Here is a 72,089-nt window from a genome sequence, read left to right as displayed (position 1 = left end):
CGCGCAGCCCTGCAATGTGCCTGATATCGGTGGTGAGTATTTGAATCTGCACAGTTTACCGTTGGCTTGGTGTAATGTGCTGAGGGAAAATGTCGCATACCGCGCTACTGTCCGTTTTGTTTCTAGTGTGACAGAGCGTAATTGGTAGTATTCACTGGGACACTGGAATGCAATGCATGGCCCAAGTTGACAGTTAACAGTATTGTAAGGATGTTCCAGAGTCATCCTACAGACACATAACCTGTTTAACTCAAGCCCACCAATTTATGTCCATTTTTAATTTAAGTATTCATAACCTGATTAGTCATGCATTTGTTTGAGGATTGTATGAGCAGAACAACTGTGTTATATCACAGGTATTAGAAAACTCTGTGGGTATGTCTTTACTAGCAAATCTATCTTGATATCAGGATTGAAATAATCAGTCCAGATGAACCAGCCCAAATTAAATACCTAAGTATCAATCAGATCAGCTTGGAAATGGCTAAGAAGAGCTACGTATGTATTTAATGGATAACATGCACAGATTGGTAAAATGTTGTGTCTCTCGTAGCCCCCAGAATGGACATGAGCCAGTCAGAGACGGACGTCTTCAGTTCTCCTGGCCGCCATTCCGTGGGATTTTTTTCTGGTTACCCGGGAGATACAGACATCTCCAGTTCCCGTAAGATGGCGAGAAGCTATTCCGGTTTCCCCCTGGCCGCTGATGAGATGTCCTGCGCCGCCCTGCTGGAAAACCAGGTGGGGGACCCTGAGGTTTCCGCCGGCGACAGAAGAGAGGACGACCCGGACGACGAGCGCTCGGGTCAGGCCGCCACGCCCGCGTCCCGGAACCTGGGCCGCCAGCACGCCGACGACGGCGCTCCCGCCATGGCCGCCATCGTCAACAGGCAGCGGCTGTGCGTGTCCCTGCAGGCGGAGGCCGTCAAGGTGCTGAGGCGGCTGGTGGGGGACGTGCACCGCTACGTCGAGCACGTGACCGAGCCCGGCGCGAATCCGAGCGCGCCCGCCTCTGCGTCGCCTGGCAACGACGCTCCCCCCCGCCCCCCGGACTCCCCCGCCTCGGGCGCGGCCTCCGTCCCGGTCCAGCTGGCCCTGCTGCACGACGACGTCCTGCGCGAGCGCTTCCGTTTCGACCGCAGCACCATCGCCTACCTGTGCGCGGTCCTCAAGCCGCACATATCCAACAAGTGGATGCGGGCGGAGGCGACGGTCTGCACCGCCCTGGCGTTCTACGCCACCGGCGCCTTCCGGTCCCCGACGGGGGACTCCTTCGCCGTGGACCAGGCGGTGGCGAGGAGCATCGTGGAGCTCGTGTCGGACGCGCTGGTGGCCGTCTCCGACCGCTTCATTAGGTTCCCCGCCTCCGCCGCGCAGAAGCGGGTGCAGCAGGACTTCCTGGCCTTCGCCGGGTTTCCGGGCGTGGTCGGGGCGCTCGGCTGCACCCACGTGGCCATCAGGCGCCCGGAGGTGAACCCCAACCTCTACGCCAACCGCAGGCAGTTCTACTCCATGAACCTGCAGATCACCGCCACGGCCGACTGCAGGATCAGCAGTGCCGTGGCCCGCTTCCCCGGGTCCTTCAGCTGCTCCCACGTCCTGCAGCACAGCCCGCTGGAGGCCTTCTGCAGCAGGGGCCACCTCGGCCAGGGACACCTCATCGGTAAGGACACACCGGCAAGAGGTCATAAACTATGCTTTCTGACCTATCTGTGTAATGTATCTGACTTGTCGGACATAATGACTCATGCAGTGTACATATGATAAATGCACATTAAATGGTCTTACTGGTTTATTGACATTTTTACCACATTGTTACCCTTTTACAGGAAGTTGCAAGAATGCAACTAAATGACCAGATCGCAGACCTCCAGAATCAGACCTGGGTCTAATACGTATTTGTTTTGGATTCAAATACTTTTCTGTGCTCTCTTGATCTTGCCTGGTGTAATTGAGCCTGCCAGTATGACCAGAAAGCGGGGTTTGCACTTTTTGAGTGTATTTAATTGGTTCCAATACACCAGACAAGATCAGTAAAGCGTAGAAAAGTATTTGAATCCAAAACAAACACGTATTTGACCCAGGTCTGTCCAGAGTACACGTCTTTAAATAATCTCTCTGCTTTTTGTTTCCGTAGCTCACTCCGGCTACCCCCTGAACCAGTGGCTGCTGCCCCCCCTCCCGAACGCGCACACCAAGGCGGACGTGCGCTACAACGAGGCGCTGCGGCGGACCCACGCGGTGGCGGGCAGGACCGTCCGGCTCCTGAAGGCGCGCTTCCCCTGCCTGGACCGCTCCGTGCTGCCCCTGCAGCACTCGCCCAGAAGCAGCGCCCGCATCATCCTGGCGTGCTGCGTGCTGCACAACGTGGCCGTCACGCGCGACGTGAAGCTGCCGGGGCGGGGCTCCGGGGCGCTGGCCGACCTCCCCGCCGCGCTGGAGGACTACAACTGCGAGAGCGACGAGGAGGAGGAGGAGGAGGAGGCGCTGTCCGACAGCGAGGAGATCGTGCAGCTCAGAGTCACGGCGGGCCAGGAGAAACAGGCCCTCACCATCCAGCAGTTTTTCACATGAGCTCGAAAAACATACGCCGATCAGCCACGACGTTAAAACCACCTGCCTAATATTGTGTAGGGCCCCCTCGTGCCGCCAAAAACAGCTCTGACCCGTCGAGGCATGGACTCCACCTCTGAAGGTGTCCTCTTGGATATTTGGATTTCTGTATATATTGGTATCTACTGTATATTTGTATCTGATATTTTGTATCTACTGTAAATTTGTATCTGATTGTGTTACTTTGTTGTCTTTGATGCTGCAACAGTGCAAATTCCCCCCGAGGATCAATAAAGTACACTACAACTACTACTACTACTACATACATTTTTAATGGTTTTTATTACATAAAAAATTTGAAATGGCTTACATTATTGGGAGTTATTACACTATTGGTAGTTATTACATTATTAGGTGCTACAGGGCTATAAAAAGCTAAGATATTGTTTGAGGGTGAATTATTTCCACATGATTTAAAAAACTCGATGGGTCAGAGCTATTTTGGTGGCACGAGGGGGACCTAGACAATATTGGGCAGGTGGCTTTAATGTTGTGGCTGATCGGTGTATTCCATATTTGTACATTTTCATGTGTACAGCTGACCTGTAGGCAACTGAGAGCAGATTGATCTAAAGCACTTAATAAATGTGTTTTTAATGGGACACAGACCTCACAAGACTTTTCCCATTCACTGGGAATAGCTAAAGGAGTGCAAGTCATTGAAATGATAATGCATTTTAAGGAAAGTAAGTCTAACTTAATTGTTAATTACAGGCTACCTTGTAGATAGCCGTGTCATTTTTAGAATATTGCATGTAATGAGCATACTTACAAACATACTCTTATAACAGTATTAAAAGTATTATAATTGAGTAAGACTATGAAAAGCCTATATAATTAGGAACTTGGAGGGGAACTCTCCAAGCCTGTGTCTTCCCCCAACCCCCCATTTCCATGGGTTCTGCCATTAATATTTTATGATTATATGCTTTGCTATGTACATATTTTTACATGTAATATATTTCCATTCACAGTTTTTACCTTTTACAGATTTTTATGTTAGGTTTTTTTTTCTAGATTGTCTAACCTGATACTGCAGAAGTAAATGATAATTTAAACAGTGGTTCCACAAGCTTTAATATATTATCTTAGGTGCCCACCTACGAAAATAGGATTTTTTTGTTTGCAGTTTTCTTCAGAAAACAGAAACTACCTGAAATAGTTTACTGAAACTTTGTATCAAATCCTTGTACAGCTGTCTTATATATGTCTATGTATTACACATCATAACCCCATTGCTCCTACCAAAAATGCCAAGTATATAAAATCTAGTACAGTGGTGCTTTTATCAAAATATCTTTATAGAGTCACATGTATTCTACTGTAAACTGTAAAACAAACTTCTATGGAAATTTGTTTGCATTTTGTGTTTCATAAAAAGAAAAAAGTCATTTTTAGTCAGAGTGCAAATATTTCTTAATGAAAGTAGTATATACTGGTATGATTAAGCAAAACTAGATTTTCAATAAAAACGAATTCCTGCTAATAAATTAAGCACAGCTCATAATTAAGTTACATGTACAAGGAAACCATTAATGTTGCAGGTTTTAAGGTTGATGTAACAAATCAGATACTATATAGGTAGTTTGCTGGGAAGTTCATTTCAGTGACATTTCTAAGTATTAGGCTACATCTGTCTGCCTTATTCTTGAGGTGTTAAATGTATAAATAATCCCGAGCACAGTGACTGGATGTGTTCAGGTCAATGTTATGAGGTAAACCCTCTGTGAAATCATTAGTGCAGCTGCTTAATGGATCATGCACCTGCCTGTAGACAACCTAGTGATATTGTTCAGATTTCCTTCTGTTTACCACTTATGAGAAGTATGATTTGTATGGTTATCAAAAGTTTACTGGCAGGGTTGTAGCGGGGCTATGCGATATACATTTAAATGCAAGGTTTTGGGAAAGTGACACGATGTCTGTTATTTTGGCTCTGTACTCCGGCGCATTGGATTTTAAATAAAACAAGGAACATGAGGTCCAAGTGCTGACTGTCCGCCACTTCAAGGGAGCAAAAGTAATTTGTCAAATGAACATAATCTGAAATAAAGTCATCATATTTAGTACTTGGCTGCACCTGCTGTTTATTTCTGTGGGAGGCACACATTTGGGTGAGAGTGAGGAGTGTTTTTAAGTGCTGTTCCACTGGTCACAGCCAAATGCAACACTGCCTGACCTGCTTCATAAAGTACAGTGCAGTAAATTGAATGCCCCTGTAAGTGTGTATAATTGGCGACATTTCAGTGATTAAGCAGTGACTGTAGGGTTGCAGTTTGTGACCAGTGAAAGCGCAGGATTTGTTAATTCTTAATGCGAGGAGCATCGCTGTGAAATCGGTTTAGCTGCTTCATATGACCGCACATGCTCACTTTGTGCCCGCACTTATTTCTTTCGCTGGCAGCACAGGTGAGAACATCTCATCCCCAATGCTTCTGTTGTTCTAATGAGCTACAATCACATTAGTGGGTTCTGTGTAGGATTTCAGAAATGGCTCCAGCTGTCCATGTGAGCTGAAATTATATATTTGGCAAAGACTTTATACCCTATTTCATATGCAAATCTGCAGTTCTATTTCCCTCATGTGAGGGGGGCGGGGAAGGAAAAAAGTTGCTCCCGATCCCTTTAGACTGATTAACAAAGTGCTTGTAGCTATGAAGCATGCTTCTGCTTCATCTCTTCTGTTTCTGTGGGTGCTTGGCCTGCAATCATTCACAGTAAGCTCTTACTGCACCACTTTCCAAGCGAGCACAGAAAATGATTATCAGACCATAGCAGGCAAATTGTGCCTATAAATCTTACGAAGCACCTATTAGTGCTTAGTGAGATAATGGGCATGAAGGTACAAGGAAATTACTGAATATATTGCAGTTGAGCCTCCTCTGTTCTGAGAGCTACACTGTACACTCCCCTCTGATCAAAGAGGACACTCATATTCATTTGTAACTAAGCCATAGTCCTCTGTCCAAGGAAGTCCATGCTCGGATCTATGGCACTATAAACTACATTTTGATTAGTCTTGATTCCAACATGTTTTTGTACATTCATCTTTAAACAGCAGTGAATGCAAAGATTGAAATGGGCACTGTAAAATAGAACATTTCCACACATTATATTGTCTTGTTGACAGACATTGTTGCCCTCATGTGGCTGTGTTTAGAATTACTCAAGTTCTTTATTCTATGTTAAGAGCAACTGAGCATATACAATGCTGTACATCATATGTTCCATCCACCCAAAGATGTATTTTAGTTATTTGGATTTTTATGACTCTAGTCATTTGTCCCTTTTTATTTGGCCCAAAAATATCAATTTCACTACCATCTAGGTTAGGTTTCTGTGTTTTAAATGCAATTAAAAGTATTGGGACAGTGACAATTTGTTTTGACTAATTGGATTTGAAATAAATCAATGAATATAAAAGAGTATTTGACAGGTACTCAAGTGCCATGGTCAAAGTTCTGAATGACCTTGCTATCTAATCATCTAATCAAATCACAAGCAGAATCCCAAAGCAGATAGTGACCACTCTATCCAATCAAATCACTGAGTTATCTACATGACAGGTGCTTGAGGCTGATTTTTAACAGTCAAAACAAAAACAAAGATATTTTACGCAAGTTTTTCTATTTTCCCTTTTTTTTAAAGCTAGACTACCAACAACTAAATTCATATGAACATAGATATATTCACACACAGTGCCGTCTTGTAAGGTTCTGAAGACAAGACTCGGGGGTGGGAAATTCCCAAGAAACAAATGGAAATTGAAGATGGCTGCAGTACAGGCCTGGCAATGCATCACCATAGAAGGTACCCAGCATCTGGTGATGTCTGTGGGTTGTAGACTTCAGGCAGTGGAGTGCTACCAAGTACTAAATATGATTACTTTATTGTGGATTATGTTAATTTGTCCAATTACTTTTTCTGTTCAGTACAGAGCCAAAACAGAAAAAAAATAAAATTGTGCAACAGTCCAAATAGTTATGGACTACACTGTACATACATAGGAATGACAGGTAAGCCATCCACCAAGTCACAGCTTTGACTGTGAGCAAGAGTTCCATGTCTTGACGCATAGATTTAACCTCAGCCCCTGTTTTGGCATACGTGGACTTCTAAGCCATTTATAGATGCTAGGCCATCAAGGCTTAGGGGCAGTTCTGTCACAGGAAATGGGGGGCCAGAAGTGACCAGTGGCCTTTGCCAATCGCAGTCTTTGGGCCTCAGAGAGAAACATGGACAATTATAGTGCTATGCAGCGTAAGCCTTGAAGTGGGCCATGACCGATAAGTTCAGGGAGTATCTGATAACCGATGCAGAGTATCCAGATCCTCTTAAAAGCTTCTAAATTGTTCATCACATTTAAAAATACATATTCAAGAGAATGAGAGTGAGATGCTCTTGGTTGCAGGGTCTTTCGTGCTGACACAGGGCATAAGCAGTCTCTCCTGCTCATTAATGGAAAAGTCTACCCGGTAAGTGCACTCAGCAGAAATAATCCCGAGCTTTAAAGTAGCACAGTCATTGGAACACTGCCACTGAAGAAACTGGTGAACTCTTCATACCCTTGGTGAAATTTTCTATTAATGTAATGTTGTCATGGCAACAAGCACTAGAGATATACCTCAATAAAGAGTCTTGCAGGGCAGGGCTGAGCAGACTATAAATCAGTGTACACAGTGATATGCTCACTTTCTATGGAGCGACATGCAAGTACACCCTTTTATTCAGCAGATTATTTTTGTTTTATTATTTCTTAATTCTTTGAGAACACATTCTCCTACATGATGACAACCTTGTCAAGATTCATATCATCCACAGTATCTTATCTTTTTTTTTTTTTTTTTTTTTTAAATGTATCATGTAAGTTGTTTGAGCCTGATTGGTCAAGAAGCCTGCTCTGCTTTTCAACCAGGCAATTTTCAAAGGACAATTGAGGACAATACTTTGATAATACTTCAAATCAAATCAATAAAACGAATGGAGCAAACCTCAAAGAATCATAAAGATGAGGAGTTAAAGCTTTTGAAAACACCAAAGAGCCCAAAACCTTGTTGCCCTGTAGAAACACATTTTTACTTTTTCATTTTCTGTGATGACACTGTCCACCTGGATATAAAGGATGAGCAAATGATATTAACTTCAGCTACCCAGGGACCAACTCCAATTATGAGGCCAGTTAGTATACCTAACCTCACATGCATGTCTTTTGGTGTGGAGACCAGTGTACTTGGAGGAAACCCTTGCAAACACATGGAGAACATGCAAGCTGCACGCAGGAAGGATCCGGCTGGCTGGGACTCAAACCCAGAACCCCACCTCCTTGAGAAAGCACTGTACTAACCACTGTACCACCGTGCTGTTCATTTGCTATTAGAATTACCTTCATTACATTAGATTATATTAGAAAAGCAAGCTTTAATATCCATTTCACATGAAGATGTGGCTTGCATTATGAGTTTTCAGCAACCCACGTGCAAACATGGTTGGAAGTTATTTAGACTTGTCTACATCAAGGAAAAATTAGTGCATGCTGATCCTGGCCACTGATGCCTGAGAATGGTCTAAAATGTCTGCTGTAGAACAGTTGAAGTAACCAACCCATGAAATGCTTATTTTGGCCTGGAAATGATCCACTTTGTTCTTACTGTACATTGATTTAATGAATAGGTGTAATGTGTCAGTGCTGAAGTGTCACTGTTTTCCTCCACTAACTAACGGTTTGCTTGGTTCATTTCAATGATTGTTGAACTCACCAAACAGGGCTTCAGAAAAAGGAAAAATGAATGCTTAGAGCACATTCCTTGTAATTCAGTTAAGTAAAAATGCATATTGAACCCAGGCCTATGATTTCAGAATTCACTTAACCTCAAAAGTAAACCATACAGAAACTGAAAGTCCTTAGATAAAGGATAGCGTACACCATGAAAAAGACTTCAGTGCTGTTTTATTACGTGTTTTGAGGCCAGGCCGAGTCAGTTTCCCCCTGTAATCACAGGCCCGTTTCCCATCTGTCACGTGGACCTGAAAGAATAAGAAATGGTCCTCACCTACTGCCGCGAGGAGCAAGAAACCACAATGGGGTGTGCTTTGCCAACACACACAGCTCCGCCAAACACACAAGCCTGTAGTCACAGTAAAACAATCTGCACATATCAGTATGAAAACTTGATTGTGACTCTGAACAAATAGGAGGGCGGTGGAAGCCACTGCATACACTGCAGGCATGCCTGCTGACAATAATACATTCAGATTAATGGATCCGGTGTAGATATGGCTTGAAGCGATGCATGCAGATGAGATTTAATCACTGCAACAACAGGAAAAAAAAAAGGCTGAGTGCGTAGGTAGAACATAAATAACAGAGAGTGCGGTATCTTGGCATACGCTGGCACCATCTTTGTTCTGATCCAGGACCCTGCTGGCCAGGGACCCATCTGAAAGAATCAGGCAGCCAAGCAAAGCCAGGTGTATGTGTTGCACATTTATATTATGATCAGTATGGACCAAAAGCTTTTGGCTACTTGCAGAAGCAAAATGCCCGTGTTCTTTTAAATATCATCCCCATCGTTTGGACAACGGAAATATAAATGTCCCATTTTAAGGACCCGTGATTTAAGAATGGACGTGTAATGTTAGAACCCTTGAAATGAAATGGGGACTGTTTTAATGGGAGTGTGTATAAATCTATCCTTGAGACCTGGCAGAAAAAAGTTTACGCATTTAAAATAAAAAATAAAAAATAATACAAGTGACTTGAATGACACATGTTGCTGTGAATATTTTAAAAATATTTTATTTTTCTATTATACCTTTTGAACTGATTAAACATTATTTTCCAGTTCCACAATAGTGTCTCTACATGATGCCTAAATGTTTTTTGCATCTAGCATGGTAGGTATGCATTCATGGCATACTGAACATGAATTGTTGTGGGTCCATTCCAAAGTGTCCATAAAGAAATGTTCGTTCTTAACAGATCCCAATGATTGCCAACTCTTCGTTTTTAAACTCATGGGCTCACTCTTCAGAAGTTTTCCCTTTTAAGATAAGAAATGTATGTATGACACCAATACCTTTTTTTATAAACAAATAATTTCTTGATGTAGGAAGCAAAAATGGTTCAGAATCAATCATTTCTTCTCATTATTGATTCTGATCATTTATCATTTTCAGTCATTTCAAATATTATCCATTAGACTATCATCATTTCCAGATCTTATGCAAATAAAGTACCCAACTCCTGCAATTTAAAACTCCTGGAGGCAGGAAACAATGTGTGTGTGTGCGTGTATAATCAGTCAATCATTAATTATTATGATTAGGAATTTAAATATTAAAATAACCAATGACGTAACAACATGCATAAGTTCTTTGAGGTGGCAGGCTCAAGTATTTATCCAAATAATCAGACTGACGACGTTTAATGACAGAATTTATTAAAACAAACATCTAAACTAAAATTATTAAAGGGTAAACAAAGGAGGATATGAAAGGTGACTAGTGTTCCGTGTGTGTGTTCAGTCATGTGCGTTCACCAGCACACGTGGTGCAGGAGGACAAAAGCTCCTCTGCTCTGCAGCGAAATATAAACCAGCCTTTTGCATGCTAAATCAGGGGAATGGCCTGTACAAAAGGCTACTGAAGTTAGCTACATCTAGCTAATCTCAGTGTACCTATACATTCTAAATATATGAGAACATGTATGGACTGAGTATATACAGTATTTGTGTAGGAGAAAAAGGCTGCACATATCTGGGTTAAAAGAAAGGTGGATTGTAATATAATGCTAGTAACGTTAGCTATGCGGGCTAGGCAGCTGTAGCTAACTGACAAATGATAATATTTATGGCATTTATTGAATAGAAAGTAAAATACATTCAACACCAGGAAACAGACCATCAGTCATGGACTAACTAGTGTCAACTATCAAGTACAAAGGATACCATCTAATGAAAACCAGTAGACATTAATGTGATGGAACCATCAAATTTTAATGGAGAAATTATCCCTAATGGTAACCTGTAGGACTATTAATACTACTAACTATCAGGAAACATTACACAGTTTGGAACCACACATGCCCATTAGGAACCATTAAGATCTCAGATCAGTTAGGAACCATTAAGACCATTTGAACCAATAACCATTGGGACCACATTTTAGGAACATAGCACACACTATATTTTCAGCCAGATGGTATGTCCCAGAAATTTCATTGTGTGTAATCATAGACAAGGGATATAGGTTGTTTGTATTTAAAAATGATTAATCTATCTCTAATAATATTTTCAGAATTGAGCCAAATATCATTTTTTAACGCCAGACTTATGACTGCAATCACAAATTCTGGAACAAAATGCTCTTGTGCGATGGGTACCATGTGCAGCACACACTCTCAACATAGGTGGGGCTAGCCTACTTGTCAACCGTTGCCCAGAGACAAACCTGTTTTTTTCCATTTTTAACACTGCCTGTCACCAAAGCTGGAGGAGAACAAGATGGTAAATGGTAAATGGACTGCATTTATATAGCGCTTTTATCCAAAGCGCTTTACAATTGATGCCTCTCATTCGCCAGAGCAGTTAGGGATTAGGGGTTAGGTGTCTTGCTCAAGGACACTTCGACACGCCCAGGGCGGGGTTTGAACCGGCAACCTCCGACTGCCAGACAATCGGTCTTACCTCCTGAGCTATGTAGCCCCGTAAGATAGCCATATTCAAGAACAAACTGAGGTCAAGTATGGACCAGACAAGACTTAATTCGACTAATGCCAATAGAGGCCCAATACAAAGTCAGCTGCCTTAGAAGGCAGCATTTTCACTATTTTCACAATTTTTCACATTTGTCCTTTGTAGGCATGTCCCAAAACTAAGTCATCAAAAATGTATCCTTCGAATGTGCCTTATTTTGATTAAATTTGAAGGCAACGTCTGCATTTTTCAGCTGGAAGGCTATCCCACAGGTCTTAGCGATTTCCTCAGACTTCTCACTTCCGTTAAAATTAATGGCGGCTCAAACCAGCGAAGCGGTGGAAATGTGTATATACAGTGTACTCGATAATCCGTTGTCACATCTAAAAGTACATTTTAATGATTTAATACACTGGAATAAGGTATTTAATGTTTTTAAACCTCAGTTTCCCCTGAACTAGCCAATAACTTGTTAGTAATCACATTACTTCCCTCGCGTTAACTTGGCTTACATACAGCGAGCAACTGAAATCATGTCAATCTGGTTAAATCCAGAAAAAGTAGCTGAACAGTAGTTTGCATAGTTAGCTATACATAAAACTCATTTTAGTTTTGCCTTAAATAGAGTATCAGAACAATTGTGGCTACAACCACAGAATCCGTATTTATTTGCGTTGAGTCTGTCTGTTGCGAAGTTAAAGCCGTAGCTGTAACGGTAAATACTGATCTCGTATTGGTTTTGTGAACTCTCTATGATGTCGTTCTGCCTTCAAAGTGCGAATTTATTTTGTTTCCCCCCAGATTTGTTGTCTTGAGATTCCTTTACCATTAAGACGCTACCTTCAGAGGGAGCTGCCTTCTAAGGATGCAGGCAGTGAGGCAGCTGCCTTCGTATTGGGACACAGCCAGAGTGACTTGCTGTGTCGGTTAGATTTCAGTGTCATTATCAGTGAATTCTCAACTCTGGATACTATAAGACCAACCTAGCTTCCTTTCCTTGCGTCCTCCGATGGGTGGAGCTTGGAGCAAGGAAAGGAAGCAAGCGTGTAAAAAATATGCGATTGGAATGAGCCCACATTGACAACGTGTTGTTTCTGATGTCAATGTCATGTATTTTTGACCTGTTTGCCCTTCCATACTAGGAAAGGACGCAAGGAAAGGAAGCAAGCGGGTAAAAAAAAATATGTGGTTGGAATGCACCTCCTGTTGTTTTCCCAGGGTATTTGGGCAAAATATTTCCCCCAGGGGCCCAGGCACCTGTTTAAAGTTCCGGGAGTAGTCTATTGTAACAGAGGAGGGAATGTTGAGTGTTGCTGCTCTTTAGTGGAGTATGTACTGCTGTGTATTATTCAATTAACTACAAATAATCCTATATTTATGTAAACATTTATAACTTTGTATTATATTTATTTTTGGTGTTTAGGTAAATATCTATTTTATTAACTATTTGTTGTATGTCTGTATTTATGCTGCTAACAGCTTAAATGGAAATGTGATGTAAAAGGAGGCTAAATTGTGGCTTTATTTGTGATTTACGATAGCTGGGATAGTGATATTCCATTAGTTTCCTTTCGCGTGAATCATCTATGTAGCATAATGAACACTGTTAAAAAACACTTGTTTATGAATGCTTATAAAGTAGTAATGACGTGATGATTAGTCTTACGTATGTATTATGTATTATAGTGTAAATACAGTGCAGTAAAGTGTCATAGTGTCTGTTTAGAAAAACACATATTTTCAGGCTGTTTCAATACCCATTATTTAGTATTATTAATGAATGGAAAGCTTGCATAAGCAGTTGTGTGTGCCATACATGTTTCATGGTTCAGCAGGGTGATTGTAGCCAGTATTGTACTGTACTACTGCCTTGTGTTCCATGGCTCCCCTAGTGGGTCATATATTGTACTGCACTTCCACAGTAAATTGCCAAGTGTAGCATAAACTTCTATTGTACTTCCACAGGGCACTGACCAGTATGCAGATATCAGTGTCCTAGGCCAAGTAGAATGAGCCAAGACGGTTTATGGCAGTCTTATGCCAAGATTCATCTAAGTAATGCAATAATAAAACTGGTTTCTCTTTCCCTGAAAAGTTGCCTTCTAATGTACACAATATGTTATATGACTAAGAAGAAACAATGTGTAATCAAATACATCTGCATCCAGCAGGGGAAAAACAGAAGGAAAATGATAAACCTTTGTCAATATTTATTTTTTAGAAAGGCAGAAAGAGCAGAAGGTGAGAGGACCCAGGCCCTGCTCTGAGAAGTATGAAACTGCTGAACTGGCGTCTGCATTCTACTCACTATTACATTTTCAAAAAGAAAAAAAAAAAAATAGTTGATTATGAAAACGTAGCATTCCCCCTGCTCTCCTTTTTGACTGATCAGCTGATGAAGAGACTAGCTGCACGCTGCTCTGCCGGGTTGTTAATTTTATCCCCTCTAACAGTGATTGCTGATAGCCGGCCTACTGATTTCAGACAGGTAAATATCCTTCTTTATTGTCTTCTACAGGATTCGGCAGGGCTACAGCATGGGCACGGAGTGTGTAGGTGTGCAACAGATCAAACGCTTCTTCCTCAGCCGCAGCAGTCTCGTACTTGTGAAGACGGTGATGAAATGAAAGAGTGCAAAAAAAAAATGCATGCAGCAAGCTTTTATATTACACATCACGCTTTTACGCTCTGGAATTAATCTGAAATAGCTGCAGCTCTCTGAGGAGATGCCCGCTGCATTGTAAACCGCTGGCATTCGATTAGTAACAGATTTTTTTTGTTGTTGCTGTTCTCATCATTGCTGTACTCACGCATCTCCTGTATTTCTGGCTGGTCTGTGATTTTTCTGCATTCCCATGGATTGTGGTGCAGATTTTTGCTGTTGATTATTAGGCCTGGTTTCATAGGATCCCCGAGAGGATGTGCGTTTTTCGTTCGCTCGCTTGCTCGATCCGAACATTTGACTGCTCAGTCTCTGCTTCTAAGACCTTATCCCTGAGTCTTTTTTTTTTTTTTTTTCTTTGCTCTGTAGCTGTTTTGACGGAACTGGACGCATTTCCCTCAGAAGGGATGTATTTGTATGTCAGTATCTTTAATCCTAATTGCCTCTGTGTGTATCTGCATTGGAAATGCACTCGGAGCATTAGCTGGGGTACAGGGAAAGATGAAAAAATGAGCGAGTGAGGTAATTGCATCTGCTGATGGGGGATGGGAAAGACAAGCCGTGCCTCATACATGTGTGAACAAAAACAATGAGGTGGAGAACCAGGGTGCTATTATTGTAGCAGGCTGCATTTAATACAGATTACACATATCAGATATAATATACCGGATATATCAGAAACTGTCATAGAACGTGTGTCAGATTTGCTCCCGAAATGTATGTCTCATCTATTGATTCTTAATTAAGGGGAATGAAAACTGTGTGTGCATGCGTGTTTGTGTGCGTGTGTGTGTGTGTACATGTGCACGTTTTTCTGTACATACGTGTGATTGAGTTTAGCAGTGGTATGTCTTTGAGAAAAGGCAACATTTCTTTTTTGCTGAGGTTTACGGTGTGATGTTGGACTTTTCTGTTTTCGATGTGCATGATATTTTCTATTAAAGAAAAAGGAATGTGAAAATATGCATTTTTGATTTTGTGCGAATAGTGCCTTTTATGATATGCACAAACCTGCAACTGTGAAAATTGTTGTATGAGCAAGTATGCACATCGTCTCTGCGGATACATTTTGTACAATTTGCAATATGTTTGAGAGGTATATTTAAACTGCATTTCACATGGATGTCATAATTTGTGCCCCATCAACTCATGAGCCTGCCTGTCAGACACAAGTGACAAGTATCATGGCAAAATGTCAAAAGTATCTGTGGCTTTATTTGTTTATAATGTAGCTACAATTTTATTTCCAGTCTTCGCTCGAATATGGTGCCATACGTCCATATTACATCAGGGAAAAGCCATATAACGTGAAAAATAAAATAATAATCAAATAATTTTATAATATTAGCTAGGCAGCAGTATGGATCAATCTTCATTTATCTTGGCCCAGAGTGGTATAAATCACTTGGCTATATTTTGATGAATATGTCAATATATAATTTATGCAGATAATTATAATTATTCAGGATTTTACAGAAAGCTGTAGTTAGAAATTCATCGATCAAATGTTATCTAGCCATTGGTTAGTTGTAGTAATAACTACGGAGACACTGGTAGTGTAAATACACATACGCAAAACATATACTCCCTATATGTTTCGCATATGAATTTGTCAAAATACAATTCGTAATTATCTATATGTAAACCAAAGTATTGATATTAAAAGTTACCCATGTTACAACTAAATATTCACTAAACTAACAAAGCATTTTTCAAAAACAATTCTACTCAAGTATTCTTACATTTTCCCAAGAAACCTGGCCCTATGTTTCTTCCTCAAGCACAATAGGAATAATTAATAATAGGTCAGAGAGTAGAGAAGTTAATGTTTGTTGGCACTGAGAGACCATGGCGATTGAAATGGTTTCTGGTAGGAAACTCTCTAAAGTTCTATATACATATGGGATATACCCCATTATGGGTTATGTGATGTCACTTAAAAAATAGGAAGAAACAACAGAATTTATATAGGAGTGCGTTCCAGAAATAAAATACATCATTAAAGTTTGGAAAATATGATGGTGACCACAGGCCATTCAATTCATCTAGACTTTTTACCTACAGACTGAAGAGTAGCCACCTCTCAACCCCGGATTTAATACTCTGAGTGTATCTGCATGACCTTGCAAACTGTTCCATGCATTGTCAATTCCGCTTAAAAAAATACATCCTGCTACCTGTGAGAATATTCCTTAAATTAATTTGCACTTATGGCCGCCCTATCTGTAAATCATAAGTTTGTCTCCACCATATGACCTGCAGGGAATTAAATTTGTATTTCAATGGTAATCCTTCAGGGGTTCCCATAGGCACTCCAACAGCACAATCAAGTGACTAATTGTAAAATTGAGTTTCTAATTGAGACATTTTTAAAACAAATTAGTTGATTTTAATACAGGCGGATTCAGGAAAGAAAGTGAGCATGGATGCCAGTTAAAATGCTATGAAAAGCATGTCTTTGACCCAGTGGTCTTCACCCCTGGTCACGGAGAGCCACAGCGTCAGCTTGAGTAGCAGTCATTGATCAGTTAAGGGATTTGATTTTCAGTTACCTCGGGTCACCTGGTTTTTTGGGCCTGAATCAGTCGCTGATCTTAAGGAAAAAACCGAAAACCAGCAGATTCTGTGGCTCTTCAGGACCAGGATTGAGTATCACATCAGTAAAAATAATATATAAAGCAGGGGGTCTGATCTTATTCAAAAAGGGCTGGTGAGAGTGCAGGTTTGTTTTAGTTTACAAGCATTTGGCAGACGCTCTTATCCAGAGCGACTTACATTGTATCCAATTATACAGCTGGATATACTGGAGCAATGCAGGTTAAGTACCTTGCTCAAGGGGACAACAGCAATGTCCTACCCGGGAATCGAACCTGTGACCTTTAGGTTACAAGACCACCTCCTTAACCATTATACTACACTGCCGCCCGTTTTAACCCCAACACTAAGACTCCTGAGTCTACTTAAAGTCTTGATTGGAAACAACTGATTAGTTAATCAGTTGAATCATGCATTAATTGTTATTTAACTTCTTTGTGCAAGTTAAATGCTATAACCACTCTCATTTTAGACTGGCAACAGGGTTTAAAAATGTAGCTTTTGAAAATATATCTTGAAATTTTGTTCACATCAGTAAGTCCTACACTGTAAAGTAAAAAAAAACACTTTAATTGCTTAAAGCTCTTCAAGGCTCCAGAAATGATTTGTCTAGTATATGTCCTCTATTCAGGAATTTCAGTTTTGCTTACCATTCTAAAACCCATTACCAACCCATTACCATTGCTTACCATTCTAAAACCCTTTTCACAAGGTTCCAAATGACCTATTAACAGGGTACAAGGGAAAATAACCTGGAGGAGATGGAAGAGGAAATCCATGCAAAGAAACGCAGAGGGAGGCGACGTGTCCTCAAGGATCCTGGCAAGGAAGACGGAGAGAAAGTAAAAAAGAGGCGTGGTCGACCCCCAGCAGAAAAGCTTTCCCCAAACCCACCAAAGCTCACCAAGCAGATGAATGCCATCGTGGACACCGTCATCAGCTACAAGGATGGGTACGAGGGACTGCAAACCCCCAAGTCTTTAATAAATAGAATTTTTATACGGATATAAAGAATGTTGAAAACATGGTTCCCTTCTCCCCACACACTGTATACAGAAAAAGACAGAAAGGTGAATTGAATTAATTTGTATCAGTAATGGATTCCAGTAGGTGCCCAGAACAAAGGACAGAAGCCAAAGTAAAGGAGAAAAATGAATCTGACAATAAAGACGTCACTGGGTACTGATGTAATTGGATAGTTTAAAGCATATGTCATAGTGTTTTGGAGTCCACTTAATTTCAATACATAACATCAGCTCATTGTTCTTGTTCAATGTCATTAACCTGTATAAATAGCTTCAGTGTTCTCAGGGCATGCCATAAATTTTGGAATTGTATACTTTTCTATATTCCCATTCATTACGTATATTTAAAAAATGGTATAATTGGCTGTAAATTCATATGCTGTATCTCTCAGTCATTCACTTCTGTTTTATAGTATGGTTCTAGACTGGGAATTGGATTATTGTACTGGGTTATTTTTGATAGATTAGGGATGAGGTTAGAGAGAGCACGTGTTCAGGATGAATTGTATCAAAGCACTGGATTACTCATCGATTGATGTACTGATGAAGTGGAAAACACTTTTCCTTAGGATGAGTTGCATCATGGCACTGGATTATTTATTAATTGATACATTGCTTAGGTAGAGAGCTCTTTCCATTAGGTTGAGTTGCTTGTTTGGAAAAAAGCCAGGGTTTTGGGGGAAAAACAATAAGTGTCTGGTTTCTCTGATTCACATTCACAATTTGAATGAATTGTTATTATGCACTGTTTCTGTATAACAGCAGTGAGTCTGCATTCGACAGCTGCATTTCCAATTTACGCCGTATCACTGGTGTCGTCAGGGAAGGAAGGTTTCCATATTGTGCAGAGTGCCAAAGATTTTAAAAGTCCGCCGTTCAATTTTATTGAAGGGTTTTCTTCCAGAAGGATTATTGTTCAAGACATCTAATTCATAAAGGATTACCTTTAATTTTCTTTCAAGAGCAGAGTCATCATAATTAAGAATAAATTGATGAATTTTAAACGGGTGCCCTAGTGCAACCCATTCAGTAGATGAGTATGAAAATGTTTAGGCTGTTTGGCAATACCATGTCAGACAGCGTCTATGCCTATTTTTTATAAGGTATACTTAACTTTGCCTTGTTGCCATGGCAACACTTCAAGTCACAGCATGCTTCAGAGAACCCAAGCTGTAAAAAGGAAGTATTAATTTTCCATGTCATCTTTCCACTATGGTAGGACAATATGGATGCATTTCTTTTCTATTTAGTTGCTGTCTATTTAGGAAACCGTATGGGTTTTATTTTCAAATAGAAAGATAATAAAATAATTGATAATAATAATAAATGAATAAAAGATGAGACAATTTTACAGATTTTTAAAAGAAACAAAGCTTTTGAAATTTCCATTTAACAAAACATGATACAAGAAAAAAAATATATACACAAACAATTTTCACTTGCTGCATTGCCACACTGAAAGATATTATTATCATTAGCTCATATTGCCAACCACAGAAGATTAACCTTACCTTGGAAGATATGCAGAAAATAACATCACAGTACATCTTTTAATACATCTTTGAAAAAAGCTATTTATTCTAACAGTGTTCTGTTAAAATCAAATGAGGTTCAAGATGTCAGTTTTGGTGTTAGTCAGTAATGTGTTGCATAGAATTGTAGAGATGCTCCTTGTTTGATTGCATTCTCACATTCTGCTATTCTGTTGGGCCCTATAGACAGCAGAGTGCACACAAGCCACATCTCGTTTCTCAGGCTTGCAGTGTGTTTGATTTCAGGTCTGGCCGACAGCTTAGCAAAGCTTTCATCCAACTGCAGTCCAGGAAGGAACTTCCAGAGTACTATGAGTTGATCAGGAAGCCTGTGGACTTCAAGAAGATTAAGGTGGGCTCAATTAAATATATTTGTTGTGCATTTGAGTATTATTGGTAGTTACAGTACTAGTGGTCGTGATGTGGTAGTGGTAGTGGTGGTAGATGCTGTGGGAAAGGTGATCTTTATTTGGACTGATTACCATTGAATATGGAAGACATTTTTATGCAAAAAAAGTTGTCTGTTACTGTCCAAAGCTCCATTTATATTATTCAGTCAGTTCTCAGGTTTGTGTTTTACATGTTGGAAATATCATTGTACTCATAGTAAATGATTGTATTTAAACCAAACCTAATCTCTTTCTGAGCCTAGCTGTATTTTTGCCATCAGGAACGTGTTCGTAACCACAAGTACAGGAGTGTAGAGGATCTGGAGAAGGACGTTCTGCTCCTGTGTCACAATGCTCAGACCTTCCATCTGGAGGGATCCCAGGTGTGTCTGTGGTGTCTCTCCAGGGCTCACTTGTAGCTTAAACTGCAGGCATCTACTTGACAAAATCAGAAATAAGCAGCATAAATATTGTAAAACAGTCAAGGTGGACTATGTCTTATGAATGAGAATCTGCTGGCAATTACTTTGAATACTCAAATCTTATCATTTTCATAGCTTTGGAAAACATTTCCACGCGTGTGTTAATTAATGATTCGTTGAACTGAGCGTGTTATACTGATAACAGACTCGATTTGGAAATGATAGATTGAGTTGCTGCTGTTCTTGTGTGGTCCCCTGCAGATCTATGAAGACTCCATTGTGCTCCAGTCAGTGTTCGAGAGCGCTCGGCAGAAGATTGCTGAAAAGGAACAGAGGGAAGAGGAGAGTGCTGGTGACACTGATGAAATTGAGTCAGAATCAGAGTGTAAGATTCTTCTCAAAATCCTCCCAAAATGAAACTCCCTGTAATAAAAAATGCTTCATTGTGAAAGTTTCAGTATCTAGTGAGAACATGTGTGCTTATGTGCATTTTTTGGCTGGACCGCGACAGCGGGGCCAGCCCTACAAACGCAAATGTCTGTGACTGACTGAGTGTCTGAGTGATGAAGTTACACCATTGGTCAGCTGAGTTATGAAGTTACACCACTGGTTGGCCAGAGAGGTCCATCATTATACTAGGTTTTGACCTGGTCTTGTTTCTCCAAATACATGGACAGTTTCATATTCAGGTATCAACTCATTAACATTAAGATTTTTTTACATTTTTTACAGCAAAAGCTAAAGTCAAGCTTGGCAAAATGGATGAGTCCTGGAATGATGTGGAAAAGAAAAGTCCGAGCCGGGGCATAGCCAAGCCCACTCTTAGTGAGGATGACAGTGATGAAGACCGTGACAGTCATGTAGGTTCAGGTTCTGAAATAATATTTTTTATCATTTATAGTATTGTTCATAATATTAATCAGAACTGTTTGAAAACAAATACGCAAAGAAGCTTGTTTCATCTCTCTCACTCACTCACTCTCTTTCACTCTCTTTGTCCCTCTGTCTCTGGCAGGTCCAGTGTAAAATGTAAGTTTGTTTTAGTTGTGTACATTTTCAAAAGCAATTTAAAACTATGCAATACTTTATCTGAGATCTTCAGCCAATCATGGCACATGCTGATATGTTGATCATGTGTTCTGCAGAGATAGTCCTCTATTTTGGAGCGTGAGCTCATCCGATGGTCAAGAACACGGCTAATGAAACTTCAGCATGGCTCTTCTGTTTGTGTACGTTGTGTGAAATCACCAGCCAATGCTGTCCTCAGTAAGAGATGCCGCCTAACAGTTTTTTTTTTCTTTCTTCACAGCCCGAGAGTACGGGGAGTTAAGAAGAGAGCGGAGGATCACAGCTGATGCACACCCTTTTAAAATATTGTGTTAAATCCACTGTATTGATTCTTTCTTTAAGAAGGTTTGCTTTCAAGCCCCGTCCCACACTAGCTTTATCACCAGTAACGTACAGCAGATTCATGGTAGACACAGCTCGGTCTGAACACCCAACCATCCTGCCACCCTGGGAGCTAAATTGAGAACCCCTTTTCATGCAAAAGTCTGTGCACCTTGTCCTATTCTCCCCAAGCTGCTGCCTCCAAAATTGTTTAAAGCAAGTGGCTGTTGAGTAGTGGAATGTCAACAGAGTGTTCAGAATGGAACTACTGACAGGTTGTAGCAGAAATCAGATATCATGGGAGTGTGTCTCAAAATTTGATGGGGAAAAAGCTGCCTGTTTTTGTCTATTCTTCGGTATCTAGCTTTGTAGCTATATGTGTTACTTCATTAAAATCTTTTTTCTTTGTTATTTGGAGTGGAAATGAAATGTTACACAAAATACACAGCCTGTACAAAAGCATTCTACAGTGGGGGTTAAGAGAAGTTTTCCTAGGCTTAGAAGCCTCAGGTTCTAAGAGGCAGTAACATTCTAGAATTCCCTTGTGTCAGCAGCAATTTCACTTGCATAAATAGAACAGACACTGGGTCATGGATGCAGTGTCTGGTACAAAGAGACAAACCTTTACCAAGCTGCAAATGCCATGTCTGAGGGAAGAGTTAAACGATATGCTCTGTAAATATTATCTGGGGTGACATAGCTCAGGAGGTAAGAGCGGTTGTCTGGCAGTCGGAGGGTTGTCGGTTCGATCCCCCACCCTGGGCGTGTCGAAGTGTCCCTGAGCAAGACACCTACCCCCCAATTGCCCCCAACGAGCTGATTGGTACCTTGCATGGCAGCCTTTCACCGTTGGTGTGTGAGTGAATGGGTGAATGAGAGGCATCAACTGTAAAGCGCTTTGGTTAAAAGTGCTATATAAATGCAGTCCATTTACCGTTTAATGCAAGTGAAAATGGACTGATAAAAAAAAAGTTTTTTTAAAAAATGTATTAAAATTGAGACCACAGAAAAGTATATCTAACTCAAAGTTAAAAAAACAAAACAAAAACAAAAAAACACTAGAATGGCATGATAAAATATGGTACGACATAATGGACAATCATATCCAAAACAAATGTCAATGCACATTTCATTTTCTAATCCTTTCTATTTCTTGTAACTCATTTATTCAGTGGCAAAGTAATTTTCTTTGGAAATTTTAATAATATGAATCTTATTTAGTGCAATGGCAACATCTATTATTTTAGCATCTTTTTTTATACACAGACTTCTCTCATTTGGCCCAGTAACCTCAGATTAATTTCTAAACCAAAAATCTCTTGTTTGATTTCAGTAGAGCAAACGCTGTTAACTTTTACTCTGTGTAATAAATCAAGGTCTAGCACCCATGGGTCATAATTCTAGGTAGATGAATGAATTTCTCACTAGTGGTTTTAACATAATATATGAATTGTCAACCAAAACAATGAGCAGCTTCTCCAGGAAAGAGGTGGTCCCAATCAAGTTTTTCTTGAACATGTCCTATTGACTAAAATAGCATTAAGTGGTTATATTCTTGTGTCTAGAAACTCCTGACCATCTTACTTGACAGGCATGTGGCAGGCGGTTCAACCCAGATAATTAAGGCTCATCATTGCAGATATTTATTTGATACAATACAGCATAGGTTCTACTAATTACACCAGATTAATTAGGAAATTTATGATGCTGTTGATGGGACATGTCAACAAAGTGAATTATAGGTGCACTAGCTACATTTATGAAAAATACTATTCAACCATTATTTATTTGCAAGAAGAAAAAAAACACCTACATTAAACACGACTACATCAGTAAAAATGAGTGTGGTCTTATTACATTATATTGAACTATTTAACACATCCTCTTGCACGGAATACAACTGGGTGTTTTTAGCGAAACAATTCAGGCTCATTACCGTGGCCCAATCGTATGAAAGTCGTGGCCCAGCGGGAAAACTGAGCTCCCTAACCATTAAAACACACTGCTACCCCAGATGTAATAGTATGTCATAGTAATTCATTCACATTGTTGTCCTCATGCATCATAAAATGTCTTGTCCAAAGAGAGAATATTGCAATTCTATGTACATATGATTGATTCCACAGCTATATTTTTGGTCGGTCGATTGCCAAAGAGAACAGGTTGACTGGCACAGACATCACACAATTTCAGTTTTGCACATTACAGTTTTTTTAGGCATAATACAAGTGGCTTGGATGACATCAAGATGTTGCAGTGAAAATATTTTCAAATATTTATTTCATTCTTATATACTGCCCCATGTAGTCTAGGTTTCGGCATAGGAATATATGGTTCTTGAGATTAAGACCAGAGACAATTACTTGCTGGGTCTGAGGAGGGTATAAAATACACAGTAGTTTCCAAATAAAGAAATTTACGGAATTCCCCAGAGGGAACAAAAGAACACAGTTGTCATTATCATGTGAGGGGGTATGACACAGAAAACATTTTCAAATTTTAATGAGGTGAAATCCTATTTTTCTAAAGTGTTTAAATACTTGGCAAAAATAGCAAACTAGCACAAAAACAGAAGTATGCCATCTCATGTTTTGTATTGTAAATGTCATTTTGTAATATGTGTGATGCACGCAATGTTTTGCTAAGTAAATGGGTTTAGATACCAACATACAGTATTTGTATGGTGTGCTTGCTCAATAATATACTGTACCTCAGCCAAGATGCAATGTAACTACAGACCATTAATATGAACTGAAACTGCATAGTGTGTACCAAATGCACACTAAAGCTCACTAGTGCACTCATTTATGATATTGTTAGAGCGATGGTTGTCTCTACACAGTAAAATGTTCAGAGTGGGACCAAATGTTATCTGTTAAGTGTTGAATTAACACTGGTTGAATTTACTGTGTATGGACACTGGATAGTGACTTGACTGATGTGATGCCTAGAAGAAACAGCAGGACTTTGAAAATCAGCATACATTTTCTCCACGTAGTGATGTAAAACAGTTTCAAAAGTATAGTTGCTCTTTCATTTTGTAGGATCACTACGCCAATATTTTTTTGCAGTTAATACATTTTAAACACTTTATTAACAGCCTCCCTGGAATAATGTACAATACTATGTGGTGTATTACTCTATGATTTAACAGTATGTCAAATAAAGTTTGATGAAATTGTTTTCTGAGTTCATCCAATTTTATCCATTGTCAGAAGACATAGTGAACATAGTTCATATGATTAATATAGACTGGACTCGGTGAAAGGTATTTCCCTTTATTATTTCCTCAAAAAGCCCTCAGATCATACTGTATGAATGTTCATATTGTATCATACCTCTGATATGTAAAATTAGCTGCATTCCATGCCATGGTGACCATATTGTGCACACTAAATGTACTTAGGTGTGCTTCTTCTTTTGTGCATTGCAGGTTGGTCTCACACACATTCACGCTTGAAAAAGCTTTCATAAGTCCTTGTTACATTTTACCCCATGTTAGGTTTTGCCCTGCTCTCCCCTGCTACCTGAACTACTGTATTTAGGCTACTAGGCCAGGTGTAGAAATAGAACACACACTAATGTAGTTATTGTTTAGTTGTTTGGTACAGTTTGGTTGCAGTTTTGCTAGCATAGCATGTGCTTATGCCAGTTCCCATGATGTTATTAGTCACTGCAATGCCAGCTAAGTTTCTGCACCTAGATTTCAAGCATTTACTGTGGGGAGAACTTTTCTGAGTGCTGAGAGAAGTCTCTAGAAAAGTCTCTTAGGGGAAATCCTAAAAGAGGCGCTCTCCTAAGACTGCAGCATCTTAAGAGGGCAGGATTCCTAACAGAAAGTACAATGGTTCCAGTCAATTTTATGAAGCCTATGGTATGATAGGGAAACTTCTCACCTGGCCACTGAGTGGTGCAAATGCTGTGCAATGATGTCATCACAGGTGATCCATATTCTTAAAATGACAATCGCTGTTGGTGGAAGCACTGTCAACTGGCCATTGTTGTGGACATCTGCTATATTTAATTTCCAGTATGGACAGGCAAAATTAACAAATGCATTCGTATCAATATTCAGAGTTCCTTAGGTTTTCTTTTATTATTATTTACGAAAGTTTCTGGACATTGTAGTATGCAGTATACTTATTTTCTTATCTGTTTATTCTTGTTCAAATAACTAAATACATAACGAAACACCGTTGCTGCAATTAATTTACTTCAAATTGGGATGCAGTTTGTTGCGTGCAGTATTCATCATAATACATCTCATATGACTTGTCTGGGCACATTATGTAACTAGACATGATGCACGTCTTACCACTACCTCCAGTTTGGCTTTAATTAAGTTGAGTGTCTGTCTTTTGTCAGCCTCAGTAGTGGTGTTTCAGTTCACTAAACTTGGTACAAAGCTACCTTTCATGATCCCATGGCTTCAATGTTTGTGGCTGCAGTAAGTCAGTATTGTTGACAATTACGGTCATGTGGTTTTCAAAGCAAAATAAAGGTAATATTTAAGACCACCTACATAGGAATTTTCTTTTAATTTTATTTAAGTTTGGTAAATAAAAATCTAGCCCTACAAATTTCTATAAGCTTGCATTAATTACACTCTGATCTCTCTGAGTTGCATGCATCACATAACAATATATAACAATACAATTTCAGCAATGAATACACATTAATCAATCAATGTTAATCAATGCTAAACATATAAATAATGTTTTTGTTACACTTCAGCTTCTTGTAAAATATATTTTAATGATTATAGCTTACATTTTCAACTTCATAAAAGCCACAGTTGCTTATTTCAGGATTTTATAAAGCCACTTTACTCAATCTTTGCTATAAAATGAAAAGTAAAATATACATAGGCTGTTTTAATTTCTGTTGGAGCTTCTGTACAGCCTGTGGTGAGCAGAAAAAAAAGATATATTTTTGAGATACAGAGGAGAGGCGCAGCCTAATTCCCAATATATAATGAGTGTATGCAAATAATTCTTTGTACACCACAAGAGGCTGGCTGTAACATTTCTAATGCCTTGAAGGACTTATTCTGGGAGGACAGATGAGCAAGACTAGTGATCTTTCACTGTGATAAGGAGGACCCTGACAGTGAATGCAGTCCCCAAAATGAGGGGAGTGTGCTTTTTCCTGAAATAAGGTCTTCACTTATTCATAAAGAATGTCCAGAATGGACAGCCTCCACTTAACCAGGAAGACGACTGTCAATGTTAGGGGAAATAAATAGATGCTTTTGCAGCATGCTTTTAGCAAGTATTTTGTGTTTGGATTAAATTCTCGTTGTGGCTTGGAAAGTGGACCGATGACTCATGAGTAACCTTTAAGCAGCCTGCATGTGTAGTCAGTATGCACAAAGGATTATTCATTAAGACAGCCTGCAATATATATATAAAATAAGCAATAGCGAGAAACTTCAGGTCTGAAATTGAAATGCGACATGCAGTAACCAAAATAGACTACTGTAATTATACCACCACCGATGAATGAAGCCTTATCCTCAAGGAATATGAACTACGTTAATCAGGCAGTACACAGTGCAGCAAATTTACAATCATTGCTACAAGTAAAATTTGCACATTTAGAAAGATGAAAACATGATTGTAACATTACTGGGGTAGCGTATACTTAGGCAGCAGGAACCAGATAATTTGTTTTTCCCCAGACATGAATTTTTTCTGAATGTCAGTCCTGTTCAATCTGGATAAAAAGCTATTCAGACAAAACCTTTTTTTCAGTGAAACAGTAGGATTGTAGGGTTTTATATGCAGTAATTTCAAAATGCATTAGCAGCCATTTTCATCATCCGGAATAATAGTTTATATGAAGTAGCCACACTATGGAGTTATTGATGTGGTAAGGATGTGGTAAATTTTAAGCCAATTAGTCTTTCAGAAGGTCATATTTATTTAAAGGGTCTCCATCTCGGTAATGGCCCAGCATGCTTCGTTTCATTACCCTCACTGAGCCATTCTGACAATCACAAACCTCACATTAGGAAACAAAAGTATATTCTAAAAGGCTTATTTGGCCATCAAGTAATCACGTCACATCAAATAAGAGTGCTGCAGGCTGAAGGTATAGAACCCCAAGTGGTCTTGCATTCCACAGCCATCAAACTAAGATACTAGTAGCAGTCACTCCCAAAGCTGCTTTCAATACACAGATGGCTGAATTAATCATCTTGTATTTCTGAGCATTACACCCAAAGTATGTTTTCACACTGTGATTCAACCTCAAGATTCGGTTGTCTAAAATATAGGCTGTAGTTGCCCTTTGTTAAATTACACAAATACTACAATGTACACTGTGCATGTACGCAACAGCATGCGTTGTAGTTCTTCTGACAATAATAATCTCTCACATTCAATATAGTGACTTATCAAGGTCTACATTTAAGTGGTACAAATTAGCCATAAGACTGGGGCAACTCATCAAGTAACAGTCATTTGTTGCTGTTAATACATAACTCAGAAGTAATACTATACATACACAGGCCTACAAAATAAATTGCCATAATAGGGGCATCAGGGAGACTGGGAATGCAGTGGCTCATGTATCAACGGGTTTGATAATATAGTTTTCAATGCTGCATAGGAGGGACTAGTAAATAAGAAATATAAACATAACCGTCTAGTCAGCATAGGTGATCAAGCATTTAAATGAGGGGTTATTTCAATGATTACCTCCTTCTAGAATAACATTTTAAAAAAATCTTTGGAATGTTGAAAGTTATTAAAAATAATCATTTGGTAAGTCTCATGTTACAGATATGAAATGTCTCTAAAATTAGAAAAAGAAAGCATTATTTATTTCAGAACTGGTCTGACTTCAGTAAAATTCATAAAATGAATGGTAGATTCATTAATTGTAATACGATTATCTGTTCCTAATAATGTGACTAGTTCAAGCATTGACTATGAAATTATTTGACTATGACTGGGAGTCTCCAGTGGCAGTAAAAAACTAGGCTCTTTTTTTCCTGATGTAGGGTAGGTTTTAGTTGCTTAATTTCTGCTGGGATGGGTTGCCACAAGCCACCAGATGTCATCCATGAGTTATGCCCCTCCAGAACACATGTTTAGTCTCCAATAAAACGTTCCCACTACTATTGTAGAATGGCTACTGGTTTGCAGGAAAGTGCATCAGAGGCAGAATTACTGTTTCCACATTGAGGGGAACAAAGGGGAACATTTATTTTAGAAAGCTCATTAGAACAACTCTGTCTCGTCCTATTAAAGTACTGTTCTAGTGCATGGATGGCCAGGTATCAAATCCGGATGATGCCAGTGCCAGTTGGTAGCGAATAGCCCCTTAGGTACCAGTGTCACCCATTGAATGGGGGGTTTCAGTCAGGACACAGCACACCAGTGACTTCAGCTGTTTAATCTGGAACTCGCAAGTCTGCCTGTTAAGTTTCACATGAAGTGCCTCCCAGCTCATGTCTGCCACAAGCCTGACTTGTCAACTTCAGAACGATAAAAGCTGCAGCTTACATCACAAGCTTTAGAGGACAGCACATGCTTGCTGGTGCTCTCCCAAATCAATAACTTCAAGGGATTGAAGGGATTTCTGATTTCATTTAAACTTAAATAGGAGTCGGAAAAAAAATCAAATTTAAGCAAAAATGTAATTTATCTTTGCAACACAGCACAACAAGAACACAAGATATAACAAATGGGGGATGAAAACTTTCTGAAGGCACTGTCCAGCTGTGTTCTACTGCATTATTGCAGAATAAATAATAAATGTCAGCAACATCATGGGGTCTCACAATTAAAATGGCAGACAAGTTCACTCAGATATGCCCTCATGGAGAAACTGTCCATGGAACTTTGAGATGAAATTTTTAGAAGGCAAAAAGCTGGAGAAGGTAATAAAAAGATTGGCCAAGCTATGAACATTCCTGGGAGCTTAATCAAGTCCATTGTAACATATTAAGACAATGGCACAGCCCAGAAAAGACCAGCCAGTCTTACCAAACTACAACTGGATGAGAAGGGCAACTGGCCAGAGCTTCCAGAACTTACTGGCTAAACTTGGGACAAACAGTTCAGAGATCAACAATCATTTCAGCACTCCACAGATCTGGCCCCTTTGAGGAGTGGCAAGACAAAAGCCTCTTCTGAGAAAGGCCATCAATAAATCATGCTTGCATTTTTCCAGAAGCCATGTTGCTTCTGAAAGAAGATTTTGTGGTCTCATGAGACTGAAGTTGAGCTCTCTGGCCTGAAAGAAAAGTGCTACTGTATGTTTGGCACAAAATCATCACCCATATAACGACATCCCTACCGTCAAAGATGGATACAGTACAGGCGAATCCATAACTGCAGTATAAAGAAATGGCTTAAAAAACATGAAAGGTCAAATTTGGAATTGCTGAGCCAAAGCCCAGACTTTGTCCCATTGTTTAACTCCCAGAATCTGTGGTATGACCTCAAAATTGCTGTCCTCCAATGCTCTCCATCTAACTTGGATACACTGAGCAGTTTGGAACAAGTTAATGTGGAGGAATACTCAAAAATTCCAAAATCGAAATGCTATGTTCATACAGTACATACATGCTATACAAACATGCTACTATACATTCATACATACATACTGCACCTATGAAGAACCACAGCTGTAACTGCTTGCAAATGTCAATCTACAAAGTATTGACTGCATTAAAATTGTAACACAACAGGACAGAATGTGAAAAAGTAAAGGGTCTGAATACTTTCAGAAAGCGCTAGACTAGAATATATATGACTGTATATATGTAAATATGAGAGATTATCTGCAAATAAATAACACAATTTCATTATTTTCAGAAATAACATTTACATAAAAGAAATTCATTATGAAAATAGGTTAGTCAAAACAACTAGTTATATAATGTCAAACATTTTGCACAACTCAAAACCTTTCCCAGGTTTACTGTGAATGAAGTAACACCATTTAATTCTGTTAATTTAGCAATTTAATTATTTAGACAAAATAACACTGTTCTGCTACACAGTAGAAATAAGAGGAAATGATTTACATAATGTACATTGTTTTAAAATGCATTGCAGTTAGATGGCTACATTATATACACGATTTTCCTTTTCTCTGTTAGTGCTACGATGGCTGGAAATTGGGCAAGACTCCTAGAAATGGCTGCTCTAATGGTTAACTGTCTGGAACATTCCCTCGTTAGGTATAAATAAAAGAGCCTGTAAAAAAAAGTTTCCCAAACTAGATGGTGACTGCAGCTGAAACAGAAAGACCACCAGGGACCAGCAGCAAAATAACCAACTTTTATGGAACATATAAATGCATAAATAATGCAACAGTCCCAAATTTGCAGGTGTGTGTGTATGCGTGCGTGAGAGAGAGAGAGAGAGAGAGAGAGAGAGACAGATACAGGAAATGTATTACTTTCAGTTAGTAGACATAGGAATCAGCTACATTTTGATATAAGATCTGAAAGTCTGTGATGAATGATGTTAGCTGGGTAGCATGATATTATCACTGAGGTGCTTACCAATGTGAGAGAGGTTGGTTGGCACACTGATTTTGGGGTTGGTTGGTACAATGTTAAAATGCTATAGTTACATAGAATGAAGTAACCAATAGAAACCATTTTCAACATTTCAAATTAGAACCAGAGAACATGAACATTCAATGGAATAAATAGAAATATAATAAATAAAGTTGGTTGGGACAATTATTTTGGAGTTCTGCCAACCAACTCTGGTATAGGCGTGTAGTTAATTATGTGATTACATGCGCAATATACATATATTAAACCTGATGGAACCTAATGCTATTCTATCCACGTGCCTGTGTGGGAGGGATTTCACACACAATATTGTGGTTACTGTCCCATCAGTCGCACACACAAACAAAAACTCAGGCACACACACTCCAAAGGCCTGATACACACACACATAAAGACAAAGCTAAAAGAAAGATAAAAGGAGAGAATAGAAGGCCTGTAAGTACATGGAATTTCTACTGATGAACTGGTTGCTGGTAGGTGTCGGCACGAGGAATTTCATCTACCAGCCCAACGCTATTTTTCCCCGCCCAATGTTATCAAAAGTAGCCCAATTGGGCGGAATCCCGCCCAATATGGCAACACTGATTACGAGTGCGTCAAACATCTTGGGCGATTGGTTTGCCTGGAACACGCCAAGGAATAGACCCAGTCTGTTTTTGTTTTGATTTTGCCCGTGCGCCAAGGTCTTTGCAAACTTCTTCTTCTTCTTATTTTAATTTCTGACAGACTAGGCACAGTTAGTGCATTGCTGCCTCCCACCGGTTAAAAACAACAACAAATTTTGTCTTTGCAAACGAAAATGATGTACGTGTTTATTTGCATATTGAGCGGGGAAGTGAGATTCGATCACAAGTGGTCACTCGAGACGCATGTGGAGACGTATTCTGATGCCAGGTGGGAACTGACATCCGTCTTGACTGAATCTAGACACAATCTGGATATATATGGATACAAAGTACAGGTCTGAACAGGGCCACAGATGATGTGGATTGTCGGACAGTTAATTCACCATTTGGCCGTTCTCAGCCATAGGAAGCTTCAAAGCACTTGGCCAGCATAGCCTGGAGCTAAGACACAGAGCAGGAACTGGGAGGGTTGCCATTTGAGGTGTGAATGTGTGTGTATGTTTGTGAGTGTGAGTGTGTGTGTGTCAGAAAAGCAGAATTATTTTGTTTAAATCTTTATGTCAGTAATTCTAATTAGTAAAATTTGAATTGCCCTCTAGTAAAGTTATCACTGAGAAATATGTCTGGGCTGGAAATATGCATACATAGTAAAGGGGGAAAACCCATTTTTTGCAAATGGTTTTTTTCAAGGGGGGTTTAAGAGTCATTAAGAAAACAGATGTACAACACATTTACATAAATTAACCCCACATGTGTGCCATGTGTTGCCTGGAGGGGATACATGGACCATGGCACATTTTAGCGTGTAAGCAATGTGTAAGCATGCACATTCATCAAGATGTAAGGAACAACTTCATGCAAGACTATAATGCCATTTGACTCACAGAATAACAAAAATACTTGACAAAATGTATTCATGAATGCTTTACCACAATATTTGCATCAAATTTCATATCCAAACAAATAATACTGAAGTTAAATGTTAATTTAATTTAAAAAAAGACATTGGGACATTAAAGCCCGGATAAGATGAACAACTGAACAAATATCCTTTACCTTCCCCTTATGTCTTTAGAAATACAGTCTGGTTAAAAAAAATAGCAATATATTAATATTTTTTCAATGAAGAAATCTTTTTAAAAGACCTGAAACATATTATTTTGCATTTGTATTATTGTATTCGTGATATTTACCTTGATTTTTAATCAATTTTAAATGGGTATTCTGTTGCTTTCCAAGCTACCAATGGCTTCAATTAGGGTTAAGTGCCCAAACTAGGGTTAGGGTTAGGAAAACGGTAAGTCTGAGGGTAAAGGCAAGTTCACGGCTGTGTTCAGCGGCTTGAAGAATGGTTAGGACACAGGTTTGTTAATGAGTTTGAATGAGTCAAATATTGTCTACTGTAGCATGGGTACCTATGGACATAAAAAAATTAGCAATATATTTAAAAAAAAAATTTTTTAATCGTTTTTAAAGACCTGAAACATTATTTTTCATTTGTATTATTGTATTCGTGATATTTACCTTGATTTTGAATCAATTGTAAATGAGTATTCTGTTGTTTTCCAAGCTACCATTGGCTTCAATTAGGGTTAAGGGCCCAAACTAGGGTTAGGGTTAGGAAAACGGTAAGTCTGAGGGTAAAGGCAAGTTCACAGCTGTGTTCAGCAGCTTGAAGAATGCTTAGGACACAGGTTTGTTAATGATTTTGAATGAGTCAAATATTTTCTACTGTAGCATGGGTACCTATGGCCATAAAAAAATTAGCAATATATTAAAATTATTATTTTTTTAAATCTTTTTTAAAGACCTGAAACATTATTTTGCATTTGTATTATTGTATTCGTGATATTTACCTTGATTTTTCATCAATTTTAAATGGGTATTCTGTTGTTTTCCAAGCTACCAATGGCTTCAATTAGGGTTAAGGGCCCAAACTAGGGTTAGGGTTAGGAAAACCGTAAGTCTGAGGGTAAAGGCAAGTTCACAGCTGTGTTCAGCAGCTTGAAGAATGCTTAGGACACAGGTTTGTTAATGATTTTGAATGAGTCAAATATTTTCTACTGTAGCATGGGTACCTATGGCCATAAAACAATAAGCAATATATTAATATTTTTTCAATCAAAAAATCTTTTTAAAAGACCTGAAACATTATTTTGCATTTGTATTGTTGTATTCGTGTTATTTACCTTGATTTTTAATCAATTTTAAATGGGTATTCTGTTGTTTTCCAAGCTACCAATGGCTTCAATTAGGGTTAAGGGCCCAAACTAGGGTTAGGGTTAGGAAAACCGTAAGTCTGAGGGTAAAGGCAAGTTCACGGCTGTGTTCAGCGGCTTGAAGAATGGTTAGGACACAGGTTTGTTAATGATTTTGAATGAGTCAAATATTTTCTACTGTAGCATGGGTACCTATGGACATAAAACAATAAGCAATATATTAATATTTTTTCAAGGAAAATTTTTTTTTAAAAGACCTGAAACATTATTTTCATTTGTATTTGTATTCGTGATATTTACCTTGATTTTTAATAAATTTTAAATGGGTTTTCTGAGTTTTTCCAAGCAACCAATGGCTTCAATTAGGGTTAAGGGCCCAAACTAGGGTTAGGGTTAGGAAAACGGTAAGTCTGAGGGTAAAGGCAAGTTCACAGCTGTGTTCAGCAGCTTGAAGAATGATTAGGACACAGGTTTGCTAATGATTTTGAATGATTCAAATATTTTCTACTGTAGCATGGGTACCTATGGCCATTGAAACAATTCTCAATATATTGATATTTTTTCAAGGAAATCTTTTTTAAAGACCTGAAACATTATTTTGCATTTGTATTATTGTATTCGTGATATTTACCTTGATTTTTAATCAATTTTAAATGGGTTTCTGGTTTTCCAAGCTACCAATGGCTTCAATTAGGGTTAAGGGCCCAAACTAGGGTTAGGGTTAGGAAAACGGTAAGTCTGAGGGTAAAGGCAAGTTCACAGCTGTGTTCAGCAGCTTGAAGAATGGTTAGGACACAGGTTTGTTAATGATTTTGAATGAGTCAAATATTTTCTACTGTAGCATGGGTACCTATGGCCATAAAACAATAAGCAATATATTAATATTTTTTCAAGGAAAATTTTTTTTTTAAAGACCTGAAACATTATTTTGCATTTGTATTATTGAATTCGTGATATTTACCTTGATTTTTAATCAATTTTAAATGGGTATTCTGTTGTTTTCCAAGCTACCATTGGCTTCAATTAGGGTTAAGGGCCCAAACTAGGGTTAGGGTTAGGAAAACCGTAAGTCTGAGGGTAAAGGCAAGTTCACAGCTGTGTTCAGCAGCTTGAAGAATGCTTAGGACACAGGTTTGTTAATGATTTTGAATGAGTCAAATATTTTCTACTGTAGCATGGGTACCTATGGCCATAAAACAATAAGCAATATATTAATATTTTTTCAAGGAAAATTTTTTTTTAAAAGACCTGAAACATTATTTTTCATTTGTATTATTGTATTCGTGATATTTACCTTGATTTTTAATCAATTTTAAATGGGTTTTCTGAAGTTTTCCAAGCTACCAATGGCTTCAATTAGGGTTAAGGGCCCAAACTAGGGTTAGGGTTAGGAAAACGGTAAGTCTGAGGGTAAAGGCAAGTTCACGGCTGTGTTCAGCGGCTTGAAGAATGGTTAGGACACAGGTTTGTTAATGATTTTGAATGAGTCAAATATTTTCTACTGTAGCATGGGTACCTATGGCCATTAAGAACGCATCAAAACAATGATGATTGCTGTCAATTTCTCTCATCATGTTTGCATCTGATATTTATATTTGTTTATATGTTAGAAGCTTAGGACAGATGTTCATTGAGTTCAGACCTAAATCTCTTTCCAACAATGCTTAAAAATTGTACTCTCTTCTACTTACGTGCATTTGCACTGAACAACAACTACATTACATTACATTACAGGCATTTGGCAGACGCTCTCATCCAGAGCGACGTACAACAAAGTGTATAACCATAACCAGGAACAAGTATGACGAAACCCCTAGAGAGAAGTACTGGTCCAAGTACAGGGAACAACCGCATAGTTCAACTTGGACCCTGATGGTTAAACTGATTAACACTAACAACGAGAACGGCAACAGCGCAATCTATGGAAAAATAAAAATAAATAAAAATACAAGTAGTCGTTAAGACAGTTGATGCGCCTAAGTCACCTATGAAACAGCTGCCTAGTTACAACCCTAAGTTTAGTCATTTACAGGGGGGAAGGGAGGGATGGGGAGAGGTGCAGCCTGAGGTAACAACTAAGGTGTTAAACAACACGTTATTTTTCTTTTAACTATGTATTCTTTTTTACAAATCACATCATATTTAAAAAGAAAGCGTGCTCATGCTTGATACACACATAAAACAGCATTCATATTTATAAGTGTTTACGCATCACTACAATCTGGATTTGAATGAAAATTCTTTAACCTAGCTTTTGAGTTCCAGACAAACATTTGCTTTGCAAACATGAGCTGACCAACTTTTTGTAGTGTACCTACCTAAGTGACTTATTGTATTAGCATCTGCCACATTAAGCCACTATGTAAGGCAGTGTGTTAATTTTAGCAAATCCTTGTTATTGATTTAGATATCTTTACATAAAACACATTTAATACATTTGAATGTAGTCCAACAAATGTCCAACGTTTCATGGAAACATAATAAACTTACTACTGCATGTGTAGCTTATGTAATTTTTGAAAGCTTTCCCCCCAAAATGACACGTATTCATGCATTTTCGAGCAAGCCCAAAACAAAAAAACAAATCTGGAAATGTAACACATATATTGTAGTAAATACTTCTAGAAGACTGTTCCACACGACATTCGATGAATAAATACCATATGTGTCTTTCTCGTTTATCTCGTGAGTAACTATAAGGAGGTGACCAACTAAAAATAAACACTTACAAGCGTACATGAAGAGAATTAACAGATGCAGACATCTCCATCCCGAAATGTATTGGAAATGCTTTGTATTTTTCATTATCTTACGTGCGTAAAACGAGTAAATAAAAATAAATAAATAAACATACGAAATATCGCTGGGTTACGGGTTTCATGAGTTCACGTCAGCTGAAATCATCGCAATGTGTACACAATCTTAAAAAAAGAAAGAAAATAAGAAATTGACGTCAAACGGAGCTGGTCTGTGGTTGATTATATTAACCTGAACAGAGTAGACCTCAAGTTGACAGTGCGCGGTAGCCTACAAGCAGGACACACCAATCTTGGGCCAGAGATGTCTTAACTGTGTACGCGCAAGAAAATGAGTCGCCTTAAGTGATCTAACTCCATGTCATTAACACATAACTGAATTTCAGAGTGAAATAAATACAAAAACGTGCTGAACACTAAAGTATGCCATGTCAGCTTTCCTAGCTTGCTATAAAGCCTAAAGAAAATTTCAATAAGCAGTTACAGCTGCACAGGAATTTTTCTTTTTTCTGAGTCAAGTCAACCCGTGATGTTTCTCCTATCATTTTGGTTCCTTGTAGCTGGAATTGATGTTAGTCTGGCTTCAGATAAGGTAAGTGAAACCTTCAATCATCAAGTTACTCTTGGCTACGCTGCGTTTGAAAATGTCTTTTCATAAGTATTATTATTATTCTCCCAGGTGTTGTCACGGTCGTTAAAAAACTCGTTGCTACTAGTTTCCTCTAGAACTCCACCATCTATAAATGTTAAACCTCTGAACGTTCAGGATTATTTGAGTAAGATTAATTAGGCTATTTAAAGAAGCACGACTGTGTTCTAAATATCCTATGAACAATTACCCTCTGTGCTGCGAACACGTGAACTGTAACACGGAACGTTTGAATGAACTCGAGGCACCAACTCGGTTTCCGAAATAAATGTTTTCATGCTATACTGAATTTACGTCAAAGAATCCATGACCTTAATATTGTAGGCCAAGCCATTGTCTTGCCATTGTACTTAACAATTACACGTGGACCTTACGTGTTTAAGTGTTACTGTTTTTATTCCAGGTTAGTGGAGCAGATAAAGAAGGTATGTATTGAAAACGATTATCTTTTCAACAAGTTAACAGAATGTATTCAAAATTAGACCGTTCATCTGAGACTTGAAGAACCACTAGCATAACTTAAAATTAAATTAACTGTTTTTATCCAGCATGGGATTAATAAAAGCCCCAGTATGAAGTAGTTTAAAACAGTTTTTAAAACTTTCACTGTAAACTTGCATAAACAAGTAACTGAAAGAACATCTCCATGCAATTCAAATCAAAAACAAATTCTAAATTAAATGTTAGAAGTAATTAATACCAAGAACACAGTGTCCAGTGCAAAATCATTTAAATCCAGCTGCAATCCTTTTCACATTTCTTGAGTATATTGTTGATTTAATTACAGCCTCGATAATGGTGTTTTAAAATGTGTTGCTGTTAGTACACCATTGAGATATGTGTGCTTTTGTTCTTTACTCCTACAGAATTATTAAAGAGGCAACTGAAAGAATATGGACTAATTACACCCATCAGCACAGACTCTGGGGGCCACTTCTTGTCACACCTTCTCTCAGCCAATCACAAGCGGCGGGTAAAGAGGGGTGCGGAGCGGAATTCGGAATATTTATTCTTCAACATCACAGCCTTTGGGAGGGAATTACATCTGCGGCTGAGGCCCAACAGCAGGCTCGTAGCCCCTGGTGCCACTGTGGAGTGGCGTGATGACGTGGGGATAGTTGAAGTTGCCACCAGCACAGAGAATAGACTACTGTCTAATGACAGCACAGAGCAGATACTGATTAAAAAGCCCCTTAGAACCGACTGCACTTTTGTTGGGGGCATCACTGACCTTCCTGGGGCATCTGTTGTCATAAGCAACTGTGATGGACTGGTAGGTGACAATTCCTTCTCTCTCTATCTGTGTCTCTTTCTTTGAATTTGGATTTGTAATAACATGGTCAGCCACCTTTGAGAATGTATACATAATAAAAATATTGGGCCCAAAGGATCAGTATTTTGGTGTGAAAACATTGGCAAAATAAAACCACCAAATTTTTACACTTGTTCTATTATTAAATTCAGATATATCTCATGAGCTATTATAGAATTATGTTACCTATCTGAACCTTGTCAATTCCAGTCCTTTGTTTGCTTCAAACAGAATTTATGGTGTGTTTTGTGTGTGTCTGGTCTTTCCCTGTGGTCATGTTTCACTGAACACCTCATGGCTAATGAGAACAATAATTTGTCCACACCAGTGCTGCATAACCTGTTTATGGGCCCAGTCCTACAGTTCTACCGTGGCTCACGCCATATAATTCATACTGTTGATGATGTGCCCTTGTTTCGCTCATTCTTTGGAGAGGATGAAGTTGCAGAGTAATACGATCTTAGATCCCTCTTCTTGCATGAATAAGAGGATGTCATAAACTTCGATTTGACAATGCATGCAATTAATTTCTGAAACCTGCCAGGTGTCTAAAAAAAAATAAACTCAGAGTCAATGTGGAATGTATTCATTTAAAATACAAGCGCATAGTATCTGGTACATGTGCAGCACTCTTAAGTCCGAGGTAATAAATAAGTCATCAGTCGGGTCTCAGAGAAGCAGTATTTGTTCCACTATAATTGATTCCCATGGACACAGTTCCTCACCTCCATAAGCTAATAGATGCCTGGATATCATCAGACACCTTTCTATAAATAAGGTCGTTGTGAAATGTTCTCATGGGAAGTTATTTGAAAAATGTTGCATTTTACTGACGTCTGTTAGTGTGAGTGCATTTCTCTAGATCTACAGTATGAGTGGATGAATGCAAGTCTGCATAGCATCTAGTTTGGGGAAAGTGGTGGCTAGCTTTATATTTTTTATTTGTTTGTATAAAAATCTCCAGAAATGTGAAGGTCTAGTATCTTCTGAGAGATATTTGCTCTTCCCCTTGGTGATGGATGGCACATTTACATTAGTACTACCAAATCTTTATACCCCACTTAAACTGTAATCCATGGGAGGCCTCAGTTCCATACAACTGAGAGGGACTTTAAAAAGTAGAAAGTTAACATGAATTTGTTTGTTGCTGTCTATTTAATGAATAATTATTTATTATTACTGGTGGAACAATAATAAACAAGGAAAAATAATGTTACATTTTGTATTTGTATATGTATAAACATATATAATTTTCCCCTTTCTTAGCACAGAATATAGCCATTGCCTGTATTGTTTACATTACTCATTTTTACAATGGAGAATAATTTTGGTGGGCATTGTATGGACACTATAGGGTATCTGTAGAGTCCATACAATCTACAGAGTCGTCATCTCTTTTGCTAATCTCTTTCAGTAATCTGGGCTACTCTACTCTGTTCTTTTTCTTCCAAAATATGGAGCTTTCCTTCCACTGACCTACAGCAACTGTCATCAACAGTCAGGAGGATGGTTTCACACTGCATTACTCTAACTGCTGAAGCATCAATCTCAGTCATCAATGCAATGACAGTGGTCTCTATTTCCCTCTGGGAAATTGTGTGTGTGTACATCACAACAGACAGTTCATTTAAAAATAGCTCATTTTGGCATGGTTATTGACCTACAGATTGACCTACTGTATTTGATAGACTACTGAATGCAACCATCAGGATCACAATATCTCACACATCATGAACCATTTTTTCATCACTCCCAGTTTTATTGATGAATTGTAGTTTGAGATTGTGAATCGGATCAGCCCCCTAAAGTCTTTCCTATCACTGATATCTGAGATGACTGATGAGATCCTTATTATCAGTTATTTTGCACTTACACTAAGTGTACATTTATTGTTTGAAACTGCCTTCTGTAAATGGGATTTAATAAGAAAATATGTTTTGCAGTTGTCAAATGTGAACAGTTGCACAGTGCAAATGGAGCTGAACTGTGATTTTCTTTTTAATGGGGCAATAGCATTTATTCTCCAAATTCATATTATTCCATGTACCAAAATGGAAACAGCATTTCCAGCATGTAAGAGGGTGGTTCAGTCTGGGTCCCCTTTCCAAAGGTCCCTGTGGCCACAGCTATAATGGCAACGTTTAGAGTACAGAGCATGTGGGAGAGTGACAGAGGAACCATGAGAGGTCATGTAAATAAACGCTTCTCATTTTATATTTAGTCCAGTCCACAGATCTTTTGCTGTTTTTTCCCTTTCAGCTTCACTGTATGTTTTCCACATAAACCATATTTCCGTCAGAATTAAAGACTGCATTAGCCATATTGATGTTTCTGGAATGTCTGTGGATTTCTCAGTGCTTGATCTTTGGTGCAGTTCTTTTGAAACCAGGTCCTAGGGACTCAGTGTGTATGCTGCTTTTTGTTCCACCTAGGCTCTCAATTTACAAGGAATTGCTGTGTTTTTACCTGACTTTAATTTGATATTGCCACATTATCAGAAGATATGGGAAGGGTGAGGCATGAGCAACGAAAGGCAGCTTCTTAATGCTCTTTCAGATTCACAGGCAGTAGTTTCAGCGAAGTATTCTGGGTGTTTTTATTTATACATTTATACACTTTGGGTTTAGCCAATATAAACCCACATTTCCTGCTGCATTGGTTTCTGTTCATGACAACTGAGGTTTATTTTGACCGAGCAAGCAATTCCACGTACTGCCTTTCGTAGGACACTGCAAAATTATCCCGTATTTGTAGACTGGTGTGAGATGTGAAAATGCTTTTATACTGTTACATCAAATGTAATGTGTAATACTGATTAGGGCGCACAGGTGGTAAATGTTTTTTTTCATCCCTTGAGTTCCAGGGTCTGAAAGGTTATTCTGCAGAACATAAAGTCCTGTGATTTATGAATAATGTAATGCATTAATAATTAGCTTCCCCTGTGATATAGCTCGATATGATTGCTTCAAATAAACAGGTTAATAATGAACGAACCAGCGCACAGAGCGGACAAAGAAAAACAAATAAATTCAACAGCCTTTGCAAGTATTCTTTACAGTTCACATTTAAAGGGACAGAACTGGAAGGTACAGGTAAGCCTGGACCAAACAGCACCAGAAGTGAAAGGTACCAGTGTCTCGGTTAAGCTTCTTAAGAAGTTTACACTGCAGGGCTGTGTCGGAAAAGTGGAGCCCTTCGGCTGAATCCAACGTGCTGCTTATCTTGGCAGAGCAGCGGTGTCTGCTGGGCTGAAGGCCACACCTGGTTATTACACTCATGCAGCACAGAGCTCTAAACCCTGTTCGGAGAGGAAACTGCAGGTCAGAGCTTTTGTCAGTTACCTGTAAATGCCTGTGACATTAAGCTTTTTTATAAAGCTTGAAACAGCATGGATTTACAACTTAAAATAACAGCATAAAGGTGTAACCAGAGTCACTGCCATGTATGGGATTACCATAATAATGTGACCCCCCCACAGCCGCAACTACCTTGTTCCGAGGAAAACTTGCCTTCTGAATTAATATCCTAAAGAGTGTGATTTGCCTATAATGATCAGACGTTTTGAAATTAAAATGATGGTTTGTGCGTGGATTTATGATGCTTTGGAGCTAATATGTGAAGAGGAACCAGCTATATTACCTAATTAGACCATGTCATGCAGGGATATGAGTAAAGTACTGTGAACATTTTTCAACACTATGTTGAAGAACGTGACCCACATCAGTTTTTTGCCCCCCATATAGTTCTTTGCGTGAATTCTAAGTCAGCAGTATCGCTATGTATTACAAAGCTTTTCCCGGTATTGTGGTAGGTACAACATGCCGATGCTGTGCAATATTGTTACTTTATTGATCCCTTTACTCAAGCTGCACTTAATAGAATTATAGCAAAATTGGCTTCAGATGAAAAAATCTACCTTATACAACAAAGTGTAAAAATGTCACATCTAAAGTTTTGAGAAATCATGAAATCCACCTTCTATAGCTGCTGTGAAGTAGCTGTTTCCTACTGGGCCATAATCTTGATAAAAACAAAAAGCATCTTATTTTTGTGCTGTAGCAGTGTGCCAACATACATGGCTACAGTACACTGATAAATATAGCACACAAATTTAATACTGATAAAACGCCCACACTCAGGAAATAAATGCTTCTGTGGGCTAGTGTAAATTTAAGACCATGTAAGGAGGTACGGTTTGATATATTTTTGAATGGTGACCTCATTAAGGAAATTAACACCTCTGATCTTGGAAAAAAAAGCTGGAACACGTGTTTAATGGAAACATGGTTTCACGCTGGGTTAGCAGATGTTAGGCATTAAGATATATGGGCAAAATATGTTAGCTTTTTTCAGATTTCTTTGGCAATAAATTCTGTGTTTGTATTCTTTTTCATGTTTGAAACAGACTTTGGCTGACCTAAATAATTTAGATTTCCGTGAGTTTACTGCAAGAATGATAATTTGCTCAGTATTATAATTATTGTCCCCTCTGATTTAAATGCCGTCCGAATTTATTCGTAACCATTGTGCACTGTGTGGCAATGGCACTGGCTTTGCGCGATTTGTTTAATCGCGCAAATTAATTAAGTTTTACATAAAGTAAAGGGAGTGAGATACACTACATGGCTAAATCTGTGTGGACACCCCTTATAATTAGTGGGTTCAGCTTCTTCAGCCACACTAACAGGTGCATAAAATCAAGCATACAGCCATGCAATCTCCATAGACAAACATTGGTAGTGGAATGGGTCGTACTGAAGAGCTCAGTGACCTTCAACGTGGCACTGTCATAGGATAAAGCCTTTCCAACAAGCCAGTTCGTCAAATTTCTGCCCTGCTAGAGCTGCCCCAGTCAACTGTGAGTGCTGTTATTATGAAGTGGAAACGTCTGGGAGCATCAACAGCTTAGCCACGAAGTGGTAGACCGCACAAGGGCACAGAACTGGGACCACCAAGTGCTGAAGTGCATGAAGTGTAAAAATCGTCTGTCCTCGGTTGCAAGACTGCCTCTGGAAGTGACGTCAGCACAAGAACTGTTCGTCAGAAGCTTCATGAAATGGGATTTTCATGGCCAAGCAACCACACACAGACCTAAGATCCCCATGCGCAATGCCAAGCGTCGGCTGGAGTGGTGTAAAGCACGCCACCACTGGACTCTGGAGCAGTGGAAATGCATGCTCAGGAGTGATGAATCATGCTTCACTATCTGGCGGTCTGATGGACAAATCTGGCGTTGGTGAATGCCAGGAGAATGATACCTGTTTGCTGGGTTTGGTGTGGGAGAACTTCACGTTGCATTATATACATGGTCCACCAGGGAATCTGTTCACCATATGTATACTGAAATGTAATATAGATTGTATTGTAGCTGGTGATTACCTCTCAGTATGTTTGTACTTCTCAGCCGCTTAAGCTAACATATTTAATATTTATGTTTATACTGCATACAAGTAATTATGTCTAATTATGTTCATATGATTTTACAATGAATAAAACTTTGTTTACACATTGTTACATTTTTTTCGTATGTCATCATTAGCATATATATTTTCTCTGTGCAATTAAAAAAGGTGTTCATAGTCATTCCAACTGGGATGCAAAGCTGTTGCCTTCATGAAGGTTAAAAATATCGTATTTCATTGTTTGCCTGCTGCACATCAGATTAATGTGAGAGCAGTGAAGAAGTTGTTATTAATGTACTCAATTAAATATGTGAAACGAGCAAGTGACACAAAACAAAAACAAGAGCAGATGTCAGTGACAGTTGTTTAATATTGCGGCTTGTTTTGTGTAAACAGGCAGGTTTGATTCGCACCGACTCGGATGAATACTTCATAGAGCCGCTGGAGAGGGGCTCACAGGAGCATGAGGAGACTGGAAGAGTCCATGTGGTTTACCGGAGATCAGCTGTACTACGAACTCCATCTGTCTTACCCACTGACCCCCAGGCTGATGGTATGTTTTCCTTCTCAATATGCAGAATATTATATATGCAGTCAAGATAGTGAATACATACCAAGGATACATATAAGCAGTTATTTTCATTTTATTATGCAGAAAAAGTCATTCATTTTGCTTTGACTGAATCTGACTGATGTTCTTCCCCTAGATAAAACTAAGGAGATGCATGTTGGTTCCTGTTATATTAAGCAGTTGAATGCGATAGTGATGGGTTAGTGCAATGGGATCTGTGACCAGACGGTTCAAGAGAGATTGTGTGAAATATTTAAAGAAATCTTACAATTAGCAAAAATTTGCAAAACAATATAGCAGAGGTGACCCTTTCCATTGGTAAAATAAACAAGATTAGCATATGCAAGTCATCTCTAGGGCTTTACTTCAACACACAATTTTCCATGCTCAGATGCACTCCAGTGTTGGTACGTTACTCTTTCTTTCCAGAGTTATCACAGACATTAACAAATAAATGTCTGTTTTAAATTCACATTGCTTTCTCTGGAATTTTGGCCTGCCATAATTTGTATTCAGAATAACTTGGTTTAGTTACGTTGTGAATATTATCAACTAAGCTGTGTGTGGATGAATTGATTGTGCACAATACATATCAAATCAGCTTATATGTATTGATATTGATTTGTATTTTGTTTTGTGTTAGGTGATGTGGCAGAGCTCCTTGTCTGTGTCTGCTGGTTGATTATGCTATGTTCAAATTAGAGGTCACTATGGAGGAACATCTGTTTCTCTTTTTTTTTTTCAAATGTTGAAGGGCTGGAATGCAGAATTCTGTATGTACATCAAACAACTTAGAGCTCTCTGGCTCATAAAAGAATGACCAAATAAAGTATAATACATGAGAGAGAGGTGTCATTTGACAGATGTCAGCCATGTATATGAGTTACAGCTCCATCTGAAGAATAGTTTGAAATCCCTGTCCTGGTTTGCAAAGGAGAGGACTTACACAGCAAATTAAGTGTTTTAATTTTATTGGCTGGTTTCTGTAGAGTAGCATGTCATCATGGCAGCTGCAAATCTACCATTGCTGTACAGTACAAAATGAGCATGTATCACACTGCAAGACTGCAGGATTGACAGGCCTGTTGTCATTTACATTACATTAAGAATAAAAGTATACTGATTTTCTCTTAAAACGGGCACTGTGCTGGTTACCACAGAGTGTACTGTAACTTCCACAAAACAAATCAGACTGGGTATAAGATAATGCATGTGTATGCTGACCAACTATACCAAGTAGTTTTTGTATTATCTTTGGTGCTAGGCATTCATCACTCACCATGTGACACGAGCGGCTGGTAAATTACTCATGGTGTGGGGGTCTCAATCCTGAATCCAAGTACTGAACGAACCCAACTGTCGGTTAGAGTAAGCTACATGGTGCTGTGGCAGCTGCAAACTCTATACATATTGTACTTGTGTAATAAAAAGCAAATAGCAACCCCACTGTGTTGGGCAGTAGGATTTTTCTTTCTACTGTTAAACTGAAGGTGTTTATGTTCTACGAGCATTCTTGTTTAAAGGATACTTGAATGAACCAGCTGTAGCTTCAACGTGTAATTTTCCCAGTATAGTAGGAATGCATCCAGATGGTGAGTCAATCAGACAGAGCAGATCTCACAAGTGGGTCCCACAACAGTTACACAGTCATTGCACACTAGGATACACCAGTGCTGTCTGGTGCTTCTGAACATTGATGATGCGGGGGTATAAATATGAATTTTGGGGAGGGTGGGGGGAGGGGTGCCCCAGTGGTAAATTTAACATAACCTGCAGCTTAATGAAGCATTCTGATTCGTGTTTTGACGTGCGACCTGGTAATTTTGCCAAAAAAGAAAACAAAAACAACTGCATGTTATGTGCCATGAATATTACCATTACCACAACAACATTAACTGTAAAAAGTAAAATAAAAAATTCCATCCATAATCATCCATTCATAATTCATATGGTTCATTATTAATAATCATCAATATTAGTAAACAGCAAAACAACAACACCTGAAACTCAAATAAAATGGTTTATTCGCAGAACTACACTTAAAACTGAATTAAACTGATTGCTACAAAATTAACAAACATGCTTGCATTAGCCCCAGATGACATTGCATGCATGATGCAGTCTAGTACTGAAGGAAGACTGCAAAGTGAGACAGAAACTTGCCAGCTCTCTGTGTCCTCCTATACACTTACTCTGGCCTGTCCGTGTCTCCTGGATTGCTTTCTTGCTTCTCGTTCAGGCAAACTGCCTGCAGTCCACTGTAATAACACATAATGATTTATTTGAATGCGCATTGCTTTGAAGAGAGACATTTGCCTCAAGAGAAAAGAGTGTAGAATATGTCACAGGGCAGAAATATAGTATAATGGTTAGGAAACAGAGTTTGTCACTCTGAGGTCATAGGTCTGGTTCTCACATGGGGCCCTGTACTTATACCCTCAGGCTAGGTGCTAAACCTGAACAGCTTCAGTAGTTCTACAGACGTGTGCCCTTTCTAGTCATGCTGTACGGTTATTCAAATTTAGCTATTTAATATCGGTTTCTCTCACTGTCAATGCTGACCTTTCCCTGCCCCATTTGCAAAGCCTGAATCATGACGCCAGTCTTTCAGCGCTTCTCTCCCTCTCGAGAGATAAGTATTGTGTTTTATGTTTTTACTGAAGGAGTTTCCTGTCTCCTGTAGTCTCACCGTGTACCGTGGCTGTGGATTTAGTCATGCCTGCAGCATGGCTCCATGACAGTGGCTAGCTGGCACAATCAGATTTCCCTGCAATCGACCATGACAGTAGCTAGCTGGCACAATCAGATTTCCCTACAATCAAAATGTATGAGCAGCCCAACCACCGCAAACAAAAAGCAAATATTACAGATTATGTGAATCAAACAAAGAGGCAATATTTTTTTTTACAGAAATGTCAATGATTTGGGGGGGTTGTGAGTGAGGGGGTGGTGGATTTGGTCAAGAAAAAATGTCAAGCGGGCAGACTGGCTGATGAAGAGCCAAATAAGCTTGTTGGATAGCTAATTTAATTACCCTCTGATAGCATACACATCATACAATCCTACTGTTTTGAACCTTGGTGGAATGTCACTGCTCACCCTATATTGACACAGCATATTGTTATATCTACAGTATGAGTAACTTTTGCAATACTCATTGGCTGCCCATAGTACCCACACAGTAGTTCATACAACAGGGCATGGTACTCATGCAGAGCCTATAGTACAGTCAGTACTGGCAAAACGACAAGCAGGTAAATTAACTTGTTTGCATAATGATCTGGTATTCCATTAATGCCGTAAGGTGGGCAAAATCATTTTATGTATATTGCCTAGTTAATGATGTTATTAAAAGGTATAGGCTACATAGACCAATAGCATAGACCTCTAATGGTGGGCAATTTAAGAACTTTTTTGCTTTAAGGATAGAAAGCACATTTAAAAAACTCATAAGAATAGTGAGCACTTAATATAATTTCTAATAATCTTTTGTTCTTTGCTTATAATATGTAAAAGTGTGATTTTATTGCACAGGGTCTTTAATATGCCATTCCTGTAAAATGTAAAATTTGCAGAGTGAATAGCATAGTTCATCTGAGTTCATTTTAATTTGATGGTTCAGTATAAGTATAGAATAAGTAAAGAAATTAGTGTCACTCAGTAAAATTCTGTAAATACAAATAAAAATGTGTTTATCTCTTTCTCTTGTCTATCACATTGTGTTCCATCTTCCAATCCAATCACTATATTCACAGTCATAATATGTAATACATATATTTATGAATAGAACAGTGAAGTATAACATGTAACATGTCATTGTAACTTTTTTCATGTGTTTTACATGCAGTAGAAATCCCACAAGCCTTAAGGCGGTAGGGATGGGTTGGAATTAATTTGTATGTGTATGGCTATGTGCTTATCTTAGAAAAAACAGTGTGTCTCTGCCACTGTCACATAAAACACAATTACCTGCACTTTGATGTCGGAAAGAACCTTTTGTTTTTTTTCTCCAGCTGAGTTTGAAATTAGCACTGGCCCCAGATCTCCAGTGCCCCACAGGATATCCTTGAAGGAAAAGCTGCTGTGCGAGGCACTTTACATTAGGGGCAAATTAAAGCACACTTTAAATGACTTCCACATTGCGGTCTGTAGGGAACACCAGTGTTATAGCACAGACTCAGACAGCCCCGTTCTTTCAGTGAATGGGCAAATCCTGCAGTAAAAGAAACCTCATGCTGAGTTTGCAAGCACACGGGTCTCCTGTTGCTTGTGAAACCTGACCAGCGAAGCACTGGTTTCTGGAAACTTCTCAGGATTGCTTTCCAGTAAACAAACATCACAAAAACAAGTGGGGAGACTGTGGGGGGGGGGGGGGGGGGGGGAGTGATTATAGGAGATTATTAATTTATGTAGATGTTGTTGAAAGTCACGAGCAACAAAGAAGTGGCAAGATGTACAACCATAATCACACAAGCTGTATCAGTTCTGGACCTACTGTATATCTACTGACATATTGAAATAATTATCTAGCTAGTACTTTCAAAAAGGGAGCGGGGTTATATTGGGCATGTTTCATAAGGCATGCAAACCTAAGTTATTCTTAAACATCTTTTTAAAAAACACTGTTACATGGTAGCTTCACTCTTGGTGCACATTTTATAAGATAGCAGAATTGCATCTTCCAACTTTTGGTCTTGTTCTAGGCCTCTTCCAGCAATCTCTATCTGTTGTTGCATTTTTTCCATTTTATCAATGAACCAAAAAAGAAGAGAGAGAGCCTTAAGGAAAACATAAAAAGGACTGAGAGCACTTGAAAGTGTGCATAAACATGACTATGATTAACACTGTGGATGAGACAGTGGTCGAGTTGTTATCATTCAGTACAATAATAGTATTAACCTCTTTAACTACATTAAATGAGCGCAAATGCATTGCTGTTTTCGTTAACTTCGAGGAGCGGTTACTCAGATATTCAAAAGGTATTTTCAAGGAATGAAATTATCCGATGTACTGAAAGGTCCATAACTCTGTGTGTGCCTCACTGATGGCTATTGCTAACGGGTGAGATTGGATTGACTTGCCCCTCTCGGTTTCTGATGACTGGACTTGTTTTCCAGCACAGTGAGGTCTTTATGATGTCACAACATGCAATCATAGGTTTTATGAGGATATGGAGCAAATATAGCACATACACACACACACACACACAATGTGACCAAACCACAATGTGAAAGGTTTGTGTTTATTTGTTTGTCTAGTATAAAAATACTGACTGTTAAATTATTCCGCCAAGACGGTCTTGATTATTAATGAAGTGACCAACATTTTCTTGTGTGCATTCAAAATTATGAACATTACAGACATTCTTATCCAGAGTGACTTATGCAACTTTTTTACATTGCATCCAGTTATACAGCTGCATATATACTGAAGCAATACAGGTTAAGTACCTTGCTCAATGGTACCACAGCAGTGTCCTACTTCAGAATTGAACCAGTGGCCTTTAGGTTACAAGACCAGCTCCATACCCATTATACCACTCTGCCACCAATAATGTACTTGTAATTATGTGCACTGTGCTAACCCACTCTGAAATGTACCCATCCAAACTATGGCCGTTCAAATATTGACATGTTAATCTAATTTGATTAGCTAGCATAATGAATCAGGAGATAATGTGTTCAGGTATTATTTGTTCATTTGACTTCACCACAAACAAGAAGGTCTCAAACTCAGACGTGGAGGTCTTGCAGTGCCTGCAGGTTTTTGTGATTTCCTTTCAATCAGCAGCCAGTTAAAGCCTTGAGAACAAGCTGTGCTTATCCCCCCCCAACCCCCCCCCCCCCCCCAAAACCAATACTGTAAATTAATTACAAGGGCTGAAGTCCACAATGAAATCCAGAAATCACTGTGGCCCTCGAGGACTGGACTCTGCCACCTGCACCCCAGAGATACTCAGACTCAGACCTTTGTGTTAACCTCTGATTGGGTTGTTTGTTAAATACAGCAAAAATCTACAATCAGTTTTGGCATTTACCTTTTTACAAAAACACAGTGACAGCTGCCATTTAGAGATAGTCAGCATGCTATTTGAAATTGCTCTTACAAAGGCTTTTACTTTCCTTCTCTGAGAAGAGAAGGAAACCTCTGTTACATTTTATTCTGTAGATTTACACATCTTGTGCCACGGTAGAACAAAATGGCATCTCCGATAATTGGAAGGGTTCTCGTCTGCCATATTTGTTTGACAAAACTATTAGTAAATGTTACCTGATCAAGAGTCAAAAAGAGTGCCCCACCCAGGGGGGCACCCTCTTTGCTCCACCCATGACTACTTGTTATGTTGAAAAACGAGGAAGTAGACTTTAGCCATGTATCATCATTTTGGACAACACTTCTTCGCCTTTTTCTTTGTCCCACAGAGTTCCTTGACATTGAAGGAGCGCTGAATGGTGTTGCCAAGGAGGTGAATCAGACGATGAGGAAACGCAGACACGCAGGCGAGGACGACTACAATGTTGAGGTGCTCCTGGGGGTGGACGACTCTGTTGTGAAATTCCATGGGCGAGAGCATGTCCAAAATTACCTGCTTACCCTCATGAACATTGTGAGTACAGCTTTCATTAGTTGTGAAGTTGGCCATTTTTGGAACTATTTAAAACTTTTCAGTTGTTTTTTTCTCTCACTTTTTTTGTCTCATTTAATCTTGCTAGCAATCTCTGGTAACTAAACACCACTTAACAATTTCTGGGATATCTTGGTAGAGGTAGAAAGCCATTTGCCATTTCTAAACAGTTTATTTATAAAATAGGGAAACATTAAGTGACAATTGAATATGCTGTTTACTCAAGATAAAAGAAAGTCTAAATAAGGCTGTGTGTGTGCTGAGGGGATATACCATTACTTTGTAGAGACTAGAGTAGCGGAGGCCTGTTCTTTTTTACCTTACCCTCATCACATTTACAAGAATACGTATGCGTAGTTCATGTTATATTTTGGGATATCAGCATGACTTTATGATTTTTTATTCTGTGCTTTTGCTTAGCCTATTAAATTAAGGATTTGAAGCATATAATAAATAAATAAAATATTTACAATGAAAACATTTAGCTTTTAAACAAAGCTTTTAAATGCCACTTCCTGTTTTTTTTTTCATGTATAAAATGTTATCAGAAATGCTATTCCCAACAGGCTCCAAAACAAATCTTTCCCGCTAGAAGATCTATTACAATATTTTACATATCGGTACACAGCTAGGTAGAGTAGATGTGTACAAGATATGTGAAATGACACAAATGCAATTTGTTTGTTCATGTCCTGAATGTTAACTGCATCAATAACAGCTTAATTTCCTTTTGTTGATCTGGTGTGCTCTGCACTGTAATTTATCTGTTTTTGTTTTTTGAACACATCCTGGGTTTTTAAAGCATCAACGACAGCTTAATTTCAGCTTATTTCAGAAGCGATCAACAAAGGAAAATACACATCTAGTTCAAATGAATGATTCTAAATACAAAATAATGGCAGTACAGTAGTGTAGCTATCCACTATTGCTGTTGTATACTACCTGGCTGGATACCTCCCACTATCCTGCACTAAGCATTGACTCATTATCAAAATTCTTCAGATTTCAAATTGGCTGTGGAGATTGAGGCAGCTGCAGGAAACATTTTTTTTTTCTCTCTTTTAAGGACTTTTGGTTAAGCTGAAATAAAAAGACTGCCCTTTCAAATATGAAATGAATCTGCTGCAAATTCCTGTATTCTGCTGAGATGTCCTGTATTTTGTAATGTTGCTCGCCATCAGTTGCCAGTAGGTGTCCCTGGTGGCCTTTTAGAAAATGAGTGTCTACAGAGATTATGATTATGATGTAAAAGTACTAATTCAGTTCTTTTACAATGTCACTGGCCCACTAAAAGTATTAAAGTCAAGATTTTTGTATTGGAATCTTTGTCTATCAAAGACAATTCAGTTGAATTCAGGGCACATTTCTTTCCATTTTCCCTTGAAATATATATTCTAAAAATTAATCCCAGTGCCTAGCCATTCGTTCCTAAATCTCTCTGCTCATTTTATGCCTGTAGGCCTTGCTGCAAATGTTTCATTTTAAAGTGGAAATGTCAGTTAATTATTGTGGCAAGGCTGGTAGCCACTAAATGGCCGTCGATGTGGAGCCTGGGTATGTGCGTGTCCGAATTCTGGCAAGAAATGTAATTATCTGCCCAGACACACCTTTCACGATCGCTGAAAGGCTGAAAGGCTGTGGGCTCTGGGAAAGAAGCGAGTAATAACAAATGGCAAATGCAATTCAGCCTTTTCCACAGGGTACATCACGCCTTTCAACAAGCGCATTGAACACTGGGAAGACTGGCCTTTGATACTCCATAAAACCAGAAAAAGACACTGGCCTCATTTACTTCAACCTTTTGCATGTGCAAACCTTTTAGCACACACAAAGCCAGTAACATGTCCAATGATTGGTCTTGGTATTTGTTTTGCACCATTCATTGGTTGTTTTATTAGTTTTTCTTGTGCTAAATGGTTTCTCACATGATAATGGTCTTATTAAATTAGGCCCTCTGTGTCTGAACAGAACTACTAACAGAGCTTATTAGCTTGGTAGATCACATTGCTTATTACCCATTGTACTTTATCTTTCCCATAAATGCTAGTGTACAGTGTAAGTGGACTGCACAAGATATAGGTTTCATGCATTATTCAGAAAAATTAAATGTTAATTTTCAAGATTAAAAAAAATAATTTAAAAAAAACAAAACATCTGGAAGCGGATACGTTCACAGGTATTGTTTTAATTTGTTAATATTTCACACTTGGTAATTTTAAAAAGAGTAATCATATCAAGTGATGTTTTTACATTGGACCTTTTTTGGCTGAATAAATTATGGGCCTGTAAGAACTGATAGAGACAACAGAGGTACTTTTGACCAGAACACATCCAGAATTGATGTGGGTCTTTCTTCGTCCCCTAATGAACATGAACAGAATTATAGGTACGCTGTTTGGGATAATGTGGCAGACAGAACACAAATAAATAGTGCAATTTATGTTTTTACCTCAGTGTTCTGTCTGGACCCTGATGTATTCAGGTAGCAGAGCATGGGCGATCGTACCATGGTTCATTAGGTGTGTGTGTGTGCGCGTGTCTGTTCTTCTGTTCTTGTTCTTGTTTGGGAGGGGGGGGGGTGGGGGTGGGGGGGTTCGGGGGGGTTCGGGTCACTGTGCTTGTACTGCAGATTTGTAATAAATATGCATACTTTTATGTGTGTTTCAGGTGAATGAAATTTACCACGATGACTCGTTAGGTGTCCACATAAACATAGTTCTTGTGAGAATGATCATGCTTGGATATAAAAAGGTGAGGTCTTATTAAAAGAAATTATAATCTCCTAATTGTGCAATACTGCAGTATATCAAAAAATGTGGCCAAAAAATTTCAAGATCCCAGCTTTACAAAATTTCTTCTTTTAAAATATACTCATGTACTTTTTACATATGAATTTTACATTCAATAAACATCTGCTCTTACTGTAATGTTTGTCGGATAAAATAGGCAGATCTTTGAAAGTTTTGTAGTTCCTGAAACCTTTTTTTTGTAGTCCTCTCTATAACCCTACAATTGAGGGTCCATAAGAGTGTCCCATTGTGCAAACTTCAAAAACATCAGCAGTCTGCAACAGTACGTCTGGTATTTATAGTGGGTGCCAATTGATTGCTGCAACATGTCTCAAATTCCAAATAATTTGTTATCTTTACCTAGTATACTGTATAGCTTTAGTAATAAAGGAATTGGAGCGCATATGGCAGGTACACTTGAACACTTTTTTTGAAAATCACCACTGTTTGTCAATGCTGTCTTTCTGTAAAAGTACACAATTTTCACATTTAAAAATACACTTATAGACGAGTTAGGTATTGGAGCTGAAGCAGACTGTTTTGCATTCCCATTGTCCCATCAGTCCATGAGTCTGATAGAGAGGGGGAACCCTTCGCGGAGTCTGGATAACGTCTGCCGCTGGGCGTTCCTCCAGCAGAAGGCCAACCTGCAGCATGCAGAACACCATGACCACACTGTCTTTCTGACCAGGCGGAGTTTTGGGCCCACTCACATGCAAGGTAGGCTGACCCGGGTCAAGAACGATACCACCTACTCTTCCTTTCCTCCGTTATGAATATTTCATACTTAATTCCAGTCAATTGCATGGCCTACAACAAATCAAAGGTTGCGTGCTGATCTTATGATAGGCTGCATGTAAAGTGCTGTTACTGTGACAAGACTTCCTTTGTACTCATTATGAGATTGGAAAAAATTGTTTTATTTTGAGCTGTAGCATAGCCAAAAATGCTAATGTTAATAAAATTTAGATCATACTAAATATAATTTGTCGTATTTGTTCTCACTTTTCAAAGTGTGCTGCATTAACTGTTTAGATATCTTAATGTTTGCAGTAACTCTTAGCAATGTTTGGCAAAATATCCTGACTGTTCCAGTGCAGACTGAAGCTGGCAGTTCTTCAACACCAATAATAATTGATTTTTTCATCCACGGCCAGTGGTGGCTATGGGCAGGGGTGGGCTCAGCCCACCTAAACGTGCGTCTTGCCCACCCAATCAAAAGTTAAGAAAAAAAAAAAGAATTCTTTTGTTTGTTTTTGTTTTTTGTTCAGCCAATGGAAAAATAGCACAGAAAATACCAGTACCGTTTCTAACTTCTGATTGGGTGGGCAGCCTACAGCCCGCCGCCAAAGTCCCCCACTGCCCACCCCCTCTTATCATGGTGAAACAGCTAGTTTCTCTGATGCAGTGTACTGCCGGTTGATTTAATTAGCGGTATTAATGTCTTTGCAGGTTATGCTCCGGTGATGGGAATGTGCCACCCGATGCGAAGCTGCACCCTCAACCATGAAGATGGCTTCTCCTCGGCCTTCGTGGTGGCCCATGAGACGGGACATGTGTGAGTTTCTTTGCCAACGCGCATTTACACTGTAGCATAGATATTACCCACAGAGCTTAAGATGGCACTGGACGAGGTGTGTGGAGCCAGAAAGCAGTGATTTTTTCAGTCACCTCATTGTTTTGTCAAGAATCAACATGGAATTGTAAGGTTTGATAAATACGTACAACTATGCTGGTTAACCTCAATTAATCATCTGGATGATCTGGATCGTTCATGAATGATACAGATGAAAAGTTGTGTGAATGTTCTCAGAGAAATACAGCCAAGTTAGCTGTACTGATGTTGCAAGCTTTCTGATGTCAAAACCTGCTGTGCTCTGTGAAGCTTTCTGAGTCTCTCCGTTTTTTTTTTTTGTTTGTTTTTTTTTGCAGTCTGCTTGCTCTTTATTTAATGCAGAAGGTGAATACTCACAAGAAAGATGTTTGTATCTGGTCCTCATAGGGGCCATAAAACACACCAAGTCTTTCAAATGCCTCGAAAATAACTATTTCTAACACAGTGAGGGCATATGATCAGCAGAAGTCCCAAAAAAGAGAAAATTTAAGTAGTGATTCATTCATTATTGGAGAGGAAAAATAAAGGGTTTATCTGTATTGCATGGGGCTTATCTCCTGCCAAAGGTGCTCCTTTACACCTATGAGACCAAGAGCTTGTTTAAAATTAGATACAGTGGCAATCATATCCAAAATTCCTGCTTATATTTCTGAAACTGTGTGTCCTCTATTTCCTCTGTTCTCTCAGTATAGACTGATCAACTGTGGTCCATGGCTGCAATGCCCTATGAAATGCATGCAGCCAGCCCCCACTTCTTTTCCCCCCTCTCACCCAGAACTTGAACCGACAGCCTTCTCTTTATGTCCAGTACTTTCTCTATCATCGCATGCCATTCCAGAAGAATCGCACTGTAAATTCATTCAGAAATCGCTTTCACAGATTACGCTATTTTTGTGCTTCGGGTAACTGACAGGAAGTGATGCAATGTCTCTTCCTGACAGGCTCGGAATGGAGCACGACGGGCAGGGGAACCGCTGCAGCGATGAGACGGCGATGGGCAGTATAATGGCTCCTCTGGTGCAGGCTGCCTTTCACCGCTACCACTGGTCCATCTGCAGTGGCCAGGAGCTGAAGAGACACATTCAGTAATTTACATCACAATCACCTGAGTACAGAGTGATTTAACTCGACAATCTTAAATTTAGCATTTTAATCTTATAATCTTCCTGCTCACATTTTTGAATGAATGAATGAATAAATGAATAAAAAAATAAATAAAAGCATCAAAGAAACGATGAAATTTGGAATAATTATAAGGGAAGAGTTCATTATTACCAAAACAGAGACACTTCAAACATAGCACATATTCTCTTGTGAAGAATTTATTTAAAGCAGTTGGACATTAAAGCTACTTTTTAGATCCTTGTTAGGATGCAAATGTTATTCATGTTTCAAAATCTGTCTTTGGATGATAAACAGGATGTATTCTTATACCCTTATAAATAATATAATGGTATGCTTATAGCAAACGAAATTACGTTATAAATAATGTAATGGAGTGCTTTTAACTAACATAAAACATAACTAAAGCAAAATAAATGATGTACTGATGGATCTGCTAAGAGGGCTTATCATGATATAAAATTGATAGGCCCTCTTGAAACTAACCATGACCTAGTGTACTGTATATAGGTTTTTTTTCTTTTAATTTTTTCTTCTCGATATAGAGAGAAGCTCTGTTTTTATTTTGTATATCTTATAAGCTGTATTTCTTTCTTTCTTCAAGAATACGTATTTATGAAAATAATCCTAACCTGTAGCAATCTAATGGAACATCATATTTTCATTTTCTTCCTCCTTCACATGTTCTTCCTTTCAGCTCTTATGATTGCCTGCTTGATGATCCCTTTAAACATAATTGGCCGGAACTTCCTGCGCTCCCTGGAATGAGCTACTCGATGAATGAGCAATGTCGCTTCGACTTTGGAGAGGGATACAAAACCTGCACATCTGTAAGTGCTGAAAGGCAAACCTCATAGGTACACAATTGCTATGATTTCAATAGAATGTTTTGTAATCTGCCTGTCCAGATCTTTTCTTCAGGGGTAATGAATTAAGTTGCTCTAGAAATACTCTACACAGGACACTAAAATCAATGATTTTTTTTTTTTTTTTTTTTTAACAAACAGTTTGAATTACTGGAAATTTCTCTTATTTAAAATGGTAGCAACATATATCGGCATAATCTGGCAACTTAATCCAGCTGCCTCCAATTTGCTCTAGAGCATGCAGAAGCAGAAGTTAGTGGCCTTTTAAGCCATATAAAGAGCATGGAAGTAGGCAGGCCATCATTCCTAATTTCTCTGAGTTCAGGTAATTTCCTCCTGACTGCTGAATTATTGTATTATATATCTTTGTTTACGATCTTCTCTATTTCTGATGCTTCAGAGGCTTGTTAGCTTAGGTTTCCCATTGAAACCAACTTCTGCCTGAGTTAAACTGAGACAAGGTCTCGCATGCTTTTCTTCTTTCAGTTTCACTCATTTGATCCATGCAAGCAGCTGTGGTGCAGTCACCCAGACAACCCCTACTTCTGCAAGACCAAAAAAGGGCCCCCATTAGATGGGACTGAGTGTGCCCCAGGGAAGGTAAATATACCGCCCCCCTCCCCCCCCCCCAACCCCCTCCTCCTGCGCACACACATGCATACACACATACACGCATACACAAATGATTCACCTTCTGTGTTTGTGTTGTATGTGACATCGCTGATAGATTTTTTTTGTGTGTGTGTGTGACTGCAATAGTGGTGCTACAAAGGCTACTGCATGTGGAAGAGCGTCGACCAGGTGAAGCAGGATGGAGGCTGGGGACCCTGGAGCCAGTACGGCTCATGCTCAGACACATGTGGGCAACTGAGGTTATGACTACAGACCCTGGTGTTGTTTAATCCTGAAGTAAAGCCCCACAACAGTTCCTGCACTTAACTGTTAATCCACTATTACTGCACTTGAAACAAAAATACTGTATGAGTACCTATGGGGATTACTAAGGAATACATTACTATTTTGTAAATTGATTAAAGACTTTATTCATAGTTTGTATTAAGTTGGCACTTTACGCGATTGGCGAAGTTGTACAAGGGGAAGAAACTGTATAATTCATATAAAATGTTAGTGTTAGGGATGTGGGTAAATTTAAGGGTAGACAAATAAAATAATACACAGTATTATTACACAGCTGCAGAACATTGAGCTTTGTTTTTTTAAATTCAAAACCTGTTTGGCTATACACCAGTGGGGAAGGACAAAAAAAAACATGTTCATTGAGACACGTTTTGAAATGTGGAACATGCTTAATTTTCAGCAAGAACATATGATAATATAAAAAGGTAATGTTCAAATGATTGTCTTAAAAATATCTTTTTTTTTTCCATTTTGAGGAATATTGAAAATTTGAATCTAAATCTGACAGTCTCATTAGCCACCAGTGTTTATTAAAACATTTATGTGTTTGCTCCAGGCTATAAAAAATGATTTCAGCAGCCATTATTGTTTTGTTGTGTACTCTCCAGGCCATCTAATGGAGGCCAGGACTGTCCTGGAGTAAACTATGAGTATCAGTTGTGTAAAGCAGATGAGTGCCCAAAGCGATCTGAAGATTTCCGGGCACAGCAGTGCCAACAGCACAACTTGCACTTCGACTTCCAAGGCTCCAAGCACCACTGGCTACCCTTTGAGCATCCTGACTGTAAGTCCAGCAGACCCAGTTCACCTACATGGGGCCACTAACAGGTGGGACTGCATTTATCAGTCACTAATGTGTACATGTGGTCAACACATACAGTATGAGGACCATGTGACATAAATCTGGATGCTGTGCTGTTTTTTTTTGGGTTTTTTTCTTATCACATGCTCTATCGTTATACTATGGGATTCACTTCTATGTACATGCAGAAGTCTGTTCAGTTTAAACCATGTGTGGTGCCTGGCTAGAAGGATGGCGTTCTGTCCTTCCAGAAGCTCCTAGAGTTTTAAAGGTGCCCTTTCCTTTACGTGAAAGCTTTTGGAACCACATAGGCCCTACCTTGCTCTGCCTAGCATCATGGACAAGCTTTAATTTGATCCCTCTGTCTTCGGGTTCACAGAACAAACCTAAGACAGCCACTCTCAATATTTGCTTCAAGTAACTACAGTACTGTTGCACATATTTACTACATGTTTATGCTGTTCAAACTCACAAAATGAATTTACATAAATAATGGAAGTGTGGCAGCAGTAGAACATATTATAAACATATTTAATCGTGTTCTTGTATTTTTTATTTATTTAATTATTTCCCAGCAAGTAAAAGCTGTCACCTGTACTGTCAATCAAAAGAAACCAGAATCGTGGCTTACATGAAACAGGTGGTCACCGATGGAACACGATGCTCCTACAAAGATCCACACAGCATCTGTGTGCGAGGGGAATGTCTGGTGAGAAAATGGCCGCTACATTTCAGCACACACTCAGCCGCATTACTGAAAGTGACTGAAAATAACACGGGCATGAAGGTGGACATTTATTCCCCCCCTTGTTTCCCTTGGCCGTTGCAGTTACAGGGATACACATCGCTGGTCGCATAGTATTACTGGTCCTACATATACGAGGAAAATGACTAGGCGCTCTGAGATCCCAAAACTACCCGAACATATAAACATGCCAAAGTTATATATCTGAAGAGAACTTTTCCAAACAACTAAATAAAACGTTTTTGTTTTTTTTAAACCTGAAAAACAATAGGCAAATAACAACAGAACCATTGAGAGGATGTGCTTTTCCCAAATTAATAAATTATTTGACTTGTTTTACAGTATTTACAGTTAAATATATACTTAACTATATTTTTTCCCTCCTTTTTGTTATTTTAAATAGGTTTTTTTCCTTGGCTGCACTTTTGAACATCTCTAAAAAGCAAAATAATCACTTTTATAGAAAATAGCTGTATATAGCTATATATGATACATGATGGTAACACACACCTGGTGCATTGAAAACATTTTACACAAGACACCAGCTTAGTTTGAGAGGGTGGAATTTATTTTGCCAATTTAAATAGGGGCGACATAGCTCAGGAGATAAGACAAAGCTCAGGAGGTAAGAGTGGTTGTCTGGCAGACACCTCATCCCTAATTGCTCCCAACGAGATGACTGGTACCTTGCATGGCAGCCTTTCACCGTTGGTGTGTGAGTGTGTGTGTGTGAATGGGTGAATGAGAGGCATCAATTGTAAAGCGCTTTGGATAAAAGCGCTATATAAATGCAGTATCACTAGGCTGCTGGATTGAGAAATAATTTTACCAATACAACAGGGAACATCCTACTCTTTTTTTTCCTTATGGGATCTTTAATGAACCTTCAGCTAGGACTTTGTTTTGTGTCTGGCAGAAGTGGAAAGTCCAGGGGTCAGAACATAAAAGTCCTGCCATGTGTTTCATCCAACTATGTACTCAGCCAGCTGATTTAATTAATTAGTTCTACCTCCTGGGCCGAAAATTGTGCTAAGTAGCAAATGCAGGTGATGGGAACAAAATACTGGGAAAGACTTTTACTGTCTTAAGCTGGATTTTCCACCTCTGATGTTTCATAATATGCACAGGGCAATGATAATGTAAAATAAATAAATAAATAAAAGAAAAAAAAAACACTTAATGTCTATAAGGTGCAGCTCTGCCTGACAAATAGGTAATCTGCATTCTGTCATGAAGCTATGACTCAAAAACAGCAGAGCTGCAGATAGTGTGAAGCACCTATTTATCTTTATCAGCCTTCTTAAATCAGCAGCTTGGGGAAGAAAGAAAAAAAAACAGACCAATTCTACACCATCAAGGATAGTGTTGGAGCTGTGCTGCAGGAATTTGTATACCGATGAAAACAGAAACGAATGGCCGATGTTATCTCTGTCCTGTCTTATCGTCCTTCAGAAAGTGGGCTGTGACAAAGAAATTGGCTCAAACAAAGTGGAAGATAAGTGCGGGGTGTGTGGAGGGGACAACTCTCACTGCAGGACCGTCAAAGGCACATTAACCCGCACTCCCAAGAAAGCTGGTATGCTTCTTCATGGCAAATCTCATTTCCAATGCAGACAAGTGTGATTCATGAATTATACATGAAAGCAACTGCGTTTAATATTCTTTTTATACCTTTATTTGACAGCTTTTCAGTGCCCATTATTGAGAGACCTGTTATAGCAGGTGTTGTAGACTGTCTATCCTAAAGATCAAGTAATGAATAATATTTTTATTAATTTGAGGGAATACTACCCAGCTGACCAGCCATGAGCTCATCCCAGTTTCTTCATATATCACGCATGGAACAATATTTGTTAGAAATCCTTGTTATGACAGTCATAGCACTTTTATTTGGATACCATCCAGAAGGGGGAATACTGTATCCGACAGTTTAAAATAATCTTATCTTCACGGCTATCTAACCTCTGTTTGCCTTTCCACATCTTTCTGGTCTTCGCTGATTCAAACCCGTGCAAAGGTTTCCTTAAGATGTTTCTCATCCCTTCTGGTGCAAGGCACATGGTCATCCAGGAACAAGAGGCTTCTCCTCATATCCTTGGTAAGTGGCATTTCATTTTTTAAATTTCGACTTCATCTTTTCAGTTTTTGCAGGATTTCTGTCGATGTGTCTTTTCCTAAATCGCTGTGTAATAAATAATGAACTGGATGTTCCAATTGCATTTTACTTGGCTGTAGACAATGGCTGAAACATAATGAAACCATCTAACACAAATCTGCATGATTGCTGTCATGTTTGAGAGCATCATCCGGTTGATGGCCAAATACACTGAGCTTTACAAACACTGTGGCACAAGAAACAAACCTACCTTTGCCTTTTGTGCAGAATTCTTAATTTTGGCATTGTTAGGAAGGATACTTGTGCAAATTAAAAATGACACAGCACTGACACAAATTAACCCTTTGAGTCTCAGTGGCTCGTATTCTGCCTGGAGTGAGTTTATTTGCATTCAGTTTTTTACGGTGAACATTTTTATGATTTGTTCAGTGTTGTTGTGGCTGTGGCTCCATTGTGTTGCAAAGCCCACCAGGCACATCCACAAGAATCTGTATGCACTCAAAATGATTATCTTTTATGTGAGAAAAAAATTGCACTCCCATTATGTTGGAGCTCCTGCTACTTTGTTTCTTTTAAATGCATTTTAATATTAGAATTTAATTCTATCAATCACACACACAGCAGCAGAGTGGGGGATATCTCTAAGTCTAAGCGAATTGATTTGTTGATTAACAAAATATTTATTTCAGCAATCAAGAATCAAGCAACAGGACACTATGTTCTCAATGGGAAAGCAGATGTGAGATCAAAGAAGTTTATTGATATGGGACTGATCTGGGACTACACAGTTGAGAACAGCATTGAGACTCTATACACAGATGGACCTCTGGCTGATGCCCTGGTTGTTATGGTAACACAATTTAAAACTTTTAAAATGATTCTTATGATACTGCATATATGGTACGCTACGTCATGTTTGTAGATTTTCTGCCGTATTCTTGATGCCTTTGAAAATACTCTGAAATGTTATACCATTATCCTTGATTTCTATATCATAATGCAGCGCAATTACCATCTACCTGTCCCTTCATATTAAGTCTTGAGATGTGGCTTTTCTTTCTCAGTAAAAGGAAAGTTAATATCATGCCCTGGTTTGATTGACCATTGTGTCATTACCAAATAGGAAGCACTTATTGCCACCACCATGTACACAGCCTAATACTTAAACAGTTATTGTTAGGCACCATTTTTAATAAAAGTTCCTGCTCAATACCAACATAGAAATGCAAACATTGATGTAATTTGTAAAAGTGTAAGCGAAATGCCTACTCTCACATTACCTTGCCGTTTACACATGTTTTTGAATCTACTTCCCAAAGTGTATTCCACTGGGATAGCTAGTCATGTAACCCAATGTCAGGAGTTTCACTGGGCTTTGCACTGCCTTGAAAGTGTAGAGAAACACATTTTAACCTAAATTCTGATCAATGTGAATCAATGTGATTTTTAATTTTTTTTTGTTGCTGTAGCTAAAATTCCATGGCACCAACTGGTGAACTTCTCGATGACTGATAAATGCAAACAGCATCCTTACGACACTTCATTCTGCTATACCAAATGAAATCCTTCCTGTCACTTTCCCCATTACTTTCCTCAAGATTATACCCCAGGAGACCAGAACAAGATCTACTTTGATGTATAAATACATCATACACGAAGACTCCGTGCCAATCAACAACAACAACAACAACGTTATTCAGGAAGACACTTACGGGTGGGCTCTGAACAGCTGGTCACAGTGTTCCAGGCCCTGTGCAGGGGGTACGGTAATGCTGGATCGCCACCGTCCCGCTACATCAATCACAATTGGGTGACTTCACATTGGCTTCGGTGTCAACCTGCCATGCCAGACCATGTGGAGAACAACACAACATGATCTGAGGGCTGTTTTTTCTCTCTTTGATCTCCATTGTCAACAGAAGTGCTTGCATAGAATTTAGGCAAAACCCTTGGAACAATTTCATTTACTGTATTTAATACAGACTGCTTATTTGGTTTTAAATGAGCAGTCTGTGAAGCATGCCATTCAGATATCATTTTAGGTGGCTAAATTATGTTAGTAGCATTTATTTGGTAGATAGATGTCAGTGATTGGACTACGCACTTTGAAAAGAGCGTAGTCCAATCAACATGCATTACAGTCCCTTCATTATTGATGCATCATGCGGAATACTTGCGATGTGGTTACTGTTCATCTGGCTTACTTGCGCTGGCAAAGAGTATGGTGAAAATCATGCTACTGTACCTCATTGCATTATGAATATTCTTTTTCCTCCAGGTGTCCAGTACACTAAATATGGATGTCGCAAAAAGGGTGATGGCAAGATGGTTATGCATAATTACTGTGATGAGAGCAAGAAGCCCAAGCCAATCCACCGTGTATGCAATCTACAGGACTGCCCACATCTACAGTAAGCAGTCATTTTTTATGTAGCCCTGGGAAAACCACGCAGGACACAAATTATCACTCGGGGTTCTTTATTCTGAAGGTAGTAGACTTCAAATAAGGGTTTACTGCACAAAAATAAAACCATGGACCTTTCAGTTCAAAAACAAAAACAAATGAAAAATTCTAGGAGGGCTACAGAAGTTGATACAATATGCACATGAACACTCTAAACCTTCTGTCTGACCATCTAGACCAGAGCGATGTCGAGAATGTACTGTTAGAATTGAAAAATAAAGACTTATCCTGCAACTGAGGCATTAAAGAAATAGACTCATAGTAAAAGACGTGCAAAGTAGCTAGTGCTTACACTGTTCGCCATTAACACGAAGCTAGGGTCTTCAGTAGTATTCAAGCTGCTCACCCTCATCCTTTACCATCCTTAATGTTAAACCTAATCCACCCATCTGTGCACTGTGTTTTTGTTTCTCCAGTTGGAAAGTAGGAGAGTGGGAGCGCTGCACAAAGACCTGTGGCATTTGGGGGTATCAGATCCGCGCTGTTAGCTGCGTACAGACCTTCCACGATGGCACCACCCGCTCCATTCACAGCAACCACTGTGGCACAGACAAGCCAGCAAGCCAGAGGCCCTGCAACAGGCTTCCCTGCCCTGCTCAGTGGACAACTGCAGCCTGGTCACAGGTACATTTTTTTGGGGGGGGGGGGCTAGGTTCCAGCACGCCCCACGACCCTACCCAGGACAAGCAGGTATAGATAATGGATGGATGTACACTTTGTAGATAAGCTTTTTTCATTATTGGTACTATAACAGAATTTATAGATTTTATCCTATGTTCCCATGAATAGAGAGAATCTGCTATAGATTATCCAAGGGTTTGAATGGGACAGTGAGACAGCCGATGGTACATAAATAAATGACGTTTTAGAATGGAAAAATTGACCATGTTAAATATTATGTTGAGGAGTCAGGTATGGTAAATGGACTGCATTTATATAGCGCTTTACAATTGATGCCTTGCATTCCCCAGAGCAATTAGGGGTTAGGTGTTAGGGTTGCTCAGGGACACTTCGACACGCCCAGGGCGGGGGATTCGAACCGGCAACCCTCCGACTGCCAGACAAGCGCTGTTACCTCCTGAGCCATGTCGCCCCCACATGATCTCGTGCTGTTTTGCAGTGCTCCGTGTCCTGTGGGGAAGGGCTGCAGTACAGACTGGTGACGTGCCGCCGCGGTGACCGATGCAATGGTGCCAAACCCGAGGCCGCACGGCCGTGCACGCGAAGCCCCTGCAGAGGTGAGTGCAGGGGTGGGCAATTCCAGTCCTGGAGGGCCAGGTGTGTGTGTGTGCAGGTTTTTTTTTCCACCAATTACCCTGGATAAATGAGCTGATTGGCTGTACACACCAATACTGGTTCGCTGGTAGATTAGATCACAGCGCAACATTTCACATGTGGACAAAAGAACAGTGGCCTTCAGTGGTCATTCATGCGCTCATCAAGAAATGTAGCTAAAATGTCAGGTGCAGTAAATGGTACTGCTAATTAAGTAATTAAGGTCCGAAGTTGCCATGAAAACCAGAAACAGATACGGCCCTTGTTGCCCACCTCTGGGTTAGTGCATCCCAGGAGACGGATCAGAACATCGGTTTCGTCCGGGCTCCATGCGGTCGGCCATTTTATGACGGAAGAGCTGAACATAGTTCACCTGACACCTCCAGGCGCTGCACATATATTAGATTTGCATAGAGGCGTGGTATTAACATCGCCATTAGTTCATGTTTATTCCATGAGATTCGTCCTGCAGTTGGATGAATTGAATTGAGTTGAAGCCATGCTGAACTGCTTTTTTTGATCTGCACATTTCAACCAAGGTTTGGAGCATTCAAGACAAAAAATAATCTTCCACAAATGAGATCTCTGTGGACCTTGTAGAATCTTTCCACAGCTGCCCATCAGTTAAAGCCCAGCTCCCACGAGTGATTAAGGAAACATGACACATAATCTTAATGGAAGGAAATTAAATGTTTCATAATCTTAATGGAAAGTGGAGCAGTGGAGCAGGTGATCCACGGTGCAATTTATCCTACACAGTTTTTGAACTGTCATTGAGGTCAATGGAAATTCCCTTAAATAATTCAGTTCATCCGGGTGGTTTCTAACAGAATGATATTACTAAATGCATATATTAAATAACCCAACCAAAATTTGATTGAATTAAATTCCTAATTGGGCATTAATTAGTATTAATTTTAATAAATTTCATTTAATTAATTTTTGGAGTACATCACAAAACACTAAACACTGAAACAAAGACTGGTAATATTAAATATATATAATATATATGAAATTATTTAAAAAGCTTTTATTGTCAGCTATCAGTAGACTGCTTCTGTGTTGCTTGGCCATAGAAATTGGAAACAATTTTAAATTGAAAAAGCAGCCCATTTCTGCTCCATGAGTGCAAAATTATAATATGGGAAGTTCATAAGGCCCGTGTGAAGAGATGGGCTGTGTGCATGCTAGTAAATTTAGTTTGTGTGCAACATAAATTAAAAGATTATCAAGATGTTAATCTACCTTTAATTGTCACTGATTGCTGAGTGTCATGTGTGTCCTAGTGGTCTGTTTTAGACTTGACTAATTGATTGACTAATTATTCATTCATTCATTTATGTTCCAACAGTAACACACCTGTGTCCAGCGATGATATTCAAAAAATGAGACTGACAGAGTAAATTAAGCATGATGTGGTAAATTAAGTGCTCATTTGTGCTCACACTAAAATGACACATTGATACATTGACCAATAACATGCTAGATCAGCAGAAGCCCCCCACCCATCTGATTGCAGGCACGTATAATTGTTTTGGGTGAACAGAATGAGTGTTGATTCTGCACCCCTCCACCCCCCCCAAAAATATGTAGGTCAATAGGTCAGTTGATGTGGCATCTGTTATCTTACATTACATTAAATTACATTACAGGCATTTGGCAGACGCTCTTATCCAGAGCGACGTACAACAAAGTACGTCTGGTGCCTTGCTCCTCTAGATTGCTCCTCTAGATTGCAGCTTGGGAGTATTCTGTCGAAGCATTTTATTTTTATTTATAAACTTCTCTTTTTTCAGGTGACCCTTGTGTCGAGGACAGGTCAGTATTCTGTCAGATGGAGGTGCTGGGTCAGTATTGTTCCATCCCGGGCTACAGCAAGCTCTGTTGTGTGTCCTGCGGCAAGCATCACACCACTTATGCTTCCCTTCCCTCTGCTGCCGATGGGGTTAAAAAATTCCGCTCAGATACCGGTCGGCCCATGCTTCAGGAACGTTGGAATTCTCCTCTCCCTTCATTGGGAGCAGTGGAATCCCTTGAAGATCCCCCCTCAAAGCCTCGAAAGAGATACGTTGGCGTATAAAACTTTTTACGGCTCATCTCCACGGCCAGTTCCAATCCCAGTGAGTGAGCCTACTGAAGAACGAGCACATCACAGAGCACATCTTGGCCAGTGTGAATGTAGGCCCTTTGAATGTCAACGGTCACATTATGAGATCAATCTCTTGGAAGAAGACAGACCTTATATCTGCTTAGTCAGACCTTCAGATATCACAGCGAGTCTGGGGACAGTTGTAGGCCAATGGTATCCTCTAATGCATGGAGATCAATGCAGCCCTTCCCTTACTGAACCCGTTGTTAGCAAATATTCCGTTGTTTCGTGCATCTGTGAATTGGTATTTGCTGTTGAGGAAAAAGTGCTGGTTCACTTTTGCTGCAGATTCCTTATGCAGTTCTGCAGCTACATATGTAATTTCCACGGTTCAGCAATAAAGCTTGAATATTGGTTCAGAAAGAGTAGGGGAACTATTTAAAACAAGCTGGTCGGCAGGTTTTTGTTTTTTGCTAACGGAGCTACCATTAACTTTAATTTAACAAAATAAAAGGAAACAACTGAAAGCTTCTGGAAGTACAGCAGAGGAAAAACTGGCATGGAAGCAGGAACATTTTACAAGCTTATTGGCTGTTGTTGATCACCAGTCTCTAAGCTCATCTTTACAAGCTCAAACAAGTGCAGTGCAGATTTGGTGTCAAGGATTTGCTTACACCTAGCGACGACACCTGTGTAGTCTGAGCCTGGTTGCTCTTTACGATTTATAAATGTACACTATGGTATTTCTCAGAGATGAGCAATATTAATGAACATTTTTTATACCATAGTAGTCTATTTGTATAATGTGTCATATGTAATACTACAGTGATGTATTTATTTAATATCTAATGGGGATGTGATTTATGATGAGGATGGCAATATAGCATAGTTTATGACAATCAATGTGTGTTGATTGTTCACTTTAATGTAGGTGTTTTGAAGATATGTAGTGCCTGTGAGATTTATGTAGCTCATATGTAGGAGTCTTATTAGACGTGCGTTATATTTTGTCCTGGGAACAGGTGGAAAGACCAATTGTTATATGCAATAATCAGGCATTACAACCAGTCTGTGCTTAACTGGAATACTGTATTATTGTCACAGTGCCACAACACCGTATTCATGTACATAATTCTGTATATATTGATGGTAGTTACTATATGTTGATGTTCCTTTTCTATTTATGTATTTGATCATTTGATAATTATAAGTATCATCTCAATAACGATTTCACTTTTTTATAGAAGACCTAATAACTACCACTTGATTTTGTATTCAGTTTATATCATGAATAAAATATGCTAGTCATAGTTGTGCCTTACAAATATCTTTCTTCAGTTTCACTTAATATTCAGTTCACAAACTTGCATTGTTTTAGTGAGACATAGTGGGAGAGTTAACATTATATTTTCTAAGCTTCCATTGCGTTTGAATATTGTATCTCAACAAAAAAGTTTAGGTTAGTCATAAATAAAAACCATGAATTTACATTAATTTGTCAGCACACATGCAAAAATCAGTCAGAATATCAGTATTGATGTGGAAATCACATATGGAACTACAACACTTCTCTTTTTCTTCTGTTTTATACATCTGTTCATGTGACTTGCCCTTGTGTTTGTTCATCATGCCATTTCTGGAGAATGAACAAAAATATGTTGCTATCTGTATGCTTCCATTTTAAGCTTTGAGGGCGCCAACAGAGAAGCAATTTTAGTATTAAAGGCTATGATTCAGTTACAAGAGATATTTGAGTCATGAAACAAATTGAAGTGGGTTTAAAATGTGAAAAGATATGACATGGGTTTTGTTTGGTGACCACAGAAATTATACAGCTGTCAAGGCAACAGTGTTTATTTTTTGATTATTAGTTAGCATATACAATTTATATGCAGACTACATGCAGATCGGTTTTTCAGTGGATGACTGCCCAATAGGTAGAGAAGGATTGAGTAACATAGTTTTACGTTCTCAATCCAGCGTTTCAACAGCTAACACCTTCATTTAACATTCAACATACGGGATTCTGAATATCGAACACAAGTGTATCAAGAGTTAAAACTTCCCCCTTACCCAAAATATAGAATATATGTATTCGATTTAATTTGGTAATTACTATTACAGATATTCATTATCAATTAAATTGTTGATAGGCAGGGCAACCTGTTGGATCAACCTTAATCAAAATGTACCAATAATAACCAAATTAAAATGAAGAAATTTATTAAGTTACAACAATATACAACGTCTAATCTAAAGACGAAGCACAACTACCTTAAACAACAAATGTTGCAGACATGGACAGGTTACAGTCACAAAAGAAATTAATGAAGGAAAATACCTGCACAGCTTGTTTCTCCCAGGGGGTCCCAAGAAAACCAAGATCAAATTTAAAAAACCAGAAGACAGCCGAATATTCCAGGGATGAAAATGTAAAAATGTTAGGTGAGATGTAAGACAGAAACCTCAGACACTGCACCTACCAAACACCAAGAAACACAAGGCACAGATTCTTCATATGACAACAGCAGATATCCACCCCAAAATGTCCACCACAACAGATGTATCTGGCTGATGTTAAGCACCCAAAAACTCCAGACTGGCCACCAGCTCAGCTACTGCACATCTCAAAAAATAAAAAAAGTTTACTGCTGCTTTTGACAATAAGAGGTGATTTCTGCAGACAAACAATTCTTAAAGCATTCCCAGTGGTAAAGATTTTCCCTCGAAATTTCACAGATTGCATTCAAACATAAAATGAAGATGGTCTATTTAAGGGCATTTTTTTAGGCAGCTGGTCTCTATGTCCATAGTTTGGGTGTCTTGTGCCTCTTCCGGAAGGCAATAAAGTCATAAAACTTTCAAAGGAGAGAAAGCCCTCCAGGACACCACAGGGTTCTTATCAATTAAACAACCTCCGGCATGGCCCTAATTGCTAAATACATTCCTGTCCATGTCTGTGGGGGGCAAAACAGACAGAGATAGAACAGACCCACTTTTCCTGATCAAATTATACTGTCTGTTTCTCAAAAGTGGTAGTCTAAAATCTAGATATCTGACTAAATATACAAATATAAAATGTTCCACAAATGCTTAAAAATACACATATTTAGTAAGCTATATCACCCTATATAATTGATTTATGCCAATAATACTGAATAAATTAACAAAAGTACTTGCTTTCCATATTGTCCCAAATTCTCTGGCAAATGTATGAAGGGTAAATAATTATTTTATAACATAATGAACAAGATGGCAACAAACAGTGGTTAGTCAAAATATGTTTTTTTCAGCTCTATGTTTAAATGAGGAAGAATAAAAGAAACTGTTGAAATGAGTTGGAGAATTGCATACAAAAAATTAGAGTCATACTTCAGGTATTTGGTTGCAAATGTCATCCATGCATATGCTGTGGCATTTACCGGTTTAAAAATGGTTAGCATAAGGGAACTTACATAGTGGAAACATCAACTCTGCATTCATTTCATAAAATGTATTCCTGACTCCTGTCCACCACATGATGCTGTGAAAAAAATATACACTTTATGGCCAAAGGTATGTGGACACCTGACATGCAACATCTCATCCAAAATTACGGCCATTAATGTGGAGTTGGTCCACCCTTTGCTGCTATAACAACCTTTACTCTTCTGGGAAGGCTAGATGTTGGAGCATTGCTACAGGGATTTGCTTTCATTCAGTCAAAAGAGCATTAGTGAGGTAGGGCACTGATTGGGTGATTAGGCCTGGCTCACAGTTGGCTTTCCAGTTGATCCCAAAGGTGTTGGGCAGGGTTGAGGTCAGGGCTCTGTGCAGGCCAGTCAAGTTCTTCTACACTGTTCTTGACAAAACAATTTCAAAATTCGAAATTTTGGTGCCTGGGAACATTATCATGCTTCAATAGAAAAGGGTCTTCCTCAGACTGTTGGGGAAGCATCTAGACAGTGATTGCATGGTGTAGCATTACGATTTGCCTTCACTGGAACTACAGGGCTTAGCACAAGCCATGAAAAACAGCCCCAGACCAAGAGATGTCCAGATACTTTTGATCATAAAGTTTATTTTCTCCAGTAGTTAGTAGGTTTTATATTGTCCCTAATAATGTGTGCGACTGGTTTCAATTAAATGAAACAAGTATATATAAAAATAATATAGGATATGTATAAATATAAGACCCCCCATCACACACAATCTCTCTCTCACACACACACACATATATATAGAACCGTAATGAACCATTAACATTCTGTTGATTATTAATTTAATA

General features: G+C 39.0%; 3 protein-coding genes across 3 annotated transcripts in view; all 3 read left to right on the top strand.

Annotated features, from left to right (window-relative positions):
- LOC135239516 (uncharacterized) overlaps positions 1-4,682 on the top strand; it is a 6,968-nt gene extending 2,286 nt beyond the window's left edge. The window contains exons 2-4 of the mRNA XM_064308213.1: positions 1-32; positions 554-1,663; positions 2,138-4,682. The exon at positions 1-32 is cut by the window's left edge and continues 325 nt beyond it. Coding sequence (XP_064164283.1) covers positions 1-32; positions 554-1,663; positions 2,138-2,574 — 1,579 coding nt within the window. The 3' untranslated portion in view covers positions 2,575-4,682. The remainder of the gene's footprint in view (positions 33-553; positions 1,664-2,137) is intronic.
- An 8,979-nt stretch (positions 4,683-13,661) lies between these two features.
- LOC135239877 (probable global transcription activator SNF2L2) lies at positions 13,662-21,286 on the top strand. Its single transcript, XM_064308864.1, has 8 exons — positions 13,662-13,794; positions 17,298-17,515; positions 19,367-19,472; positions 19,791-19,892; positions 20,193-20,316; positions 20,664-20,791; positions 20,947-20,960; positions 21,241-21,286. Exons 1-8 carry the CDS (start codon positions 13,702-13,704, stop codon positions 21,284-21,286), a joined length of 831 nt encoding a protein of 276 aa, XP_064164934.1. The 5' UTR covers positions 13,662-13,701.
- A 15,448-nt stretch (positions 21,287-36,734) lies between these two features.
- LOC135239729 (A disintegrin and metalloproteinase with thrombospondin motifs 3-like) lies at positions 36,735-69,132 on the top strand. The gene is given in 22 exon segments (XM_064308605.1): positions 36,735-37,054; positions 37,515-37,536; positions 37,978-38,384; positions 44,222-44,378; positions 50,819-51,003; positions 53,689-53,772; positions 54,374-54,530; positions 55,263-55,368; positions 56,367-56,510; positions 57,245-57,377; positions 57,900-58,013; positions 58,173-58,322; positions 58,908-59,115; positions 59,709-59,842; positions 61,331-61,454; positions 61,896-61,976; positions 62,684-62,844; positions 63,593-63,755; positions 64,273-64,405; positions 64,875-65,082; positions 65,579-65,696; positions 67,530-69,132. Coding segments are annotated over 22 exon segments (3,336 nt in total). The 5' UTR covers positions 36,735-36,991; the 3' UTR covers positions 67,814-69,132.
- The last annotated feature ends 2,957 nt before the right edge of the window (positions 69,133-72,089 follow it).

Source organism: Anguilla rostrata, chromosome 14 (assembly GCF_018555375.3).
Source record: "Anguilla rostrata isolate EN2019 chromosome 14, ASM1855537v3, whole genome shotgun sequence".
Lineage (NCBI taxonomy): Eukaryota > Metazoa > Chordata > Actinopteri > Anguilliformes > Anguillidae > Anguilla > Anguilla rostrata.
Note: the sequence above shows the minus strand (reverse complement) of the source record. Positions and strands in the feature narration are given on the sequence as shown.

Coding starts and splice junctions, on each gene's coding strand:
- LOC135239877 (XM_064308864.1), top strand. CDS start 13,702: ATGAAGAGACTAGCTGCACGCTGCTCTGCCGGGTTGTTAATTTTATCC. Junction 17,516..19,366: donor GTCATCAGCTACAAGGATGG/GTACGAGGGACT, acceptor GTTTGATTTCAG/GTCTGGCCGACAGCTTAGCA. Junction 19,473..19,790: donor TGGACTTCAAGAAGATTAAG/GTGGGCTCAATT, acceptor TTTTGCCATCAG/GAACGTGTTCGTAACCACAA.